We start from the raw sequence: 72,089 nt of genomic DNA, 5'->3' as shown, positions 1-72,089 counted from the left end.
TTCGATTAGCGGGAGGTTCAGTGGACCCAAATGTGAAGTCAGCAGACCCTGAACCTCGATGAAGTCTGTGGGAGGGGAAACGTGTCCTCTTTTTGGCCATTTTAAAGTCTAATAGGCATGCTATTGTTGCAAAAAGGGAGCTGGGCACTGCCATGGGGGACATCTACCAATGCAAAAACACCATTCAGCAGGGAGAGGGTCTTTTTATGCAATTTAACTGCAACATTGATGGTACAGAAATCCCTAAATTACATACTTAGGGGATGCCGTAAAGTTGCACGTAGTGTTACAGAACAGTACGGGGGGGGGTTGGCATTGGGATCCCCTTAGAATCCTACCAAGACCCATATATATGCAGTAGCCTGGGTGGCAAAGAAAAGAAGGGCAGTGAGCGTGCATCCCCTCTTCCTGTGTCAAACCAGCCCACTGACAGCTCAAGGTCAGCTACTAACAATCGGGAGCCAGTGGGATGCCAGGAATTTGGTCCGATGAACCCACACTGGTTTGGTTGGTCCACAAACTGCGAACAAGCTGTCTTTGTCAGGTCTCACCCCAAGTCTAATTTTACCCCTAATGTACAGTGGTCTTATGTATGGTAAGCTTAAAGAGACCCTGTCTTCAGATGGTTTTGTTGTAAGGATGAGCTTGATTTGCTCTAAACTTGATCCGAACCCAGTTCTTGAGAACCCGTGAGAAGCGGTCACATGATTGCATCCCTACTGGCCAAATTAGCTGCAACCGGGTCATTCCCTGCAGCTGCACATTCGCAAAGGGAAGGGGAAGCTCATGATGTCATTGACCAAGTATGCCCGAGTGGCTATTTTAAGTTAATGATTAGGGATGAGCCGAACACCCCCCGGTTCGGTTCGCACCAGAACCCGCGAACGGACCGAAAGTTCGCACGAACGTTAGAACCCCATTGACGTCTATGGGACTCGAACGTTCGAAATCAAAAGTGCTCATTTTAAAGGCTAATTTGCATGGTATTGTCCTAAAAAGGGTTTGGGGACCCGGGTCCTACCCCAGGGGACATGTATCAATGCAAAAAAAACTTTTAAAAACGGCCGTTTTTTCGGGAGCAGTGATTTTAATGATGCTTAGAGTAAAAAAAAAAAAAGTGAAATATTCCTTTAAATATCGCACCTGGGGGGTGTCTATAGTATGCCTGTAAAGTGACGCGTGTTTCCCATGTTTAGAACAGTCCCTGCACCAAATGTCATTTTTAAAGGAAAAAATCTCATTTAAAACTGCTTGCGGGTTTAATGTCATGTCGGGTCATGGCAATATGGATGAAAATCAGTGAGACAAACGGCATGGGTACCCCCCAGTCCATTACCAGGCCCTTTGGGTCTTGTATGGATATTAAGGGGAACCCCGCACCCAAATTAAAATAAGGAAAGGTGTGGGGCCACCAGGCCCTATATACTCTGAACAGCAGTATACAGGCGGTGCAAACAAGACAGGGACTGTAGGTTTGTTGTTAAGTAGAATCTGTTTGTAATTTTGAACATTTTTAACGTGTTTAGCTCCAGCCAAAAAATCTTTTCTAAGCTTTTTGGAAAACATAGGGAAGGGTTATCACCCCTGTGACATTTGTTTTGCTGTCTTTCCTCCTCTTCAGAAGATTTCACCTCACTTTTTTGTCCCAATGAAAAATGTTTTTTGAAAATTTGGGTTTTTTTGTGGAACAAGGATTGGAAAGCATCAGTGGAAAGGAGAAATTGTTTTCCCATATTAACTCTTACAGGAAAGAATTTCCCTTCCTAGGGGTAGATTTCATCTCACTTCCTGTTGTCTCCTTCCGTTTGCAAGTAGGAGTCGTTTGTAAGTTAGATGTTTGAAAGTAGGGTCCTGCCCTATATACTCAGCAGAAATTTGGGCCTTAGGTGTTGCTGTGGCCACAACACTGTAAGCCCTCACAGGGCCCTGCTGTGAAATATTAGATCAAGAATTGTAATTACATGCCCCTGTTGAACAGGAGCTGAAAAATTAGGCCTTAGGCACTGGTGCTGGTGCCACAACACTGCAACCCCTCACAGACACTCTAGTTGGAACGCAGGAACGAGCCCTGCTGCAAAGTATTGCTTCAAAAATTGTAATTACACGCCCCTGTTAGACAGGGGCAGAAAAATTGGGCCTTAGGCACTGGTGCTGGTGCCACAACACTGCAACCCCTCACAGACACTCTAGTTGGAACGCAGGAACGAGCCCTGCTGCAAAGTATTGCATCAAAAATTGTAATTACACGCCCCTGTTAAACAGGGGCAGAAAAATTGGGCCTTAGGCACTGGTGCTGGTGCCACAACACTGCAACCCCTCACAGACACTCTAGTTGGAACGCAGGAACGAGCCCTGCTGCAAAGTATTGCATCAAAAATTGTAATTACACGCCCCTGTTAGACAGGGGCAGAAAAATTGGGCCTTAGGCACTGGTGCTGGTGCCACAACACTGCAACCCCTCACAGACACTCTAGTTGGAACGCAGGAACGAGCCCTGCTGCAAAGTATTGCATCAAAAATTGTAATTACACGCCCCTGTTAGACAGGGGCAGAAAAATTGGGCCTTAGGCACTGGTGCTGGTGCCACAACACTGCAACCCCTCACAGACACTCTAGTTGGAATGCAGGAACGAGCCCTGCTGCAAAGTATTACATCAAAAATTGTAATTACACGCCCCTGTTAAACAGGGGCTGAAAAATTGTGCCTTAGGCACTGGTGGTGGCGCCCAGAACCAAAAATGTTCTTACAAGCTATCAGCGTGATGATTGAGGAGGAAGAGGATAATTACTCAGGGATAGTCACTCAGCATCAGCATAGGCAGTCTTTGAAGGGATCTGAGATTTCAAAAAAAATTATTCGGTTACATCAGCATCAGGTGCTTGGTAGCTGGTGGTGATCCAAGACTCATTCATTTTTATGAAGGTCAGCCGATCGACCGAGTCGGTGGACAGACGCACCCTGTGATCGGTTACCACGCCTCCAGCAGCACTGAATGTGCGTTCCGAAAGAACGCTGGATGCAGGACAGGCCAGTAGCTCAATTGCATACTGTGCAAGCTCTGGCCAGTGATCCATCCTCAAGACCCAGTAACCCAGAGGATTTTCGGTGGGAAAGGTGTCCAAGTCTGATCTTGCCCCTAGGTATTCCTGCACCATGTAAAACAGACGCTGGCGATGGTTGCTGGAACCGATCATACCTTGGGGCTGCGGACCAAAAAATTGTCTGAACGCATCGGTCAGACGGCCACCTTCTCCACCGCTCCTTCTTTGACTGACCGAAGCCTCAGCAACACGTTGTCCAGAAACAGGAGTTTGTAACCTCCCAGTCTCTGGGAACGCGTTGCACAGACCTTTCTGCAAGGCCTCCCGAAGATGTTTCATCCTCTGCTCCCTCTGCGATGGCAAGATAAGGTCCGCAACCTTACCCTTGTAACGTGGATCAAGGAGGGTTGCCAGCCAGTATTGGTCCTTCTCCTTGATACCACGAATACGAGGATCCTTACGCAGGCTTTGCAGGATCAGGGAGGCCATGCAGCGTAGGTTTGCTGAGGCATTCGGTCCGGAGTCCTCTGGGTCACTAAGAACGACATGGTCCGCAGCCACCTCCTCCCAGCCACGTACAAGTCCATGTGTTTCTTGGGACTGATCCCTTAAAGACTGCTGCTGATGCTGAGTGCCAGGCTCCACCTCCATACTGACACAATCTTCCTCCTCCTCCTCTTCCTCCTCGTCCTCTTCCTGTGTGATCGGCGGGCACGCAGGAACACTGTCTGGATAAAGGGGGCCTTGAGAGCTAAGGAAGTCCTCCTCTTCCTGCCTCTGTTCTGCCTCAAGTGCCCTGTCCATTATTCCACGCAGCGTGTGCTCCAACAGGTGGACAAGGGGGACAGTGTCACTGATGCATGCACTGTCACTGCTCACCATCCTCGTGGCCTCCTCGAATGGTGACAGGACAGTGCATGCATCCCTGATCATGGCCCACTGGCGTGGGGAAAAAAAACCAAGCTCCCCTGACCCTGTCCTGGTGCCATAGTCGCACAGGTACTCATTGATGGCCCTCTGCTGCGTGTGCAGCCGCTGCAGCATGGCCAACGTTGAGTTCCACCTGGTGGGCATGTCACAGATTAGGCGGTTCTTGGGCAGGTTAAACTCCTTTTGGAGGTCCGTCAGCCGAGCACTGGCATTATGGCGGAAATGCACACAGACTTTCCTGGCCTGCCTCAGGACATCCTGTAAGCCCGGGTACCTGCCCAAGAACCGCTGCACCACCAAGTTAAGGACGTGAGCCAAACAGGGCACATGGGTCATTTGTCCCTGTCGGAGGGCAGAGAGGAGGTTGGTGCCATTGTCGCAAACCACCATTCCTGCCTTAAGTTGGCGTGGCGTCAACCACCTCTGAACCTGCCCCTGCAGAGCTGACAAAACCTCTGCCCCAGTGTGGCTCCTGTCCCCCAAGCACACCAGCTCAAGCACCGCATGGCATCTTTTGGCCTGCGTACTTGCGTAGCCCCTTGAACGCCTACGGAGCACCGCTGGTTCCGAGGAAGAGGCCATGGAGGAAGAAGAAGAGGAGGGGGTGGAGGAGAGAGGTGTGTCACAATCAGCATTTTGGAGGCGTGGTGGCGGAACAACCTCCAACACTACTGCACCTTGTCCTGCATCCTTCCCAGCTGCCAGCAGAGTCACCCAATGCGCCGTGAAACTTAGGTAACGTCCCTGTCCATGCCTGCTGGACCATGAGTCAGCGGTAATATGCACCTTACCGCTGACCGCCCTGTCCAGCGAGGCATGGACATTGCCTTCCACATGCCGGTAGAGAGCCGGAATCGCCTTCCGTGAGAAAAAGTGGCGTTTGGGTACCTGCCACTGAGGAACCGCACATTCCACAAACTCACGGAAGGGGGCAGAGTCTACCAACTGAAAAGGCAGCAGTTGAAGTGCTAGCAATTTTGCCAAGCTAGCATTCAACCGCTGGGCATGTGGATGGCTGGGAGCAAACTTCTTTCGGCGGTGCAGCAGCTGGGGCAGGGAAATTTGCCTGGTACAATCTGACGTCGGTGTACCAAAAGCAGATTGCCCACAAGTACTTGGCTGTGACACACCTAATTCTACACCTTCATTCCTCTCACTGCAGGTCTCAGAGAGGTCTGAAGGTCTAGTGGGGTTGGAAATCTCAGCTGATGAGGAGCAAGGAGAGATCCTCTTTGTTCTTTGGTGTGGGTCTTTTAGATACGCTTGCCAACGAACTGCATGGCAGGTCAACATATGTCTGGTCAAGCATGTGGTACCCAAGCGGGAGATGTTTTGGCCACGCGAGATACGCTTGAGACATATGTTGCAAATAGCAGCGGTGCGATCTGATGCACTCGTCTCAAAAAAGGCCCACACCAAAGAACTTTTTGAATAACGCGCAGAGACTGCAGCGCCCTGCACATGTGGAGCTTTGGGGTGTGATGCAGTCAATGTGCTGCCCTTAGGCTGGCCCCTGGAGGGCATCCTGCCTCGTTGGTGATGTGCCGCCGCCTCCTCCTCCTCCTCCTCCTCTCTCCTATCAGGCACCCACGTTGAGTCAGTGACCTCATCATCCCCTCCCTCCTCATCACTGGAGCAAACCTGGCAGTATGCTGCAGCAGGGGGAGCATGACTGCCAGATTGCTGTCCTTCTTGGGCACCCCCTCTGTCCGTGCTCATGTTACTGCCTTCATCGAGCTCAGTATCGTCATCAGAGCCTTCCAAACGCTGGGCATCCTCCTGGAGCATGTACCCAACACTGTGGTCAAACAGTTCGAGGGAATCCTCATGAGGACATGGTGGAGCTAGGGAAGGAGTCACTGATGACATTGAGCTGAGGGAAGAGGCCGCTGCTTTGCCAGACAAAGCACCCTGGGCATGGGTGAGAGAGGATGAGGAGGATGAGGACGGCTTGGTCATCCACTCGACCAAGTCTTCCGCATGTTGCGGCTCAACACGGCCAGCTGCCGAAAAAAAGGCCAAGCGTGTCCCATGGCCACGTGCTGATGAGGATGCACCGTCTCCACGACCAGCACTAGACACAGAGCCTGCTTGCCCTCTCTTATTGGCTTGTGACTGTCTGCCTCTCCTTCTTGGCCTTCCAGACATACTAATGGCCTGTAGCTGCACTAAGCTGGGATAGAACACCTGTAATTTTCTTCAAGTAGCTTTATATACTGTAACCAGACAAGCCTGCCTGTCAGTAGGAAGATAACAGGAACGGATCTAGCTGAACACTGTGAGCAGGACGCACTGTACTAAATGTAAATAGTCTAGCTGCCTGACCGTGGTACTAATAGGATCAAATAGAACACCTGTAATTTTCTTCAGGTAGCTTTATATACTGTAACCAGACAAGCCTGCCTGTCAGTAGGAAGATAACAGGAACGGATCTAGCTGTACACTGTGAGCAGGACGCACTGTACTAAATGTAAATAGTCTAGCTGCCTGACCGTGGTACTAATAGGATCAAATAGAACACCTGTAATTTTCTTCAGGTAGCTTTATATACTGTAACCAGACAAGCCTGCCTGTCAGTAGGAAGATAACAGGAACGGATCTAGCTGAACACTGTGAGCAGGACGCACTGTACTAAATGTAAATAGTCTAGCTGCCTGACCGTGGTACTAATAGGATCAAATAGAACACCTGTAATTTTCTTCAGGTAGCTTTATATACTGTAACCAGACAAGCCTGCCTGTCAGTAGGAAGATAACAGGAACGGATCTAGCTGAACACTGTGAGCAGGACGCACTGTACTAAATGTAAATAGTCTAGCTGCCTGACCGTTGGTACTAATAGGATCAAATAGAACACCTGTAATTTTCTTCAGGTAGCTTTATATACTGTAACCAGACAAGCCTGCCTGTCAGTAGGAATTTAACAGGAACGGATCTAGCTGAACACTGTGAGCAGGACGCACTGCACTAAATGTAAATAGTCTAGAAGATAACAGGAACGGATCTAGCTGAACACTGTGAGCAGGACGCACTGCACTAAATGTAAATAGTCTAGAAGATAACAGGAACGGATCTAGCTGAACACTGTGAGCAGGACGCACTGCACTAAATGTAAATAGCAGGAACGGATCTAGCTGAACACTGTGAGCAGGACGCACTGCATTAAATGTAAATAGTCTAGATAGAAGATAACAGGAACGGATCTAGCTAAACTGAATACAGTGTATATATATATATGCAACACCTGGGATGCATATATATACACAATACACTGTAAGTGCAGCTAACTGACTGACTGTTCTGCCTAATCTATCTAACTCAAATCAAATGACACTGTCTCTCTCTCTCTCTATCTCTCAGCACACCGGAACACACACTACACAGGGCCGCCGTGCAGGCGGCCTTATATAGTGTGGGGTGTGTACTAAATCCCCTGAGCCATAATTGGCCAAAGCCACCCTGGCTTTGGCCAATTACAGCTCTCTCTACTGACGGCGCTGTGATTGGCCAAGCATGCGGGTCATAGTGCATGCTTGGCCAATCATCAGCCAGCAATGCACTGCGATGCCGCAGTGAATTATGGGCCGTGACGCGCCACACGAATTTAGCGTGAACGGCCCATAACGTTCGCAATTCGGCGAACGATCGAACAGCCGATGTTCGAGTCGAACATGGGTTCGACTCGAACACGAAGCTCATCCCTATTAATGATGTCACAACCATCCCCACCCCTTTCTGTGCACGGGAGGTTAGAAATGCCTGGACCACAGCTGATTGCGCTGGTGGGGATGGGATCATGAGAAAGCTTACCACAGGTTCTGCAAAACTGGGTTTGGATTAAGTTCAGAGCAAACGAAGCTTATCCTTACTACTAAACCATCTGAGGACAACTTCACATGAGTTCTGAGTTAGAACCAAGTTCAGACTGAACCCAACTCAACTCTATTTAGTAGTAGGCCATGATACCAATAGTGTTTATTTATTAATTACCTTTCCTTGTGCTGGCAGTGAATCATCTGGTAGACCAGTGGTTCTCAACCCTATCCTCAAGTACCCCCAACAGGCCATGTTTGCAGGTTTTCCTTTATCTTGCACAGGTGCTTTAAATCAGAGTCAATGGTTTGGTATTTTAGACAGCTATTTTATCTAATGCCCCATACACACGGTCGGATTTTCCGATGGAAAATGTGTGATAGGACCTTGTTGTCGGAAATTCCGACCGTGTGTGGGCTCCATCACACATTTTCCATCGGATTTTCCGACACACAAAGTTCGAGAGCAGGATATAAAATTTTCCGACAACAAAATCCGTTGTCGGAAATTCCGATCGTGTGTACACAAATCCGACGGACAAAGTGCCACGCATGCTCAGAATAAATAAAGAGATGAAAGCTATTGGCCACTGCCCCGTTTATAGTCCCGACATACGTGTTTTACGTCACCGCGTTCAGAACGATCGGATTTTCCGACAACTTTGTGTGACCATGTGTATGCAAGACAAGTTTGAGCCAACATCCGTCGGAAAAAATCCTAGGATTTTGTTGTCGGAATGTCCGAACAAAGTACGGGGCATAAGAGAAATTCCCAAAACATGACCTGTTGGGGGTACTTGAGGACAGGTTTGAGAACCATCATTGTAGACTACTGTTGGGTGCCACCATCTTGAAAATGTGGTCAGTGACACCAGTAGACACAGAGTTGTCTCCCCAGTGATGCTCTTCTCCAATCCAATGCACGCACCGTGGGGGCAAGTCTGTGTTGGGGCAAATGTACTCCACCCTAAACCAGGCTTCTTTTTTTCCCAGTGGAGGGGAGCCGGGAAAAGAAATATGCTCAAGGTAACAGAAGTTTTTTCTTAATGTTGGGTTATTTACTTTTCAGTCCGTGTACATTCACCCGACATTCACCTGATGTCAACCTCATAGCTTTCTTCAGATTTTTATAGAGTGGAATAAAATAAAAAAAGTGGTAAAAAAGCAATCATTTTGTGTGTTCAGGGAACACCTCAACAGCAATTGTTGACTTGGATCTGGCATGTGATGGCTGTAGGGCTCCCCCAAACTCTGTTCGTTCTGCCAGATGTTCTCTGTACACGGCCCACCCAGGAGATAAAAAATGTAATTGCTCATTTTGAACCTTCACCCCTCCATCTCCATCTGTCCCCATCATTGATTTGACTATATACATTAGTAGATAATATTGTATATGGTAATTATATTACTGTTATAACCTGACTGTACTCATTGTCTGCTGTGAACAGGTGTGTGTGATCTCCAGTCCCGGAATCGGGGTGTGACCCTCCCTGAGTCATATGAACTCGCTAATCTTCTACATACTTCTCCTGCGTGTCATCATGTCACACCGAGAGCCCCGACCCCCTGACTGACACCAAAAATCAGAAGAATGCATCATGAAACCATAGTAGTGACATAAGTCGAAAGAAAACTATCTTACTCACCTGCATAGCTCTGACGTATACTGCAGTGCTGTACAGAGAACACTGAGCTATTCACATCAATCTCTGTACCAGAGGAGCTTACACTCTAATGCCCCCCTACAGTCTAACACTATTATTATTATACATTTATATAGCGCTGACATATACCACAGCGCTATACAGAAAACACTGAGCCAGTCACATCAGTCTCCAGAGGAGCTTACACTCTAATGTCCCCCCCCCCCCCAGTCACATGCTTCTATTATTATACATTCATATAGCTCTGACATATACCACAGTGCTGTACAGAGAACACTGAGCCAGTCACATCAGTCTCTGCACCAGAGGAGCTTACACTCTAATATCCCCTCCCCCTCAGTCACACACTATTATTATTATACATTTATATAGCTCTGACATATACTGCAGCGCTGTACAGAGAACACTGAGCCAGTCACATCAGTCTCCAGTGGAGCTTACACTCTAATGTCCCCCCCCTCCAGTCACATTCTATTATTATTATACATTCATATAGCTCTGACATATACCGCAGTGCTGTACAGAGAGCACTGAGCCAGTCACATCAGTCTCTGTACCAGAAGAGCTTACACTCTAATGTCCCCTTCCACAGCCACACATTATTATTATTATTATTATACATTTATATAGCGCTGACATATACCACAGCGCTGTACAGAGAACACTGAGCCAATCACATCAGTCTCTGTACCAGAGGAGCTTACACTCTAATGTCCCCTCCCCCACAGTCACATGCTATTATTATTATACATTTATATAGCTCTGACATATACTGTAGCGCTGTACAGAGAACACTGAGCCAGTCACATCAGTCTCTGTACCAGAGGAGCTTACACTCTAATGTCCCGTCCCCCACAGTCACATGCTATTATTATTATACATTTATATAGCTCTGACATATACTGTAGCGCTGTACAGAGAACACTGAGCCAGTCACATGATAAATTCCCACACTGCCTGCCTCAACCGCACCGGTTCCTCTTGTTTTTAACTTTTGTATACCCATGTGTTTTATGTGCTTAATTGTAAATAAAGCTTTTCTACTTTTGTACACTCTGGTTCCTGCCCTTTAACCACTTCAGCCCCCGGAAGGATTTACCCCCTTCCTGACAAGGCCATTTTTTTGCAATGCGCAACTGCGTTGCTTTAACTGACAATTGCGCGGTCGTGCGATGTTGTACCCAAATAAAAGTGACGTCCTTTTTTTACCACAAATAGAACTTTCTTTTGGTGGTATTTGATCACCTCCGCATTTTTTATTTTTTGCGCTATAAACAAAAAATAGCAACAATTTAAAAAATATATATATTTTTTTTTACTTTTTGCTATAATATAAATCCAAAAAAATATATAAAAGAAAGAATTTATTCATCAGTTTAAGTCGATATATATTACTCTACGTATTTTTGGCAGAAAAAAATCGCAATAGGCATATATTGATTGGTTTGCGCAAAAGTTATTGCGTCTACAAACTATGGGATAGATTTAGGGACTTTGATTTGTTTTTTTATTGTTTTTACTGGTAATGGCGGCGATCAGAGATTTTCAGCGGGACTGCCACATTGCTGCAGACAAATCTGACCCCAAATGACACTGGGGACCAGAGACATTTTTACATTGATCAGTGCTATAAAAATGCAGTGATCAATGTATAAATGACACTGGAAGGGAAGGGGTTAACACTAGGGGGGCGATCAAAGGGTTAAATGTGTTCCCTCATGGTGTTCTAACTGTAGGGGGGATGGGCTGCCAGGGACATGACAGAGATCGCTGTTCTCGATCACTGGGAACAGAAGATCTGTGAATAGGTCCCCTGTCAGAACTGGGATCCACCTTGTGTACACCACAGGGCGCGCGCACACCTGCTATAAGCACACAAAGGAGCCAACGTACAATGACGGCGATTCGCGCAGCCGTGCCAACCTGCCACAGTAAAACTGCGGCAGCTGGTCGGCAACTGGTTAAAGTCCCTTTTAGAGGTTTTCTTTAGTTCCAGAATTCCCACAGACACACTCCAAAATCTTGTGAAAAACCTTCCAAGAAGAGTGGAGGACGTTACAACCTCAAAGGGGGAAAACTCCATACTAATGACCATGGTTTTAGATTAGGAGGTCCAACAAGATCAAATGTGGTGGTCAGGCGTCCACAAGCACCTGGCCATATGGTGTATATTTGAAACTTATTTAACATTTCTCATGTTCTCTTCTTTACAACAGGACTCGGCCCAAGCCAATGGACGGCCACATGAAGACAAGCGACCACCTCCACCAGTGCCTCCCAAACCTAAGGATCACCAAGTTCTACCAGTAGCACCGCCACCGGCACAGAACAAAATCAAAATGCCCCCATTTGACCCCTGCAAAGCCATCATAGAGACCTCACCCTACTATGTCTACTTTAAAATAGTAACCGATAATGACACAAAGAAACACGAAAACGAAGACATCAGAGAAGTTCTCCACAAGCTGGTTGTGGTTGATAAAGACATGCCCAGAACAGCTAAATACCGCAACTTCAGGTCATATGTGCAGTAAGAACAAAGGATTATGGGACACACGAACAGTTACCAAATCTGGTCTACTGACTTCTGTTACAATTGGCAAGCATGAGATGACTGGTGGACCATATAGTCCAAAATATGAATCTCCTGAAATCCATCATTGTAGTCTCGAACATAACCTTTATCTGCCCTATAGGATGGAGCCAAGTTGGAAGATCCAAAAAAAGTCTTCCCAAATCAGAAGAATCTTTAAAAAAAATGAGTCCTTAACTTTTAAGTCAACCAGGACTTGAGCCAACCCAGGTGACCAAGAAGCTTCACAGAGATTCGTTCAGAAAAACGGTCAATCATCTCTTCTAGTAGAGGTTGATAAGACCTTCTTGAAATTTCCTTTGCTTAGTCAAATTTTCTTTAGTTCTGGAGGGTTCCAAGAAGTTTCTGGGCAAAATGGTAGATATTATCTCTCTGCCGTCATCTCAGGGTCACAACACCAGGGTGTGGATTTCCTCCCTTTGATCTTGGGACACCTCTAAGGGGGGCCATATGTGTCACATAATGAAATTGTCTACATATTGTTCCAATTTTGTACAATTTGCTGTAACAGATATGAAACTACATACATAAAAGATACATAAAGGTATCATTTAGTCACATGATACCTCAGGGACAATCAACGTCTTCAGACACCGACTGGCGCAAACCATGATAAAATCCGAATTTGGGTGGTAAAAGGGCAATGTGGACAAAAAATTGGAATCAATTTAGACCAATGACTATTAGCAACTGAAATGATAATGACAGGACGGACACTCACCGATGGCGCCGACATGGAATAATTACAGTCATGTGACTTTTGCTTTACTCAGGAAGTACAGATTACTGTCACCCGTATTTTTTGTATTTCATGTTTTTAATATCTCCAGAAATGTATTGGTGGTCAAAATCATGTGTGCTTGAGCATGTCAGGATGTAGAGTGTCAACTTTGGGGGGCGACGTCTACAGAGCTGAATTTCAAACTTTATTACGAAGGGTCTTCAAAAAGTTTCCACACTTTTTTTATATTTAATAGAGTTAAAAAAAAGTGTGGAAACTTTTTGAAGAACCCTTGTAGAAAACTATTTTTTTTTTACGGGAAATTCTTAGAAGGACCTTTCCCTGGCACAGTGGAGACTTCAATCCCATCGTTGCCTGACACCAGTGCTGGTTCTGGAGTAGAGCAGGTCAGTGGTTGCCCTATTTTAGACCTTGCAACTGGTATAACCTCCAGAAACTAGGCAGTGCCAGCCTCCAAGTCCACCTACAGGTGGACCAACAGGTCCTTCAAGTCAGCGGTCCCCAACCTCCCCGGCACCAGGGTCCAGTCTTACGGAACTATCCCTGCATTGGGGCGCAGCCCAGTTGTTACCTTCTCACTCATATGGCCTCCATAGCTCCAAAGAAGTGTCTGTGCAACCTTACTCCATCTTCCACATCTCTGACCTAACCACACCCCACTGATTTCAAATCTCAGGAACACCTAAGCTGATTGGCTTCTCTAGATCGATTGATCCGGCCTGGTGCAGGGGATTCTGGGATCAGTCTTTCTTCAGGTTCTCAGACTACAATTCATAGGTTGGACTTGATGGACTTGTGTCTTTTTTCAACCTCGCCTACTATGTAACTATGTAATTCCTGACAGCCGCAAAGTTGAACTGGAACAATGAGCCAATTGGTGCCCTCTTCCTGGTATGTAGGGATGGCTGGGCTCCAGGGAGCCCAGGTGGAAAAAATATACAAATCAAACCTTACCTGCTGCCAGGGCCATCTTAATAGCATCATGGACCCCTGGGCAAAGTAATGCACTGGGGCCCCTACCAGCCTGTCCCAATTTACGCATCTACTCTCAAGAATTAAAGAATTAATAGTTGAATCAAAGACTAATCAACACAAAGGGCACAGTACAGGAGGGCAGAATACTGGGATCAGTACAGTTTATGGGACGCTGGCCAGGACATGGCCATCCTGGGACAGCTTAGTAGAAAGCATGACTGTCCCGGACAATCCGGGACAGTTTGCAAGTATGATGTAATGCAAGATCATGGGGCCCCCATGCACCTGGGGCCCCTGGGCAGTTCCCAGAGGTGCCCATGCATTAAGACAGCCCTGCCCGCTGCCCACCCCCTACCACACTGCCTGGCCTTCAACAGGCCACAGACCGACAACAGTCTGCGGTCCCGAGGTTGGGATCTTGCTGCTTTAAATCAATCAAGCCGCCCTCAGCCAAGAGACTTCATCACAAAAATTCACATAGCTGTTTGTAGATTCATTCTGAGTGAATGTGGTAAAATTTTAATGTTCTCAGGCTATATTCTTTGCAGATCACTGGAACAAGTGTGAACATGCAAAATATACCACATTACAGCCACTAGATGGAGCTGAGGAGCCAACTAATTTCTTATGCTACTCAGCACCATCTAGTGGCCATGATGTGGTATTTCCGCCATTCACACTATTTATTTTTGAAGTTTGTGTTTGGATTTTGGTTCTCTAAACTTATAAATAAATCTATACTTGATAAAAAGCACTGCAGGGATTTAATTTTTTTTTTTGTATATACATATATTTAATGTTTTAAAAAAACACGCGCATTTTATTTTTTGGAAGTGTAATAAATTTAAAATGAATACAATTTTGACCATTTAAAAAAAATGGATACTTTTATGTTTATTGGTTGAAGCCGACAGCAATTTATAGGGAGAGAAATTAAGTAAATAAAAGATACATTAAAAGAAACCTGTCCTTGTGTTGTCCTTATTATCCAGTCTATGGTCTTATAATGCTGAGTGTCATCGAACTTGATTAAAGCCTCCCCTTCAGTCTTGCTCAGGTGTACCGGCTCCTCTCCTGGACTGTAATAGCTTCCTCTGATTTCACCGCACACTGTGAGCTTCTCACCATGTGCATTAGAAGCTGCAGCAAGGCAGATAGAGCCCCGCCTTATTTTCTGGCTGGAGGACGTCCATTATCATCTAGCGCTTTCCTCCACAGCCTGGCCCCGCCCGTTTCATTGGATTTCAGTTCTTCAATCATGGAGGCTCAGCATCACATGGTGGTGGGGGGTGGGGGGGGTTACATGCACATATACAGACACCCACCCGTCAAGGCATATTGATATTTTCATAACTTTTTCAACTTCTAAAATCAGGACTGAGGGCTCTTGAGAGGAGTACTTGGGTCAGGGGTGCTGTGATGTTTCAGGAAGCCCCCCCCCCACCAGCCATGATCTGCCTGCATTGCATAGAGAAGCACAGAGACCCGGTGATGATATCACTAGGACTAAAATAAGGTATGTAGTAAAAATGCAAAGTTATTATTATGTTGATGGGACGGGGGACTAGTAAAGGCCAAAAAATAAGCAGATTAAACCTCAGCTTTAAAGAAGATAGTTGATATAGTATCACATGTGGGCTCTTTTCTTACTGATTTTATTTTTTGAACAGAAAAATGATCCACAAAACAAACAAAGACCAAAATATAGAAAGGTGGGACTCTATAGGTGCTGAAGAACCTCCTCTCAGAACAAGTACCAATACGTACACTATATTACCAAAAGTATTGGGACGCCTGCCTTTGCACACACATGAACTTTAATGACATCCCAGCCTTAGTCCGTAGGGTTCAATATTGAGTTGGCTCACCCTTTGCAGCTATAACAACTTCAACTCTTCTGGGAAGGCCGTCCACAAGGTTTAGGAGGGTGTCTATGGGAACGTTTGACCATTCTTCCAGAAGCGCATTTGTGAGGCACTGATGTTGGACGAGAAGGTCCGGCTCGCAGTGTCCACTTTAATTAATCCCAAAGGTTTTCTATGGGGTTGAGGTCAGGACTCTATGGGGTTGAGGTCAGGCCAGTCAAGTTCCTCCACCCCAAACTCGCTCATCTATGTCTTTATGGACCTTGCTTTGTGCACTGGTCCAAACCATTTGGTGGAGGGGGGACTATGGTGGGGGATTGTTTTTCAGGGGTTGGGTTTGGCCCCTTAGTTCCAGTGAAGGGAACTCTTAAGGCGTCAGCATACCAAGACAATTTGGCCAATTTTTTTTTTTTTTTTTTGAAAAATTGACAATTTTTATTGAATTTTCCAAGAGAAAACAAAATTGACAACACACAATACAAGGTAACACAGTTTGAAGCGTAGTAGGTACTTCTGAAGTAAAGTCCAAACAAACAACACTCGGTGAAAGAAGCAGGACATTATGTGCCAGTTGATCTAGTAACCGTCAATAAGCTACATTGACATGACATTATTCAAATAATACTGCATGTGTACCTTGCATAACTAACCAAAATAAATAGGTTAAGGGAAATGAAGAAACGTAAAGGAGAGAAGAGAATAGAACAAGGGGGGAGGAAAAGTAAGATGAGATGAATGAAAATGGGAGAGAAGTAGTGGAGAATGATGAAGGTGAAGGAACATCACCCCGCCTCCGAAGCCCATGACCCCCTGGAAGCGGAAGGGACCAGTAAACCAGGACCTGCAATAGGGAAAATTAAGTTATGGGATTTTCGAAGAGGACCCATAGTTCCCATATTCGATTATGTTTCTCAAGATTATCATTCAAGGAGGCTGTTAGGTACTCCATTCTCTTGACATCTCTGACCCTGGAGTGCAATTCCGTTATCGAGGGTGGTTCTCTCTGCTTCCATTTTAGTGCCACCAAGCATCGTGCGGCAGTTAATATATGTGACAGAAGTTTCTTGGACATTTTAGGGAGAGAGATTGGTGGGAGACCCAAACACAAAAATCTTCGGATCAAAAGGCACTTCAGCATCGAAGATGGACCGGAGCAGGGAATGTACCATTTTCCAGTACGGGGTAATCAGGGGGCAGGTCCAATAAATATGGAATAGCGTCCCTCTATCTTTGCAGCATCGCCAACAACGAGAATCGGCCAATGGGTATATGGAGTGGAGCAAGTCTGGGGTCAGGTACCAATGGAACAAAATCTTATATTGGTTCTCTTTGTATAGGGTACACACAGAGCTCTTAGAGGCCTGGGACCATATGAGCTGCCATTTGTGTAGAGGGAGATCTGCTCCCAAGGCTCGCTCCCACTTTCCCATATATGCATGACGTGGTCCGGTTGGCGAAAAACCATGCGTCAAAAGCTGGTAGGTTTGTGAGATCATACCTTTAGGGGACGAGCTCAGTTTTTCAAAGTCAGTTAGAGGGGAGAATTGAAGATTGGGGACTAGAGATTGTGCATAATCCCTTATTTGTAGGTAGCTAAAGAAAGCCTGTTTGGGAATGTCGAAGTCTTTTTGCAGGTCCTGAAAAGATCTCAGCATTCTAGTCCTGGGGTCTATCAACTGGCCGTAGCGAAACAGGTTCTTTTCCAACCAGAAGCGTGACATCTGTGAAGTCAGGCTATCCGGAATGTTGGGGGTGAATAGAAAGGACGTAAGCGGTGAGGAGGGAGTGGTAAGCGGGTATGTTGGTTTAACACGACGCCACAATTGGCGTAAAGGGGACATTGGTCCTAATAGCTGTAAGCTTTCCGTAGGTACATCAGAGCCCCATAACATGGAGTTCGGATGTATAGGGGCTAACCAAAGCTTCTCAATTTGTATCCATCGATTAAAAGCATGGAGCGTACACCAAGAGGCCAAAGGGCATAATTGGGCTGCTAAATAATATTTGACTATGTTAGGAAAAGCTAGGCCACCCTGACTACGGGAGGCGTAGAGAACCGATTTAGCAATCCGGTGTCTTTTATAGTTCCAAAAGAAATTTATCAGGTCGCCCTGTAGTCTCTTGAGGTGTGCGGTTGGCACGGGTATCGGAAGTGTCTCAAACAGGTATAGGAGCTGGGGTAAAATCGTCATCTTAAGGGTCGCTAGACGCCCAAAGAGGGATAGTTTCAGGAATTTCCATATGGTCAATGAAGGTCTGATAGCGGAATATAGATGGGGAAAGTTAGCTTTATAGAGGGAATCATATGTGGTTGTGAGATGGACCCCGAGATATTTGAAGGAGGAAGTTTTCCAGGAGTAATTAAATGATTGCGAGAGAGCCGATAGTGTCTGAGGAGGCATATTGAGGGGGAGGGCCTCTGTTTTATAATTATTAATTTTATATCCAGATAAGGCACTATATCGATCCAACTCTGTATGTAAGTTCGGCAGAGAAATCTGGGGTTGCCTCAGGGTGAGGAGAACATCGTCGGTGTATAGAGAAATCCTAAAGTCTCTAATACGTACGGGGATACCATGAATATTTGGGTTCTCCCTAATGTGGGCTGCTAAAGGTTCGATACACAGGGCGTAAAGGAGCGGTGAGAGCGGGCAGCCTTGTCGTGTTCCAATGACAATTTGGACAATTTTATGGTCCCAACTTTGTGGGAACAGTTTGGGGAGGTCCCCTTCCTGTTCCAACATGACTGCGCACCAGTGCACAAAGCAAGGTCCATAAAGACATGGATGAGGGTGGAGGAACTTGACTGGCCTGAATCCTGACCTCAACCCGATAGAACTGTGAGCCAGGCCTTCTCGTCCAATATCAGCGCCTGGCCACACAAATGCGCTTCTGGAAGAATGGTCAAACATTCCCATAGACACACTCCTAAACCTTGTGGGCAGCCTTCTCAGAAGCGTTGAAGCTGTTATAGCTGCAAAGGGCGGAACCAACTCAATACTGAACCCTACGGACTAATGCCCCGTACACACGGTTGGATTTTCCAACGGAAAATGTGTGATAGGACCTTGTTGTCGGAAATTCCGACCGTGTGTGGGCTCCATTACACATTTTCCATCGGATTTTCCGACACACAAAGTTTGAGAGCAGGCTATAAAATTTTCCAACAACAAAATCCGTTGTCGGAATTTCCGATCGTGTGTACACAAATCCGACGCACAAAGTGCCACGCATGCTCAGAATAAATAAAGAGATGAAAGCTATTGGCTACTGCCCCGTTTATAGTCCCGACGTACGTGTTTTACGTCACCGCGTTCAGAATGATCAGATTTTCCGACAACTTTGTGTGACCGTGTGTATGCAAGACAAGTTCGAGCCAACATCCGTCGGAAAAAATCCTAGGGTTTTGTTGTCGGAATGTCCGATCAATGTCCGACCGTGTGTACGGGGCATAAGACTGGGATGCCATTAAAGTTCATGTGCATGTAAAGGGTTATGCTGCAGGACAATGATCCGAAACACAACAGCAAGTCCACCTCCAAATGGTTCAAACAAAGTAAAATTTAGGTTTTAGAGTGGCCTAGTCAAACCCCGAAATCCAATTGAGATGCTGTATCAATGGCCTTACTCATGCTGGAAAACCCTCCAATGTGGCTGAATTAAAACAATTCTGCAAAGAAGAGTTGGGCCAAAATTGCTCCACAGCAATGTGAAAGACTCATTGCCACTTATCGCAAACGCTTGATTGCAGCTGTTGCCACCAAGGTGGCCACAACCAGTTATTAGGTTTAGGGGGAAATTACTTTTTCACATGAAGCCAGGCAGGTTTGGACAGCTTTTTTTGCCTTAATAAATTACACCATCATTTAAATACGACATTTTGTATTTACTCGGGTTATCTTTGTGAAATAATAAAATGTGTTTGATGATCTGAGTCATTTAAGTGCGACAAATAAGCAAAAAAAATAAAAAAATCAGAAAGGGGCAAATCCTTTTTCACAGCATTGTATCATATCATTGCAAAAATATATATCTCAGAATAGGAATGGTCGGCTTCTTCAAGGGTTCGGGGGGGGTACGTGGTTAGAAAAAAATCAGTGTGAAAACAGGTTATCTGAAGAGTATCCAAGAGGTGCACATATATTCCCCTCCAACACAGCTAGATAAACTGATGGTATAGAGATACGGATGGGAAGATGGGTCAGAGAGCCCTATCACTGGGCTGTGAGATAAACCCCAGATACGGGGAGTAGATGGAGGCAAGCCATTGGTTGGTACGTTTGTCAGAACCACAAGAAAAAGGTGGCACCGTGTTCCCACAGTAGGTGCTTAGGGTTATTGCCCAGAAAGGTGGTCACACGCTCCTAGTCTTGAGTCTGCAGCAAAGTTGACAGTTAGTGCTGTTTCCCTGTGGTCTCTAGAGGGCCGTGGATATGTGCCTCCATAATGGTCTCCAATGGAGAAGACGGGAGATTAGGTACCGTGATTGTAACAAATCTGTCACACTGTCCAACCATGAAATGTCTTTGTTGTCTAGAGGCTTATCCTTTGCCCCAACACGAGTTTGATGTGGTTGATGTGTTAGACATTAACCTCTTTATTAGAAATTGAATGCTTAAAAAACATTTTTCACAGGAAACAGTAGCAGTCAATGTCACTCCGCACACCTTACAATCAGACAATCGCACATCTTTCTTATTTGATCATTTAACCATGATATCTGCCTTGGAAAGTCTTCAATCCAAGTCTGAGTGTGTGGGCATTATGGCATCAAGAAAAGTGCCATCTCTCTGAGTGATAGATATTTTTACCCCATTCAGCCTCGTAGTGAAGCTGTACATCAGCCTTTCTCAACCTTTTCAACAGAGGAACCCTTGAAATAGTTCTCCGGTCTCAGGCAATGGCGACCCTAGGGGGGGGGCCAGAGGGGGCCCTGACCTCCCCAACATTATGCTGTGCCCCACCATGTGCCCCCCCCCCAAAAAAAAAAAAATTTTTTTTTTTTTTACAAAAAATCAATGTCTAAGAGGGAGAGAGTCCCCAGTCAGCTCCTGCGGGTGATTCCTCCCCCCTCCCCTGCTCGCTGACACTGCATAATGCGAGCGCTCACACAACCACGGCTGCCCGATCTGCTCCTTCCCCTGCATCCACATTGGCAGGGAGAAGAGCGAGTTGCAGGAAGGACTCCACCAGGACTTTCAGTTACTGAAAAAACAGACTGATTTCTCCCGTCCTTAGGACAGTAGGACCAGCCTGTAAATTCCAAGAGATGCCAGACCAGAGCTGTCAATAGCAGGGGCAGGACAGCAGGAGGAGGCTGGGGAACCCCACAGTGGCAGAACACCAGGGCCCGGAGGCAAGACAACCTTTGCAACCCTGATAGTTCTCCCACTGCTTTGGATCCTTATATTTTCTTGATATGCTGGTGACATATATCTCTTGTTTTCTGCCACCCTGGGGGACCCCAATACAGTAGGAAGGGAGCTCACTGCAGAACATGTGAAAGGGCCCGTTGTGGGGTCGTAGTAAAGGGCCCCAGGATATATATATATATATATATATCATGTGAAAGGGCCCGTTGTGGGGTCGTAGTAAAGGGCCCCAGGATATATATATATATATATATATATATATATATATATATATATATATATATATATATGCATTTTATAGTTGCCCCCCTACTTTTGTCCCTGTCCCCCCATGTGCCCCCCCTAAATTTGAAAGCTGGAGACGCCACTGGTCTCAGGGAACCCCTGCTAAAAATTAGAAATCTACAACTCATGATACATTAGTGTGGTGGTCAGTGGGAAGAACAGTCCTTACACTTGTGGTCAGTGGGAAGAATGGTCTTTACACTTGTGGTCATTGGGAAGAATGCTCCTTACAGTTGTGGTCATTGGAAAGAATGGTCCTTACACTTGTGGTCATTGGGAGGAATGGTCCTTACACTTGTGGTCATTGGGAAGAATGGTCCTTACACTTGTGGTCATCGGGAAGAATGGTCCTTACACTTGTGGTCATCGGGAAGAATGCTCCTTACACTTGTGGTAAGTAGGAAGAACGGTCCTTACACTTGTGGTAAGTAGGAAGAACGGTCCTTACACTTGTGGTAAGTAGGAAGAACGGTCCTTACATTTGTGGTCATTGGGAAGAATGGTCCTTACACTTGTGGTCATCAGGAAGAATGCTCCTTACACTTGTGGTCATCAGGAAGAATGCTCCTTACACTTGTGGTCATTGGGAAGAATTACCTCCTGACAGATAAATAGTGTCAGTGGGAACTTATCTGAGAGGCAGAAATTGCCCAATGCTGAAGGAATCCCTAGCAACCTCTGGAGGAACCCTAGTTGAGAATCACTGTTGTAGATTCTTTCCAGCATATAGTTGAAATGGAATTGAATTAATTGAAAGAGTTGTCTAAAACTTACAGACATTCTGTGGGGTTTAACCTTGCTATTCAGGGGTTAAAGGAAAGAAAGGATATCATTATATGGAAAGCAGAAAATGGTGGCCTGGTAGTTATCTTAGATACTGAAAGCTACAGAGAGGAAGCACTGAAACAGCTGAATGTTGTTAATACTTATCATTTACTCAGTGCAGACCCAACCCCAGTCATACAATGTAAAATGAGACATCTTTTGAATGAAGGAAAGAATGCAGAAATACTGGAACAAAAAAATGACAGATTATTAGCTGGTAGAGAAACCGATTATTCCATTATTCAATCGTCTTCCAAAAGTCCACAAACATCTCATTCCTGTTCAAGGCTGTCTCATTGTTGTGGGCATAGGGTCCCTATTGGAGAGACTTGGCGAGTTGGTAGATGTAGGGCCTTCTTTAATATTGATTGGACCCTGGGCAAACATTTTCCTGGGCCCCCCCACCATGCAATGTCGCCCCCCATCATCAGGGCTGGACTGGGACAAAAATGTGGCCCTGGACCTCATCCAGACTGGCCCAGGGCACAGCAGATCAGGGTATAGCACATCAGGACATAGCACATCAGGATACAGGACATCAGGGCAGAGGTCACAGTACAGAGAACTTACTACAGACAGGCGCTTCTTGCGCTACTCTGCATTCTGGCTCTCGATCTACCCGTCAGGCGCCAGCTGTCGGCGATTGACGGGTAGATCGCCCCGGACCTCCGAGGCAATGGGAGGCCGCTGAAACCGGCCCACTGAGCCATCGGCCCACCGGGAAACTCCCGGTAGTCCTGATGGCCAGTCCATCCCTGCCCATCATTACACAGGACTCCCTCCCCCATACTACTCAAATCACTACATAGGACACATATAATTACAGGACCCCCTCCCCCATACTACCCAAATCACTACATAGGACACATATAATTACAGGACCCCCTCCCCCATACTATGACCATCACTACACAGGCCTCCTCCCCCATACTACCCCCATTGTTACACAGGATCCCCCCCATAATACCCCCATCATTACACCCCCCCCTCCATACTACATTGCCACTCATTAACTGATGTTTCTGCAGAAAGGAGGGGTATTGCTGAGGGTGGAGAAGCAGGGAGGGGGTTATTATTCAGAGTGGAGAAGTGGAGAGGGGGGGTTATTATTGAGGGTGGAGAAACAGGGAGTGGGGTTATTGGGGGTGGAGAGGCAGAGATTGGGGTTATTGTTGGGGGTGGAGGCAGGGAGAGGGGTTATTGTTTAGGGTGGAGAAGTGGGGAGGGGGGTTATTATTGAGGGTGGAGGAGCAGGGAGGGGGGTTATTATTGAGGGTGGAGAAGCAGGGAGGAGGATTATTAGGGATGGAGAAGCGAGATTGGGTTATTGTTGAGGGTGGAGAAAGAGGGAGGGGGTTATTATTAAGGGTGGAGAAGCAGGGAGGGGGGTTATTGGGGGTGGAGAGGCAGGGATAGGGATTATTGATGGTGGTGGAGGCAGGGAGAGGGGTTATTGTTTAGGGTGGAGAAGCGGGGAGGGGGGTTATTATTGAGGGTTCAACTTCTGCGCAATGCTGGCAGCACTCATATGTCTATTTCCCAAAGACAACCTCTGGATATGGCGCTGAGCACATGACCTCAACTTCTTCGGTGGACCATGGCGAGGCCTGTTCTGAGTGGAACCTGTCCTGTTATACCACTGTATGGTCTTGGCCGCCATGCTGCAGCTCAGTTTCAGGGTCTTGGCAATCTTCTTATAGCCTAGGTCATCTTTATGTAGAGCAACAATTCTTTTTTTCAGATCCTCAGAAAGTTCTTTGCCATGAGGTGCCATGTTGAACTTCCAGTGACCAGTATGAGAGAGTGAGAGCGATAACACCAAATTTAACACACCTGCTCCTCATTCACACCTGAGACCTTGTAACACTAATGGGTCACATGACACCGGGTAGGGAAAATGGCTAATTGGGCCCAATTTGGACATTTTCACTTAGGGGTGTACTGACTTTTGTTGCCAGCGGTTTAGACATTAATGGCTGTGTGTTGAGTTATTTTGAGGAGACAGCAAATTTACACTGTTATACAAGCTGTACACTCACTACTTTACATTGTAGCAAAGTGTCATTTCTTCAGTGTTGTCACATGAAAAGATAGAAGAAAATATTTACAAAAATGTGACTGAGGGGTGTACTCACTTTTGTGAGATACTGTATGTGCTCCTCTTGGATACTCTTGAGATATTCTGTTTTCACACTGAATTCTTTCTAACCACGTACCGCCCTGAACACTTGAAGAAGCCGACCAGGTGAAACATGTTGAGATGAGTCATCCTTTCCTATTCTGATATATGTATTTTTGCAATGATATGATATATGCTACATATGTACAGAGTACATAATAAAGCAAAGGAGAAGGCCTTCAAAAAATACAAGGTTGAGGGATCATCATCAGCATTCAGACTTTATAAAGAATGCAACAAGAAATGTAAGGGTGCAATAAGGATGGCTAAGATAGAACATGAAAGACACATAGCGGAGGAGAGCAAAAAAAAACCCCAAGAAATTAATTAAGTATGTAAAAAGTAAAAAAGGGAGGACAGACCATATTGGCCTCATACTGAATGAGGAAGGACATCTGGTTAAAAGGATGGGGAGATGGTGAAGGTATTGAATGTATTCATCTCCTCAGTCTTCACAAGGGAATCAGGGTTTTCAATAACCAAAACTGCAGTGTTTATCCTCATGACACATCACAGGAAGCACCTCCATGGTTAACAGAGGACAGAATTAAAATTAGACTTGGGAAACTTAACATTAATAAATCACCGGGACCAGATGGCTTGCATCCGAGGGTACTTAGGAAACTCAGTCAAGTAGTCTACTGACTTTAATGGTACCAGCTGATTGGAGAAAAGCCAATGTAGCACCAATATTTAAAAAGGGCCCAAAATACATCCCTGGGAATTACAGGCCAGTTAGCCTAACATCAATAGTATGCAAGCTCTTGGAGGGGATGATAAGGGACTATATACAAGATTTTAGTAATGAGAACGGTATCATTAGCAGTAATCAGCATGGATTCATGAAGAATTGTTCTTGCCAAACCAATCTATTAACCTTCTATGAGGAGGTGAGTTGCCATCTAGATAAAGGAAGGCCCGTAGACGTGGTGTATCTGGATTTTGCAAAAGCATTTGACACAGTTCCCCATAAATGTTTACTGTACAAGTTAAGGTCCATTGGTATGGACCATAGGGGGAGTACATGGATTGATAACTGGCTCCAAGGGCGAGTTCAGAGGGTGGTGATAAATGGGGAGTACTCGGAATGGTCAGGGGTGGGTAGTGGGGTCCCCCAGGGTTCTGTGCTGGGACCAATCCTGTTTAATTTGTTCATAAACGACCTGGAGGATGGGATAAACAGTTCAATCTCTGTATTTGCGGATGATACTAAGCTAAGCAGGGCAATAACTTCTTCGCAGGATGTGGAAACCTTGCAAAAAGACCTGAACAAATGAATGGGTTGGGCAACTACATGGCAAATGAGGTTCAATGTAGAAAAATGTAAAATAATGCATTTGGGTGGCAAAAATATGAATGTAATTTATACACTAGGGGGAGAACCTCTGGGGGAATCTAGGATGGAAAAGGACCTGGGGGTCCTAGTAGATGATAGGCTCAGCAATGACATGCAATGCCAAGCTGCTGCTAACAAAGCAAACAGAATATTGGCATTAAAAAGGGGATTAATTACAGACATAAAACGATAACTCTCCACAAGACTCTGGTCCGGCCGCACCTGGAGTATGCTGTCCAGTTCTGGGCACCAGTCCTCAGGAAGGATGTACTGGAAATGGAGCGAGTACAACGGGCCTTCCTTTATCTAGATGGCAACTTACCTCCTCATAGAAGGTTAATAGATTGGTTTGGCAAGAACGATTCTTCATGAATCCATGCTGATTACTGCTAATGATACCGTTCTTATTACTAAAATCTTGTATATAGTCCCTTATCATCCCCTCCAAGAGTTTGCATACTATTGATGTTAGGCTAACTGGCCTGTAATTCCCAGGGATGTATTTTGGGCCCTTTTTAAATAGTTTCCTAAGTACCCTCGGATGCAAGCCATCTGGTCCCGGTGATTTATTAATGTTAAGTTTCCCAAGTCTAATTTTAATTCTGTCCTCTTTTAACCATGGAGGTGCTTCCTGTGTTGTGTCATGAGGATAAACACTGCAGTTTTGGTTACTGAAACCCCCCGATTCCCTTGTGAAGACTGAGGAGATGAATAAATTCAATACCTTCACCATCTCCCCATCCTTTTAACCAGATGTCCTTCCTCATTCATTATGAGGCCAATATGGTCTGTCCTCCCTTTTTTACTTTTTACATACTTAAAGAATTTCTTGGGATTTTTTTTTGCTCTCCTCCCCTATGTGTCTTTTGTGTTCTATCTTAGCTGTCCTAATTGCACCCTTACATTTCTTATTGCATTCTTTATAAAGTCTGAATGCTGAGGATGATCCCTCAACCTTGTATTTTTTGAAGGCCTTCTCCTTTGCTTTTATATGCATTTTTACATTGGAGTTAAGCCATCCAGGACTTTTGTTCGCTCTTTTAAATTTATTACCCAATGGGATGCATTGGCAAATGCCCTTATTTAATATGCTCTTAAAGCAAACCCATCTCTCCTCTGTATTCTTTGTTCCTAAGATTTTATCCTAATTCATGCCTTCTAGGAAGGTTTGTAGTTTAGGGAAGTTGGCTCTTTTGAAATTCAGTGTCTTTGTATTCCCTTTATGTTTCCTATTTGTGTGATTTATACTGAAGCCAATTGACCTGTGATCGCTGCTTCCTAAATTGCCCCTTATTTCCACATCTGTGATCAGGTCTGTATTGTTGGTAATCAGTAGAGCCAGTAACGCTGTATTTCTAGTTGGTTCGTCTACCATCTGACACATAAAATTGTCCTGCAAGACATTTAGGAACTGGCGAGCCTTATGCCGCGTACACACGAGCGGACTTGTCAACGAGCTAAACTCTATCGGCATTTCCGACGGAAAGATTTAGAACACGTTCTATATCTGAGTCCGTCGGAAATGCCGACAGAAAAAGTCTGATGGGGTAACACACGGTCAGAATGTCCGACCAAAGGCTCCTATCGGACTTTTTCTGTCGGGAAGTCCGGCCGTGTGTACACAGCATTAAACAAATGCGTGGTTCTGTCTGAACCACTCTGTCTGAATAATTAAAATCCCCCACTATGATAACACTTCCCATCCTTGCTGCTAATCCAACTTGTGATAGGAGATCTGTCTCCCCCTCCTCCCTCAGGTTAGGGGGCCTATAGTATACTCCCAGTAATATTTTGCCCTCAGCTTCATCCCTTTGGAGCTCTACCCATAAGGTTTCCACCTCCTCTCTAGCTCCCTTAGTGATGTCATTTCTCACATTCACTTGTACATTATTCTTGATATATAGGCATACCCCTCCCCCTTTTTTACCCTCTCTATCCTTGCGGTATAGGGTATACCCTTGAATGGTTGCCAGCCAATCATGAGAGCTGTTGAACCAGGTCTCTGAAATTCCCACAAAATCCAAATCCTCCTCGTACAACAGTATCTCTAGTTCACCCATCTTGTCCACCAGGCTCCTGGCATTGGTGAACATGCCACATAGTTTAGACCGGTCGCATACTATCCTCTTATTGGGTTTTCCGAGATTGCAAATAGTTTTTACTATAAATAACTTGGATTTATGTGCTTTAGTCAACCTACCACTAATGCCCCCAATATTACCCTCTGGAATATGTTCCGCACTATCTCTACCTCTGGACCCTCCCCCCCATCGCCTAGTTTAAAAACCCCTCTAACTTTTTGGCCATCTTCATTCCCAGCTGATCTGCACCCTCCTCATTTAGGTGCAGTCCGTCCCTTCTATAGTACTGGTGATCGACTCAGAAGTCGGCTCAGTCCTCCAGGAACCCAAACCCCTCCTTACTACACCAGCTCTTCAGCCACTTGTTTACTTCCCTAATCTCCCTCTGCCTTTCTGGTGTGGCTCGATGTACCGATAGTATTCCTGAGAACACTACCTTGGAGGTCCTTTTCCTCAATTTAGCTCCCAAGTCCCTAAAATCGTTCTTTAGGACAGTCCATCTGCCTCTGACTTTGTCATTGGTGCCAACGTGCACCATGACAGACAGGTCTTCCCCAGCCCCTCCCATTAATCTGTCCACCAGATCCGTGATGTGCCAAACCCGAGCGCCCGGTAGACAACAAACAGTTCGGTGCTTCAGGTCTTTGTTACAGATTGGCCTCTCTGTCCTTCTAAGAATTGAGTTCCCTACCACCAGAATCTGTCTTTCCTTTCCCTTTGTTTCCCCCCACTCTCACTGGAGGAGTTCTTCCCCAGGCAGCTAGGAGAGTCCCTCAGCTCCAGCAGTGCTGGTCCCTGACTGGTTACACCAATGTCACTCAATGGAGCGTACTTATTGGGATGCTCCAGACCTGGATTGGCCTCCCTGGCACTTCCCCCTCTACCCTTCCTGACTGTCACCCATCTACTCTTTTCTAGTGCCTGCACCTCTTTGTCTCCACCTGCCTCTGTGCTGGCCCCTGCCATGTACGTTCCTGGCTCTCCTTTAGTATGGAGGAACCTCTCAGTGCTGACAGTTGCTACCCCAGATACAGAACCTGGGCTTCCTGGGAAACAATGTGCTTACATTTTGCACAGCAGTACTCGCCCTCGATCGGATGATCAAGGAACGCATACATGCCGCAAGATGTACACCGAGTCGCATCTCCACACCCACTAGGCATCGTACCCACTAATTTAATGAGGATTGGGGATTATACCCTGTCCAAATTACCTAACAACTAGCTTCCTGACACTAATACACAAGACAATACACAAGTACTCAACAAGACAATACACAGGTACTCGCTGACCAACGTGTACTCGCTGACCAACGTATCATATCGTCATTACAGCTGACTATATCTTTCAGTAAACAATGTTCAATTATTATTCCCTCTCTATATAAACCTGCAATCAGAATGATCCTGGCAAGGAATAACATTACTGAAAGGAACAATCAGAATAGGAACAAGCAGTAATTACCGGAGAATTAAATGACGCGGCCCATTCACATCCTGCAGAACTGATGTCTCCATTAATAGGTCAAAGATGTGAGATAACAGCACCGCCGCCATCACCACCAACATATAAAGATTACATCACCTCGTAAAACCCGCAGAGAATTTATATTTTATTTTAGGAGAGATTGCAGAAGTTTTTGAACCTCTGTCAACCTTAATGGGATATTAGATCAACCAATTGCACCCTAAATCTACCCTAATTCTTGAGGCCAACCAGTCTAAAAAGTAAAAATGTTTTAATAATTCTTATCAATATGAAGCCTGAAGGAGGATGCACACAACCACCCCCTTCACATTAAAGCCACCCCACCTATAACATCAGAGTCTCCATCACATAATACACTCACCACATCAGAAGCCCTTCCTATGAGAGTCCACTCTATGCATCAGAGCCCCCCTAAACATTAGAGCCCCCACTCAGTACCAGAACAAGTTCATTTTGTGCCCAGGGCAAGGAAGTGGAAAGGCACCCTCTGCCACTGATGATGCCTGCTGTATAATTAGTTTACTGCCCTGTGTCCATTCTCTGCCCCCTTGCTTTGCTGTGACAAGTTGGAGAGATATTATCCAACATTAAGGATGACCGTCAGAGATTGGCGGTGCCATGGAGGGAACCCATTAAAGGGGAATGTGCATCTGACCTATTCCTAACCAAGTCCAATCAGTAAGGTGAGAGCAGAGTGTGAATGATGGTGGGACCCTCTGCACTTTACTATACATGTATGAAGATTATACAAAGCACGGCATTTAGTTGTTCACACGTTAAGGGGACTGCATCATTGCACTCTTTGTACACTTGCGCAAAGTCATGGATTTTGTGTAGGATTAGAGTCAGGGGTATGATTAACTAACTATACCAAGTAGGTGCTAATGATAAATCAATTTCATATTTAGGTGAAAACAGTCATTAACTGAAACAGAAACAGCTGTGTAGGAGACTTAAAACTGGGTGAGGAACACCCAAACTCTGCTACTAAGGTGAGGTTGTAGAAGACAGTTTCATGTCACAGGTCATACACCATGGTCATACACCAAGGCTGAGCACAGCAACAAGACACAAGGTATTTAGACTGCATCAGCAAGGTCTCTCCCAGGCACTGGGGTTTCAGGATGTGCTGTTCAAGCTCTTTTGAAGAAGCACAAAGAAACGGGCAACGTTTAGGACCAAAGATGCGTTGGTCGACCAAGGAAACTTAATGCAGCAGATGAAAGACAAATCATGCTTACTTCCTTTCCACATCGACAGATGTCCAGCAGTGCCATCAGCTCATAACTGGTAGAAACCAGTGGGATCCAGGTACACCCATCTACTTTCCAGAGAAGTAGCAAAAAGCCATAACTCCGACATGGAAAAAAGCCATAACTCCGACATGAAAAAAGCCATAACTCCGACATGGAAACAAGACTAAGCGACTCAACTTTGCAGGAAAACATGGGAACTGGGGTGCAGAAAAATGGCAGCAGGTGCTCTGGACTGATGAGTCAAAATGTGAAATATTTGGCTGTAGCAGCAGGCAGTTTGTTGGGGGAGGGGCTGGAGAGTAGTTCAATAATGAGTGTCTGCAGCCAACTGTAAAGCATAGTGGAGGTTCCTTGCAAACCTGCAAATGGAGTTGGAGATTTGGTCAGGCTCAATAGTGTCCTCAATGCTGACAAAAACAGGCAGATACTTGCCCATCATACCGTACCAGCAGGGGGTGTATGATTGGCCCCAAATTTATTCTGCAGTAGTAATGGGCTGAACCGGGGGTGTCTGTGTTCGTTTCAACAGCAGAACTCCCGAACATGGAAAAAGTTTGGACCCGAAGCAAGAACCCTATGAAAGTTTAGACCCGAGCTTGAAAAATCAACAGTCCCCATTTTGAAGGCTTATATGCAAGTCATTGACAATAAATCGGTATGAGGGCCCGGGTACTGCCCTGGGGAACATGTATCAATGTAAAACATTTTTTTGAAACATCATTTTTAAAGGAGCAGTGATTTTAACCCCTTTCCGCTCGTGCTCTGTGATCGCCGATGTCATGGTTATGCAGTAGTGTTTGTCTGTCAGCATTACCTTTCCTCCATGTGTTCAGCTCTAGAGACCAGCCACTCTCACCTGACTGCTTTTATAATCTCTCCTCTAGTATGGCTCCACCCAAGCCCCTATCAGAGAACTCTATATTAACCTGTGCACTGCAAGCCAACCCTACTGATCAACTTTGTGTGTTTAGCTTCTGTGTGCATCTTGCTGTGTCTTCTATGTCTGATTCCATTCACCGATCTTGGCTTGTTCTTGACTATTCCTGTCTTCCTGTGACCCTGACCTTTGGCGTGTTCTATGTTTATCCTTGTCTGCTAGTCGCCCGACCTTTGGCTTATTCCCATACTATCTCTATCCTCCTGTAGCCTACTGTGGGTGTGAGCTGGGAGACCCTGGGGGTCGTGACCTGGAGCCAGTTGCAGCCCAGTCCATCCTCACCACTAGAGGCTCTGGTGAACACCTGCTGGCTCTTAGACTACGCGCCCTAGGGAATATTGCGCTCTAGCCCCTGTGGGATCCGACTTGGTGTTCCAGCAGGCCTGACTTCCTTTACCACCCAGACTCCCATCCGCAGTAGTCAGCCGTAGGGTCCACTGCCTTGCGGTGCACTCCTGATCCCAACGGTGTGCATCTGTCACCTGGCCTCAGGTGACCTGACAGTCTGATCATGGACCAGGCTGACGTGCTGCTTCCTGCAGCTGATCCATTGCAGGGTATAGTCCGCAGACTTGAGACCCAGGAATCTAATCAGACTCAGGTGATGCCATTCCTGCAGGATCTGGCTTCCCGCTTCGAGCAGCTTCGGGCCTCCTAGGGAACCCCGAACCAGCAACCTCAAGTACAATCAGCGGCTGCACCTATTGCGCCAGTTGCAGCCACGCATTCATTACAACTGCCAGCTCCGTCCCATTTCACTGGGGACTCCAAGGCCTGCAGGGGGTTCCTCAGCCAATGCACTATTCATTTTGAGCTCCAGCCTCAAAACTTTCTGTCTGATCGGGCTATGGTAGCCTATATCATTTCCCTCCTCTCCGGTGAAGCTTTAGCCTGGGCTGCCCCCCTGTGGGAGAAGAATGACCCGGTGGTTTCCAGCCTGTCCGACTTCTTGAAGCTCTTTCGTAACATCTTCAAGGAGCCAGCTCGGGTTTCTTCAGCGGCTAGTGCCCTTTTACGTCTTTTCCAAGAATCTTGTTCAGTGGGACAATATGCTCTTCAGTTCCGTATCCTCACAGCTGAATTGAGCTGGAACAATGAGGCCCTGGTTGCAACCTTTCTACATGGCCTCTCTGACCTAGTGAAAGACGAATTAGTGGGAAGAGCCATCCCCGCCGGTCTGGATGATGTAATTTCCTTGTTCAATCAGATCGACAATCGTTTTCAGGAGAAGTCCCTAGAAAGAAGACGCCAGCACTCCCTGGGTCCTAGCCAGTCTGAGCTTTTCCCCCTTCGTCCTGTGGAGCATCTTCTGCCGGCTGAGGAACCTATACAGCTGGGCTGGACCAGACTAACCCCCGAAGAATGTGCTAGGTGCAGAACTCTGGGCTTGTGTCTTTATTGTAGGGACAAGGGTCATTTTCATAACTCCTGCTCGCTTCATCCGGGAAACGCTGGGGTCTAATACATTTGGAAGGTGGAGTATTGGACCCATAAACATCACCTTCTCGTCTTCTTCTTCCAGTGTTCCTTCACGTAGGCACTTCTCCCCAATCGATCCTAGCATATCTGGATTTTACCTCTTCTTACCATTCCCAATCCAATGGCCAGACTAAGAGGGTTAATCAGGAGTTGGAGGCATTCTTCAGTACCTTGTGCATTGGAAAGGGTTTGGTCCTGAGGAGAGGTCTTGGATCATGGCTTCTGAGGTCTTTGCACCTCGTCTGTTGAGGAAGTTTCATCTGAAGTTCCCCTCCAAAACTGGTCCCAGGCTGGGAAGGGGGAGGCCTCGTAGGAGGGGGGTACTGCCATGGTTATACAGTAGTGTTTGTCTGTTAGCTTACCTTTCCTCCATGTGTTCACCTCTAGAGACCAGCCATTCTCATCTGACTGCTTTTATAATCTCTCCTCTAGCATGGCTCCACCCCAGCCCCTATCAGAGAACTCTATATTAACCTATGCACTGCAAGCCAACCCTGCTGATCAACTTTGTGTGTTTAACTTCCGTGTGCATCTTGCTGTGTCTTCTACGTCTGATTCCAGTTACCGATCTTGGCTTGTTCTCGACTATCCCTGTCTGCTTGTGACCCTAACATTTGGTGTGTTCTATGTTTTTCTTGTCTGCTAGTCGCCCCGACCTTTGGCTTATTCTCTTACTATCTCTATCCTCCTGAGGCCTACTGTGGGCGTGAGCTGGGAGACCCTGGGGGTTGCAACCTGGAGCCAGTTGCAGCCCAGTCTGTACTCAACACTAGAGGCTCTGGTGAACACCTGGTGGCTCTTAGACTCCGCGCCCTAGGGAATCTTACGCTCTAGCCCCTGTGGGACCTGTCTTGGTGTTCCAGTGGGCCTGCCTTCCTTCACCACCCAGACTCCCATCCGCAGCAGTTAGCCGTAGGGTCCACTACCTTTGCGGTGCGCTCCTGATCCCAACGGTGTGCATCTGTCACCTGGCCTTAGGTGACCTGACAGCCAAGTTGGGGTTTGGGGGTTCTTGTAGATCACAGACTAGAATGTAATGCCAATCTGCAGCTAACAAAGCAAGCAGAATATTCTCTTGTATTAAAAAGGACATCTACTAAAGAGATAAAACCATAATTCGATACCTTTTAAAACACACCTCATTCTAATTATGAAGTTTAGTTTTGGTCACCAATTTACAGAATGGTTTTCCTTGAATTAGAAGAGCAACAAAATGAATAAGAGGGTTGGAGACCTCAGCTATGAGGACAAATACATAGATCACATTTATTGTCTCTCTGGAGAAGAGGCGCTTAAGTGAAGTAATAAACTCTGCTTTTTTTTAATGTAATGTTTCAAGGATGCATTGCATATTAGAACATTATGGCAGACTTACCTGCCAAAGAAGCACCCCAGCAGTGTGGTGCCACCAATCTGGAAAGTTCCAGGTGTTTCCATCCTCATCCTGTCTTCCTTCCGGGTGCTGTCTCTTTAGCCAGTTGATTGGCCAGGCTGTGATGATGTCACTCTTGAGCATGCACACTGGAGCTAAATCAATGCACCACAGATCGGGGGCCATAAATGTACACTGAACTGTGCATGCGCAGCTCAGTGTATATTACAGCTGAGAGGCAGGAGGAAGCTGTAATGACAGAAGAGACCAATAGGGAGGAGAGAGAAAATGGAAAAAAAGGGGGAAAAAAAGGAAAAGGAAAAATTTTTTTTTTTAAACTCTCTTACAGCAAATTGGCCTATGCTTTTAAGGGCCTTTGCGTGTTTTTACTGCCCTCCCCCCTACCTCCTGGTGTGAGCATCCTGGAGGTTATGTTCATAAGATTTTTAGGGCTTAGTGTGGGTTTTCAGGAGCTTGTGATCTTCCACGGTAGATGTGAATTTCTAGGAGGTTGTGATTTTTTGGGGTTGGCATGGGTGTCCACGAGTTTGTATTTCTAAGATCCTTCAGGTTTGGAGTGGGTGTCCAGGAGGCTGTGTTCCTAAGATCTTTTAGCAATGGTGTGGTTGTCCAGAAGGTTGTGTTCCTGAGAACCCCCCGGGATGGTTTGGGTGTCTAAGGGGTTGTGTTTTTAAGATCTTTCATGGTTGGTGTGGGTGTACAGGAGGTTGTGTTCCTCAGATCTTTCAAGGATGGTGTGGATGTATGGGAGGTTGTGTTCCTAAGATCTTTCAAGATTGTGGGTGCCCAGGAGGTTGTGTTCCTAAGATAACTCAGGATTGGTTTGGGTGTCTAGGAAGTTGTGCTCCTAAGATCTTTTAGGAATGGTGTGGGTATCTAGTAGGTTGTGTTCCTAAAATCTTTCAGGGTTGGCTTTGATGTCCTGGAGGCTGTGTTGCTTTCTCAGGGTTTGTTCGGGTGTCTAGAAGGTTGTGTTCCTAAGATCTTTTAGGGATGGTGTGGGTATCCAGGAGGCTGTGTTCCTAAAATCTTTCAGGGTTGGTGTGGTGTCCAAGAGGTTGTGTTCCTAAGTAGACATGTGCAATTCATTTCGTTCCGAATTAGTTTTTTGATGAAATTCAACAAATTACTTAATTCAGAAATATTTGTATTAACAAAAACACGTTTAACAAATTTTTCCGAAAACGAAAATTCGGAAATTCAAAAAATCAGAAAATCGGAAATTTGAAATTTTGCAAATTTGAAAAATCCGAAAATTCAAATATCAAAAATCCGAAAATAAGAACGAAAATCCCAAATAAGGAATTTAGATCATAATGAATGACCCCAAAAAAATTATTTTTGGCAGTGCACATGTCTATTCCTAAGATCTATCAGGGTTGTTGTGGGTGCCCAGGAGGTTGTGTTACTAAGATCTTTCAGGGTTGGTTTGGGTGTCTAGGAGGTTATGTTCCTAAGTTCCTTCAGGGTTGGTGTCCAGGAGGTTGTGTTTCTAAGATCTTTCAGGGTTGGTGTGGGTGTCCAGGAGGTTGAGTTCCTAAGATCCTTCAGGGTTGGTGTGGGTGTTCAGGAGGCAGTGTTCCTAAGATCTTTTAGGAATGGTGTGGTTGTCCAGGAGGTTGTGTTCCTAAGATCTCTCAGAGTTGGTTTGGGTGTCTAGGAGGTTGTGTTCTTGTGTTCTTAAGATCTTTCATGGTTGATGTGGGAGTCGAAGAGGTTGTGTTCTTCAGATCTTTTAAGGATAGTGTGGGTGTACAGGAGGCTGTGTTCCTAAGACCCTTCAAGAATGGTGGGGGTGTCCAGGAGGTTGTGTTCCTAAGACCTCTCAGGGTTGGTTTGGGTGTCTAGGAGGTTGTGTTCCTAAGATCTTTTAGGGATGGTGTGGGTGTCTAGGAGGTTGTGTTCCTAAAATCTTTCAGGGTTGGTTTTGTGACCAGTAGGCTGTCTTTTTAAGATCTTTCAGGATTGGTGTAGGTGTCCAAGAGGTTGTTTTCCTAAGATCCTTTGGGGTTGGTGCGGGTGTCCAGGAGGTTGTGTTCCTAAGATCTATTAGAGTTGTTGTGGGTGCCCAGGAGGTTGTGTTCCTAAGATCTTTCAGGGTTGGTTTGGGTGTCTTGGAGGTTGTGTTCTTGTGTTCTTAAGATCTTTCAAGGTTGATGTAGGTGTCCGGGAGGTTGTGTTCCTCAGATCTTTTAAGGTTGGTGTGTGTGTCCAGGAGGTTGTGTTCCTAAGATCTCTCAGGGTTGGTTTGGGTGTCTAGGAGGTTGTGTTCCTAAGATCTTTTAGGGATAGTGTGGGTGTCTAGGAGGTTGTGTTCCTAAAATCTTTCAGGGTTGGTTTGGGTGTCCAGTAGGCTGTTTTCTTAAGATCTTTCAGGATTGGTGTGGGGGTCCAGGAGGTTGTGTTCTTAAGATCTTTCAGGTTTGGCTTGATCGCCCAGGGATTTGTATTACTAAAACATTTCAGGGTTGGTGTGGTGTCCAGGAGGTTGTGTTCCTAAGATGTATCATGGTTGGTGTGGGTGCCCAGGAGGTTGTGTTTCTAAGATCTTTCAGGGTTGGTGTGGGTGTCCAGGACTCAGAGGTTGTGTTCCTAAGTTCATTCAGGGTTGGTGCGGGTGTCCAGGAGGTTGTGTTCCTAAGATCATTCAGGGTTGGTGCAGGTGTCCAGAAGGTTGTGTTCCTAAGATCTTTCAAGGTTGGCGTGGTTGTGCAGGACCCGGAGGTTCTGTTTCTAAGATGGTTTAAGGATGGTGTGGGTGTCTAAGAGGTTGTGTTCTGTGTCACTGGTTTCCAGGAAATTTTTTGGGAAACATGCTATCTGAAGAGGACAAATTATGACATGAAAGAAATTCTGTTTGTACATTGTGTACAGTCTTATTAAGTATGACCTTAAGGGATTTAATACATTTTTTGCTACATAAAATGGCAGTTGATTCTTCCAAAGGGCAGTCAATCTTGCCTTTCAAATATGTGGTTCTGACCCTTTCCTACTCCCACCCAACCTAAAAAAAAAAAAAAAACACGTCATCTGATTGTACCTTTTTAAGAAGGTTGTATTATAAGAAGATTAGCTAAACAGACCTTCATGCAAATACATGTGTATAAAAATAATAAACAAACAATGTCCCTGTCTAGCTGGCAGCACAGCAAGTGCTGTGGTTTACGTCAACAATACCCAGAAACAACTCTAATGCATTCTGAGTTGCTGACCCGAAATGAGCATAGAGAGAAGAAATTGTGATACTCATTCACAGCATTTATGCTCTGGGTCTGTGACTCCATATTAATGTAGGTATATTACTTTTTAAAAGAGTAGGGAAGGGTTAAAACCCTCTTTTTGTGTCTGTGGCCCACTGGGGAGATTTACCGTCACTTCCTGTCCCATAAATGCAGCAGGAAATAAGAGGAGATCTTTGCACATCTTAGACAGCTGTCACCAAAACAGGTGACCCCCTTTAGAAGATTTACCCTTTTCACCTTTTGATAACAATTGTAACATTTTGGATTTTTCGTTACTTCATCTCTGTAATAATGGTCAACAGGACAAATGAGAAAGAAGAATCTCCCAAGAACTGCTGCACTGGAAATCTGACAGGGCTCTCCTCTCCTTTCCTCTCTTATCCTCTCTTCTCCTCTCCTCTTCTCTTCTCACAAGGCTCTGTACTCAGGCCCCTTCTATTCTATATTTATACCATCCCCTGACTCAATTGATAACCTCATATGGCTTCAAATGCCATCTCTATGATGATGACACCCAAATCTATCTCTCTACTCCTCAGATGTGGTGTATCTGGATTTTTCAAAGGAATTTGATACAGTTCCCCACAAACGTTTACTGTACAAACTAAGGTCTGTCGGCATGGACCATAGGGTTAGTACATGGATTGAAAACTGGCTATAGGGGCGAGTCCAAAAGGTGGTGATAAATGGCGAGTACTCAGAATGTGGTTAAAAAAGGTATGACCTCTTAGCCGCACACTCTGGACTCAACCAAATAAATTGATTTAAATAATTTATAATTAAATAATTAAAGTGAGCAGCCCGTAGTGTAACCATAAAAGTCAAATGTGAAATTAATAAATTCATACCGCGCTCAATAAACCAAACCATGTGATATAAATTACCCATATAAACATATGCATGTGACAAATAATATGAATGGACTATTTAAATGCAACAATATAATGATAATAAAGTTCATGAACCGCCACCAAACGATTCTTTAATCCAGTGCACAGTGAAAATGTAATATTGTGAAAGGTAAAAAGGTGCCGTCCTCCACCAATCTAGGCAAACATCCTACTCACCCATGACAGGTGTCAAATAGGCAGAAAATGTGTGTCACGATGCCCCCACCGAATACAGGCGTCTCTCCCCCAACCATGTGGCCAAACAGGATGTGTAGATCAGAAAAGGAAGAAAGAGAAGCTCTCCATAGTGTAGCGAGTAGCCGTTTATTTGAGAAATGTACTAATTCCATTAAGAACACATAAAATGGAGCTGACACGCCAAGTTGCGCTCCACCTGCACTCCAACCACAATGGCGGAAGTGATGTATCACATAAGCAACCCAAAAGTCACTGCCGCCATCGTGGTTGGAGCGCACAAGCTACACTATGAGGAGATATACACATATACGATGTAATGACATAAACACACACATAACTCATAGGTTGAATGGGATGGACTGGTGTCTTTTTTTCAACCTCACCAACTATGTAACTATGTAAGGAAAGAAGAAGAAAGACAAGTAAGAATAAAGAAAAAAAAACGATACAGAAAAAGAAGAAAGACAAAACAAGAAGGAGAAAGAAGAAGAAAGAAGAAGAAGAAGAAGAAAGGAAGAAGAAGGAGTATCAAAGAAGAAAGAAGAAGCAAATAAGGAGGATGAAAAAGAAAGAATAGAAAGAAGAAATACGAAGGAAGAAAAGGGAAAAATGAAAGAAAAAGAAAGAAGCAGAAAGAAGAAAAAAAGAAAAAAAAAAGGACGAAGAAAAAGAATAAAGAAAGGCAAAACAAGAAGGAGAAAAAAAAACAAAGAAGAGGGAAGAGAAATGAAGAGGAAGGAAGATGGAAGAAGAAAGAAGACAAAAGAAGAAAGAAGAAGCAAATAAGAAGGAAGAACAACAAAGAATAGAAGGTAGAAACATGATGGAAGAAAAAGGAAAGAAGAAAGAAAAAGGAAGATGAAGGAAAAACGAAAGAAGTAGAAATAAGAAAAAAGTAAAAAAAAAGGATGAGGAAAAAGAAGAAAAAAGAAAAAGAAGCAAAAAGAAACATGAAAGAAGAAGGAGAAAGAAGAAGGAAGAAGACGGAAAGAAGAAGGAAGAAGACGGAAAGAAGAAGGAAGAAGAAAGCAGTAAAGAAAAAAAAGACAAAGAAAAAGAAGAAAAAAGCAGAAATATGAAGGAAGAAAAAAAAACAAGAAGAGATAAAAAAGGAAGAGAAGAGTAAGGAAAAATAAGAAAAGAAGATGAAAGACAAGTAAGAATGAAGAAAAAAAAAAGGCTAACGAAAAAGAATAAAGAAAGACAAAACGTGAAGGAAGAAGGAGAAAGAAGGAGAAAAAAAGAAGAAGAAATATGATGAAACAAGAAGGGAGAAAAAGGAAGAAACATGAAGGAAGAAGAAGGGCAGAAGAAGAAAGAAAAATGGATTAAGAACAAGAATAAAGTAAGAAGGATGAAGAAAAAAGAATAATGCACATGTATGAATAGATTTAGAGAATACATGCTCATCGCAGAGTTTCCAGCTCATTGTATATAATCCTCCTTGTACTGACCCCGGGGTCACACAATGAGGGCGGTGAGTAATTTCTGATGAAGGGGAGGGTGATGGAGACTTCAGCTCTATATGACACACACAGATCTCCTTATACAGCTTCCTCAGGGGTTAATTAATCATCGAACAATGGATTATATGAGACAATATTTACTAAACGCCCCTGTCTGGTAACTGAACCCAGATCCTTATCTGCAGGTTTATATTCTTCATCACTTATCAGGGAGGACTCGGAGACACTGCGCGCAGCACCGGACAGAAAACAATGGACAACTGGGCCGTCTATCTCGTGATCTTCTGCCTCTTGGCTGCATATCAGGCGGCACCGATTCTCAAGAACTCCCCGGATTCGGATTCGGATTCAACCACTGGACCTGGCAACGTAAGTTCCGGCCAGGACTATCCATTCAATAACACTGCATTTGATGTGTATAGGGAGTCTGGAGGGTGCACACTGAAATATAATAAGCATAAAGTGTATCTAAAGTCAAAACTTTTTTTTTTTTAAATTTTGTATAGAGTAGAGAAGGACAGGAACCCCTGTCATGTTTACGTTACTATCTGCGTCTCCACAGGGAAAGAAGGTGGTAGGAAATTACAAATGTTCAGGTTGTCACAATGGGAAAATCTTCCAATGGGGACACCTGTTCAGGCGACAAGTGAAGAGGAATTTCAATCCCCCCACAAAGTAATGGCCCCGCCCCTACTCTCCAGCACCACCACCCTTGTATCTGGCGTGCACGCAGATGTGCAGACGGTCTCTATCGTGTGAACAGGGTAGTCTTAGATTGTACGAGGGGGTCTTCAAAATGTTTCCGCAATTTTATATACAGTATGTAACTTTGTTTTAAAAAGTGCGGAAACTTTTTGATGAACACTCAAAAGAATTGTAGATTTTAATGGACTTGGATGAATTAAAGCATAACTCCAGCAAACACGTTTTAAGCAGTTGCAGAGACAATTTTATTTTTTTGTTTGAAAAAAAAAAAAGATTTAAAGTGTATTGTGACAGACCTAGCCGGGAGAGAGACTTTTGGAGGGGACTGAATGCTAGCCTCTTGCCGATCGATCGTGGGCCCTGGCATTTAGGGGAACGGTGCTCTTTGTGAGCTGTATGCCTGGGGGCCGTTGAGGTGGTATTACTGTGGATTCGGGTCCTGGTCCCCCAGGACACACAGACTCTGGGGACCCTGGATTTGCCATATTAGAAATAGTGGCTGATTCATAATGCTGGGACAAATACTGTTAGGAGATGCTGATGTCAATTTCAGACACCTGTCTGTCTGTTGCCTGCTAGAATGTGTATTGTAAATAAGTCTCTAATATGGGATCTAAGAGTCATTAGATCCCCGTTGTTGTTTGTGTTAATTAACTCTACTATTGTGATAATGTTGATTGGGTTTTCTGAGCTACAAGACGGCCAGTCTGGCCTAAAGGTCATGTCTGAGTCATCTAGGCTGTCTAAAGGGATTAGTTAATTAGCCCATGTTAATTAGGTTTCTGGTCACAGGTGTATGTTCAGAGTAATATGAGCAGGAGGTATACACCTCCTCTTTGACTGTATAAAAGAGCCTGTATTCCTTTCATTAAAAGAGATTTCTGGTTGAACTTACATACAGCCTGCCTGGTGTTTGTTCTGAGCTACACAACTGGATTAGAACGGCACATAGCTGTAGTTCTAATCCCGGAGCACGGATGACCGAACCATCAGATGTTGCGATCTGCAATCTGATTCTATAGCAGCAGAGGAGTGTCGGGAGAGTGGAACCGAGCGAGCAGGGGCTCGTTACATGTATTTCTACTTTTTGCAACTACATTGGGATAACACCTACTTTATATTTGTTACATGTTCCCATTCACATAGCATAACTACTTAACCACTTCAATACCGGGCATTTTCACCCACTTCCTTCCCAGACCAATTTTCAGCTTTCAGCGCTGTAACATTTTGAATGACAATTGCACGGTCATGCAACACTGTACCCATATGAAACTTTGATCATTTTTTTTTCCCCATAAATTGCTTTAACTGACAATTGCGCAGTCGCTATAAACAAAAAGAGAGCGACAATTTGTAAAATAAAACAATATTTTTAACTTTTTTGCTAGAAAACACATCCAATAAAAAAAAGGTAAAAAATCGAATTTCTTCATCAATTTAGGCCAATATGTATTCTGCTACATGTTTTTGGTAAGAAAAAATCCCAATAAACATATATTGATTGGTTTGCGCAAAAGTTATAGCGTCTACAATCTATGTGATATATTTATGGACTTTTTATTTAGTTTTTTGTTTATTAATAATGGTGGCGATCAGAGATTTTTAGCGGGACTGCGACTGCAGAAAAATCTGACACTAAGTGACACTTTTTGGGCACCAGTCACACTAATACAGTGATCATTGCTTAAAAATATGCATTGTTACTGTAAAATGACACTGGCAGGGAAGGGGTTAACATCAGGGGCGATCAAAGGGTTAAGTGTGTTCCTAGGGAGTATTTGCTAACTGTGGGGGTGGAATGCTGTGACTGGGGAAACACAGAGATCCGTTTTTCTGCTTAGTAGAAACACAAGATCTCCATCTTCCTCACTCACAGAATGGCGGTCTGCCTTGTTTACATAGGCAGACCGTCGTTCTTCCTCTCCTGTCAAAGATTGCAGGTGGCCTGCAGTCATCGACAGGTATGTGATTTTGCACTTTAGAGACACCCTGCCGCAGTATATGTACGTGGGACGGTCCTTAAGTGGTTAAAGCATGCTAAACAGCACAGCACTGATTCTGCCTGTTCCTGTGTCCCCCTGTCTCTGCTGACCACAGTAATCATGGCTGCTGAGCCCTGAAACCGTGGTCAGTTTACGTACCTCCTTCATTACGCTGATATTTGTTTAAGGTATTTAGAATTAGAATTTAGAAAAAAAAAACAGACACATAATAGTTTAGATCTTGCTAAAACAGAGGGGATGCAAGTTATTTATTATCCTGACTTCACAACCACTTTAAGTACCCTCCCAGCAGCCAGCATCAGGTGGAGATTGATTACGAGAGTTGGCAGCTGGGAGAGACCCGCTGGTGGACACTGGAACTACAACTTTCCACCCAAGAAACCACAGTGCCACCAGCAGGGGATTCAGGTCCTGGCAAGTATTGTCACCCCACCGTATGCAATTCTTAGTTGGCCTTTGAGATGCCTATCAGGTAGACAAGATAGGCGGCTTGCTATGGGGGGCACCCGAGCACAGTGGCGTATCTAGGGTATGGCACATATGGCAAGTGAAATGGGTGCCATATATAGGGGGCGCTCGTCAGTACTGTCTCTTTGCGGGGGGTGGCAAAAAAGCCCCCCCGACCCGTCCTCCCAACCTGAGTCCCGCCTTGCACGGCCGAATCCCGCACATATACAGTCTGCGGTGGCCGGCGTCTTGCTGTAGCATGGCACTAGTGAAGGGCAGTATGGAGCGTACTTGGCCATCTGGAGGGGAGGGACTGGCACCCCCATAGAGTGGCCGGTGACTGGCCATTCAACTAGCGGAGGCGGAGCCTAATGCTCCGCTTACCCTCCTTCTCTGGCATCCTGGCAGGGTCTGTCTTTTTCCAGAGGCGGACGTGGGGAACCCCCAGGCAGTGGCATCGCTATGGGGGGGGGGCGGAACGTACCCGGGTGACACCATCCATCCAGGTATCAGTTGTAGGGACAGGTGCTGTCAAGCGCCCCCCCATCAGTGAAGCAGTGACAGCATGCTTCTTCTCATCTAAAGAGAAGAAGCAGTGGCACTGTGACAGGGGAGAGGCGAGCTGCGGGCTGTCTAAAGGTTTCCCCCGTTCACCACCCCTACTCTTTTCCTGTCAGCTGAGCAGGATAAGAGAGGGGGCTCTTTTTCAGATTCACCGCCCAGCTTCCCGCCTGTTTTTTCCCCCTCCCCATTGGCCACAGCAGAGGCCAATCAAAAGAGACTAGGTGAGCATCATGGGACATGTAGTCCCAGAAGATTGGCGGCCCCATTGTTCTCCAGAGGGAGCTGGCTACACCTCCCAGCATGCACTCTGTTGAGGGAGGAGAGAGAGATCCAAGGAACAAGCTGAGGGAGTGAGTGCTACACTGTAGCAGCCAGTTACAGGAGACAGGAGAAAGAAAGAGAGGACTGTGCTGGGGGAAGCCAGAGAGAGTGTCACGCTGCCCAGCACCACCAGAGAGAGCGCCAAGCTGCCCAGCACCACCAGAGAGAGCGCCAAGCTGCCCAGCACCACCAGAGAGAGCACCACGCTGCCCAGCACCACCAGAGAGCACCATGCTGCCCAGCAGCACCAGAGAGAGCTCCACGCTGCCCAGCACCACCAGAAAGAGCGCCACGCTGCCCAGCATCACCAGAGAGCACCACGCTGCCCAGTACCACCAGAGAGGGCGCTACACAACACAGGGTGAGCGAACATCCAGTCGGAGGGATCACTGCTGCTGTTTCGCTGGGTCTGGTAAGAGGGCCTGTCGGCCATTATGCATTACTGATCCTAGGGACTTGTAGTTTTGCTAGCCATTTTTTTTGGTAAGGTTATCTGAAAGATGGGTTTCCAATGTTTTGACAGGGACGCAGTTTCGATGCTTGCCATAGGCGCCATTTTCACTAGATACGCCTCTGCCCGAGCAGGCTCACTCCCAAGCCGCTGTTCTGTGTGTCCATTCACACACGGAGTTTGGCTCAGCCCCACCCCCACTCTCTCCTCATTGGCTCACTGGCTGTGATTGACAATGGCTCCCGCTGATGCTCCCGCTGAGGAGGAGGATACATTTGAGCAGAAGGAGGATATGCAGAGAGCAGTAAGCCAGTTACCACGGCCCTCAGGAACGGTAGGTGTACCTGAGATGGGGTGTACAAATGAGCTAGCTACCGGCCAGGAGGAGCACGTAAATGGGCCTACCATATGCAATCCCATATCCTGAGACAGTGTGGGGTGATCAAATTGTGAGGTTAGAGGTGAGGAGTCCGTAGATAGAAGGGAAGACATCCCCATCCTGTACCATAAACGTAAGGCAGCAATGGTCAAGGGGGAAGAAGAGGAAAGCCGCTGTAACTCCTGTCCGAATCCCCAAAGAAGGACCCGTAGGTCAAAGTCAAAGTCCTGTTGAACCATAGTGGATTCTTTAGGGAAGGGGCGAGGGAACCATTCCAATACCCTGGCTAATAGGGCTGCCCTGTGGTAGAGTACGAAATCTGGTAGGCCCACCCCTCTCTGAAGTTTGGGGTAGGTAAGCAATGTATGGCGGATGCGGGAGTGCCCCTGATGCCAAACAAAAAGTATAGACATTAAGCGTAGAGAACTAAAGAAACCTTTAAGGACAGTTATGGGTATAGTCTGGAACAAATAAAGTAGTTTACGGAGAGTATCCATTATGAGCGTGTTGACGCAACCAAACCATGGTATAGAGGATGAATTCCAGGCATATAGGTCCTTCCTGATTTGAGACAATACGGGGGGCATAATTCAGGGCATATAAGTCTGACAAGTTGGAAGGAATCGTTATCCCTGGATATGAGATACCCCTAGTGCCCCATTAAAAGGAGAAATTAGATCTCACTTGAGCAAGGGTATTGGCAGGTAGGGATAAGTTAAGGGCTTCTGTCTTGGACATATTCAATTTAAAGTTACTGAATTCCCCAAATCTGTGGAATTCCTAAATGAAGGAGGGTAGTGACGTATGAGGTTGTTGTATATATACTAGTAAGTCATCCGCATAGAGCGAAAGTTTGTGATTAGAAGAGGGCATTTGGATCCCAACTATAGAGAGTCGTTTTGCCTGATAGCCCTAGATAGGTGTTCAATCACTAGAACAAAAAAGCAAGGGGGATAAGGGACACCCCTGGTGAGTCCTGTTAGAGATATGGAATGGTGCTGATGAGGAATAAGGATGAGCCCCCCGGTTCGGTTTGCACCAGAACACGCGAACAGGCAAAACATTCGGACGAACACACGAACACTGTTAAAGTCTATGGGACACGACCATGGAAAATCAAAAGTGCTCATTTTAAAGGCTTATATGCAAGTTATTGTCATAAAAAGTGTTTGGGGACCCGGGTCCTGCCCCAGGGGACATGGATCAATGCAAAAAAAAGTTTTTAAAAACGGACGTTTTTTCGGGAGCAGTGATTTTAATAATGCTTAAAGTGGAACAATAAAAGTGTAATATTCCTTTAAATATCGTACCAGGGGGATGTCTATAGTATGCCTGTAAAGTGGCGCAGTTCAGAAGTGATACTGGGGAGAGGGGGGCATGACCGGATGTGAGATGAAGGAGTGAGTGGAGTAAGAGCGTGAGGCTGTGTGTGAGCTCTCCCTCTGTCTCTCCCCTCGGTGCAGTGATGTGTGGAGACCGCCGCTTGGTGTCGGAGCGAGCGGGGAGCCTGAATTGATAGATCTGGTCGCTGAGCCATGCACCCTCCAACCTCCCCCCCTCCGAGTGGTGCAACGAGAGAGGAGGAGGAGTGTAACTCCAATGCCGAGGAGAACTGCGAGCTTTACCGAGCCGGTCAGGTGACGCCTGAGTGTTTCTTGGAGCGCAGTGAGAACTTGCTAGAGAGAGGGAGCACATGAGGAGAAGGCCTCTGCGGCGTTACTGCTGGGGCAACTGCGAGTGCATGGTGACAGGACTCGGGAGGAAAAAGTGGGACATCTGAGGTGAGCTGAGCCGGGATCTCTGGAGAGGGACCTGAGAGGTATGAGTGATGCCCCCCGTTAGAGGGCCGGAACTGACCCAAGTGGTGAGTGGCTTTTTTATTTTGAATAAATCCCTTTGCTGGATGCTGGGTGCACTGGAAAGGAGCTATTGGAAGGGTGAGTAGGCTTGATAATTGAATCATCTGAACTGTGAATAAGTTTATGCATTGGGCTCTGATAAATGAACTATCTGAACTGTGAATAAGTCCATGCATTGTGCTTGGATAAATGAACTATCTGAACTGTGAATAAGTCTATGCACTGTGATTGGATAAATTAACTATTTGAACTATGAATAAGTCAATGCATTGGGTTCTGATAAATGTAGTATTTGAACTGTGAATAAGCCCATGTACTGCGCTCTGATAAATGAACTATCTGCGAATAAGCCTAGGCACTGGGCTCTGATAAATGAACTATCTGCGAATAAGCCTAGGCACTGGGCTCTGATAAATGAACTATCTGAGAATAAGCCTAGGCACTGGGCTCTGATAGATGTCAATTTATGATTTGCCGCTGACTGTTCCTCTAAATCAGAGTATACGGAACTTTGCGTCTTTAGCAGTAGAGGCCACTGAAATACGGATCTATAAGATTACAGATCTTTAGCCTTACTGCTTAGAGGACATTGTTATATACTATTTCAATATCTTAGCCTCGCTTAAAAACCAGTCTAGGGGCCCAGCTCTTGATATGTATAAAGATTGAAGGAGGAGGGGAGGGAGGGGGGAACCCCTACCTTATTTTTTTCTCCTCCTCGTTTCCCTTTAATTGCAATAGCTATAAACACCCGAAGGACTGTGGCTTATAAAAACAGCTATGGCAACAACAAGAAGAAGAGGCGATGTAAGGTAAACCGGACCTCCACCACTAAAAGGCCAGTGCGGATACTTGCTCATGCTCGTACACATTGCACTCGTGCTAATATTCATATGGAAAGGACCAACATAATTCCCGCAATGCCAGTTCATCGCACACGGATATGTGCACACACCAATTAGCACTTGGCGCCCAGTGGCCTATTTAAACTGCTCTGTCACTGTAAACAGCGCTGGATGATCTTCAGCTTCTTCCTGACCTAACAAGACCTGATCTGCTGCTCCTGTTTGTTTGTGCATGACCTGGCTCACCTTTGGACTTCGCCTCTGCTTGTTCCTTTACTCTGTTACCTGGTATCCTGACCCTGGCTTTTTTACTGGACTTGATCTGCCTACTGATTTGGTACCACATTGCCAGGCTGTTCCCGACCTTGGCCTGCCTTCTGGACTTGCTTTGCCTGCTGATTCGGTACCCTGCTGCCTGGTTGTTGCTGACTGCTGCTTTTCCCCTGGTTCCGCTCCTGCCCATGCTCTGGTGCCAAGCTGCTTCTGCTTCCTGCTCCAAGGACCATGGCTGCCAGCTCTACCCACCTACAGAGGCGACATCACCAGCCAGCTACCCGGCACTCATGCCACTCCTTTACGCTTTCTGTTCCCACCTTCAGAAGTGTAGGCGGGAGGAGCAAGGGAGGCCTCCATCACATTCCAGTCTGCACCAGGTACGTGATAGGTGAATAGCAAATGCAGCCGGAGAATCTGGGAACACAACAATTGCGTTCCTCAAAGGAAAAAAAACCCCAAGCAGCTGCAGCAAAATTAGAAAGCTTTGTCCATACCTCGGTGCAGACACCCATAAAAGGAGCCCAACAGGTTAAAATACAACAGGGGGTGCCAGCGGACATCAGCCCTAGCATCAGCTGCCTCAACAACAAGAACAGTGAACAGTAAGAGTACAAGGCCGACAGAGCAACTTGAAGAGAAACTCTCTGACCCTAGTCCTATCCCTGAGAAAGAACCGTCATTGAAGGATGTACTTCAGGCTGTAAACGCATGTAAATTTTCATTAAAGGATTGTGACCAAATGAAGGGGGTAAAGGAGGATTTAATATTGGTCAGACAAGACCTTCAAAAAACGGCAGAAAGAACAACAGTCTTGGAAGGGGGTCCAATAAGTCAAATAGAAGATGATATGCACCCATTAAAACATGATGTTAAAAATATGAAAGATCAGATTAGTATATACGCTTCAAAAATGGATGAGATGGAGAACAGGCTTCGAAGAAATAATGTGAGATTGGTGGGGCTGCCAGAAAGGAGTGAGGGTTCTGACCCTATAGATTTTTTCGAAAAATCGTTTGTACAAGTATTTGGAAAAGAGTCATTCTCGCCGCTGTTCTCAATTGAGAGAGCACACAGAGTTCCTTTTAGAGCCCCACCACCAGGAGGATACCCAAGACCAATATTGATGAAATTTCTTAATTATAAAGACAAAGTGATACTCCTACGGAAGGCAAGGGAAGAGGGGAATATTTCCTATAAGAGAAACCAAAGTCTCGTTCTACTCAGACTTTTCGTTTGACCTGCAGAAGCGCAAAGCAGGTTTTACTGAGATAAAACGCTCTTTACAAAAATTCTGAATAACATATGTACTGCTTTATCCAGCACGGCTACGAGTAGTAGCACTGGGAGGAACAGATTTTTGATACTCCGACTGGAGCGGCAAAGTGGTTGGAGGACAAAAATGAGAAACTGCAGACAAATTGAATGAGGGAGAGAGGAGGGGGGAGGGGAAGGGAAGAGAAATCTGTGTGGTTTGATTGATTCCTTTTTTTTTTTCTCTTCCTCTTTTCCTTTTCCCCCCTTGTCTCCCATTGAATGGAGATATGGACTGATTGACGGGGGGGGGGGAGTGGGGAGGGGGGGACACACATACATGAGGAATGGGTTTAGTTCTGATATTATTAGAGATGGGCGAAGGGTTCAGCCCGAGTATAAGTTCGGGCCGAACTTTGGTTGTTCGGATGTTCTGCGAACACTGAACAATATGCGGTGTTCAGGGCAAATTCGAAAGCCGCTGAAATACCGTTAAAGTCTATGGGACACTAACATGAAGAATCAAAAGTGTTCATTTTAAAGCGTTATATGCAAATTATTGTCATAAAAAGTGTTTGGGGACCCGGGTCCTGCCCCAGGGGACATGTATCAGCGCAAATTTTTTTTTTTAAATTGCCGTTTTTTCGGGAGCAGTGATTTTTTTAATGCTTAAAGTGGAACAATAAAAATGAAATATTCCTTAAAATATTGTGCCTGGGGGGTGTCTATAGTATGCCTGTAAAGTGGCGCATTTTTCCCGTGTTTAGAACAGTACCACAGCAAAATGACATTTCTAAAGGACTGATCGCGGCTGCAATGAATTGTTGGGTCTCGGCAATATAGATAAAACTCTTTAAAAAAAAGAGTATGGGACCCCCCCTAGTCCATTACCAGGCCCTTTGGGTCTGGTATGAATACTAAGTGGATCCCTGCGCCAAATTTTTTTTTTTAATGGCGTAGTGGTCCCCCCCAAAATCCATACCAGACCCTTCAGGTCTGGTATGGATTTTAAGGGGAACCCTGCGCCAAAATTTAAAAACAAAATGGCATAGGGGTCCACCCCAAAATACATACCAGATCCTTATCCGAGCACGCAACCTGGCAGGCCGCAAGAAAATGGGGGGGGGCTGAGAGAGAGCACCCCCCCTTCCTGAACCGTACCAGGCCACGTGCACTCAACATGGGGAGGGTGCTTTGGGGTAGCCTTGTTCTTCAAGTTGGATGGTTTGCGCTTGTGAACAGCAATCTTTAAGTCTGACCACAGATTTTCTATTGGATTGAGGTCTGGGCTTTGACTAGGCCATTCCAGCACATTTACATGTTTCCCCTTAAACCACTCAAGTGTTGCTTTAGCAGTGTGTTTGGGCTCATTGTCCTGCTGGAAGGTGAACCTCCATCCTAGCCTCAAATCACACACAGAGTGCTACAGGTTTTGCTCAAGAATATCCCTGTATTTAGCACCATCCATCTTTCCCTCAACTCTGACCAGTTTCCCAGTCCCGACTGCTGAAAAATATCCCCACAGCATGATACTATCACCACCATGTTTCACAGTGGGGATGGTGTTCTTTGGGTGATGTGATGTGTTGGGTTTGCTCCAGACATAGCGTTTTCTTTGATGGCCAAAAAGTTCAATTTTAGTCTCACCAGACCAGAGCACCTTCCTCCATACATTTTGGGAGTCTCCCACATGCCTTTTCCCAAACTCAAAACGTGCCATTTTGTTTTTTGCTGAAAGTAATGTCTTTCTTCTGGCCACTCTGCCATAAAGCCCAACTCTATGGAGCGTACGGCTTATTGTCGTCCTATGTACAGATACTCCAGTCTCTGCTGTGGAACTCTGCAGCTCCTCCAGGGTTACCTTAGGTCTCTGTGCTGCCTCTCTGATTAATGCCCTCCTTGCCCGGTCCGTGAGTTTTGGTGTTATGCCGTGTCTTGGCAGGTTTGCTGTTGTGCCATGTTCTTTCCATTTGGTTAAGATAGATTTGATGGATCATCAAAGATTTGGATATTTTTTTATAACCTAACCCTGACTTGTACTTCTCAACAACATTGTCCCTTACTTGTTTGGAGAGTTTCTTGGTCTTCATGGCAGTGTTTGGTTAGTGGTGCCTCTTGCTTAGGTGTTGCAGCCTCTGGGGCCTTTCACAAAGGTGTGTCTATGTAATGGCAGATCATGTGACACTTAGATTGCACACAGGGGGACATCATTTCACTAATTATGTGACTTCTGAAGGTAATTGGTTGCACCAGAGCTTTTTATGGGCTTCATAACAAAGGGGGTGAATACATACATGCCAATTATCAGTTTTTTATTTCTGAATAATAGTTTCATGTATTGTAAAGGACTAGCGTCAGATGTAGAGCTTTAAGGACACCGCCACTCGCTGGTTCTTCTTTTTAAGGGCTTTGTTTGTCCATTTTTATTAAAAGCAAGTTCAGCAAACAAACATAGGTTTCCCTCGCAGGGGTTTCCAGCATTCCTTTTTCCATCAACAAAACAACATTCAGCCTAGTTGGCTCTCACTTGCAGCTCTGCTGCTCTGGCCTTACACTCCAGGCTCTTGTCTGTCCCGTACAGAGACTGTTTCACCGACCACCTTGGTGCATATAGCTAGCAGCCTCTTGCTGCACTGGCTCCCCTGTGGAGCCCTCCTGACTCCTGGTACTCAGACTTCCTATCTGCCGGGGTGGAGCCCAGAACTATGGTCAGGTTACTACTAAAAGCTCAGCACACACCTGACCAATCAGTATGCTGGTCTCTTCTCAAAATCAGGACCCAGGACTGGGGACTTCATCCCACCCGGATCTCTCAGAAATCCCCACGCTCCAGGTCCCAAAGTGGACTTTGCAAAACACTGAGGAAACTGAAAGGCCAGTTTCCTCTTCATGTTACAAGCTCCCTGGAGCCCCTCAACCCGTCCAGTTGAGAATTCTGGGTCACAACCTCCTTCTAGACCCTGGCAGGGCAACGCTCTGCCACATATCCCCCCCCCCTGTTTTGACCCCGGAGGGGGGCGTAACAACACCAGCCAAACCTCTTCAAATTGGCACCTCTGTGCCAGATACCACCCACAAGGGCCACACCCAGTCTTATCAGGTGACTTTCACTGTGTCCCCCTGCTACACTGACTTGGGTACTACAAAGATACCCCTGTTCCTTTTTACGGGTGTGCTTTCAAAAAGGCCATCTGCTCATTTTCTTTAGGCCAAACACTTTAACACTAGGGGACTTACTGAGGTCTTTGACATTTTTTCCCAATCTTTTTCTCTTTACTTCTAAAGTGGTCACATTTTTAAACACCTTTTTAGCCATAAGTGTGGGCGCTTTTATTTGGGGAATTAAACTCTTTTAAAGACGCCTTGTTAGGCTTTGGGCCTATTCCTACTGCACCTATTCCCTCTTCTGTGTCTGTCATACCATTATTCATCTTCCTGTATTTTTTAAGATTAACAGTGAAGCAATCTATGCAATAATATACAATCTAATATGTCCTATATAACTATTGCATACATGTATTAAATTGCCTATCCCTATGAATTAGCTAGTCTATAAGAGTCTGATAAGCACAATGATATACCAAACACATCTGCTTAGTAAACAATGTTACATTTATTTCCCAACAAAATAGGAATATATTAAACAGCAGAATTAGGAAACTAACATAAAAGGAATTACAATTTTACAAAGCTTACAATCAGAACACAATACAAGAATATACTTATCACATCCTCTAGCTAGACTCCTCGGCTGGTCTCAAGATGTTGAAAGAGAGAGCTCTGTTTGAAACATCCCTTTTTACAATCACACCTCATCCAAACCCCCTCCCATTGCCGGCCCATCTCGATTTTTGACGAATCAGAGTGTCCCGGGGGCGTGTCTCCTCAACAGGTTATATGACTGACCGTCCAGGGGTATTGTCCACTAGGGGGCAGCGTTTGTCCATGAATCACCACTGTCCGACCTGAGTCAAACCTTCACAGATATCTGGATCTTTGATCTTCTGTATCTCAATTCATCAATTATCTCTGCCAGTCAGGCTCTCTTTGAAGCTCGCAAGTAGAGCAGTTAATCAGGAATTCTCATAAACAGATCAGAGCCAGCATTGTCATGCACAGCTAGAGGCTTAACGGGCTACATTCCAACCTGGGGGGGGGGGGCATCCTGTCCTCCAGGGAGTGTGAATACCTTTATACTTTAAAAAACCATGGACGGCAGGCTGATTTTGGGAATAAAAACAGATATGTACAAAATCCAGAAATATGACATTGGACCATGTCGACTTCCAACAAACAGCAACCATGTCACCTTGACCATCGGGTCTACCCTTATTTTTGTTGTTACCCATGGTAACCGAAACGTTTACCAGTGCATTGCACTTTTCCTCATTGTCCGAAATATCACCACATTTATCTGAACTCATATCACTAGTGTTCTGCAAGGCAGTGTCTGGAGGAGAATCGCACAAATCGGAGTTGTTGTCTACCATGGCAACGTCACCAACCCTCAACTCCACTGCCACATGATCCTCTCCCAACAACTGTCCTGATACCTGATCATCATCATCCAATTTCACCTTTGGGTTGATGACCCCAACCACATCACACATACTTGTGCCCTCTGGCACTTCTGCCCAGACTTCTGTCCTGTCCAACCGTACCCCAGAGTGCCTCTCATACACAACCTCCGTATGACGCAATCCAGCACACTGCGAGACAACTTTCCACATTTACAATAATTGCATTAAAAGCTTCCAACTTTGGCAATCTCTGCATCGTACAGCCTGTAACATCCGGCTCCATTTAGGCATACCCCGTGGTACAAGTTCTCCAAACGTAGGAGAGGATGGCAGGATATACACCGGCTGTACACTCCAATATTCTAATATTTCTCTCAGCATATCTGTCATACAAAGGCAGTGTGATTCCACACCTAAGACCTTCCTGGGCTCCTTCATGTCCCTAGGGATGTGGAAAGACTCATTTACTGATGCCTTAGAGGTGGCGCTTCTTAAATGGGCTTCCTCCCCACTGGAGGTATCCAATGCAAGAACCTGGTGCTCTCCTAGAGCGCAGACAGGTGCGGGAGTCACCACAAAACTCTCAGGCTCAATGTCAATGGTCTGTTCCAGGTCTTCTCTATGGATAACATTCGTTTGGTGTACCACACCAATAACTCCTTTATGGGTTGTGGACACAACCTCTGCTATGTGCACAATCTCTCTTGGCCCTTCCATCTCCTGAGGAATATCCTCTGCAACAGCAGCAAGTGAGTCCTGGTCCAGAAGCTGCTCTGCAGTCCCTCCATTTAGCACAGCAGAAATGGTGTCAGCTCCATTGTTACACACTGAGTCCTCTTTCAATAAAGCCAACAGACTTGTTGTCCATCTGTCCCAGTCTATTTTCTCTGGGCTCCCATCACAGGTACTACTCAGTACCGCTCCAACTGCCAAAGGAGACACAGGACAGAGTGGTTCCACAGCAGGCACATTGCACATATCACTTTTGTTTATACTAACCTGTGGCAAAACACTTTTAAACACAGCAGGCTGCAATACCATAACTTCACCACCTTGCTCGGGTGGCGCTTCATTAAACTCATGAAGACTTTTGCTGTCAGCAGTGACAGACCGCAGTAACCCATTATTACCACAAGTAATTTCAGACATTTTAGTTTTACCATTTGACACGTTCTCATCACCAAGGTCAAGTACCCTCTTTTCCATCAGAGAGGCACCACAGTTGTCCCGGGCAACCTCTGGCTCCAACACACAGCGCTCCCTTGAGGTTTCTAGGGACACATCTGCAGGCTTATATACTGCTGCTAAGAGGAATAGGCTATCCTGCTTAGCGATCACCCCTACCTGATTAAGCATCACATTATCAGCATTAGTCAACTCAATACCAGTATGATCATACCCCTCAGTAAGTCTCACATCATCACATTCAGTTTTAACACTTGCCTCCCCCTGGACAGGGCACTGCACTGAGGCAAGTCCTTTTCTGCACCAACAGTGGATCTCCCCTCTGGGATCACTTCCACTTCAGTGTGAGCAATTCCACAGTCAGCCCTTCCCATGACTTCAACAGCAACAGTCTTACCCATCCCAGTAACAGGTCTTGCCATGTTCATTTGAGTACGTTGACTTTCTTGTACTTTACATCTACTGGCTGACTGCCTCTATTCTTCCTACTGACACCAATGATGGGGCACTATTCTTCCTACTGACTTTAATGATGTGGTACTTTTCCTTCCACTGACACCAATAATGGGGCACTATTCCTCCCACTCACACCAACATCTGGCCCCCCTGAAGAACAGTAAACTGGCCCTTTGTTTAGAAAGTTTGAACCCCTGCCCTAGAGAATAAAATGGCAGTCGTTGCAATTTTTTTTTGCCACACAGAGAAAATACACTTTAATGAATAAAAAATAAAAAAAACATAATATATACCCACATTTTTTTGCAATATATGAAAGATGATGTTAAGCCGAGTAAATAGATACCTAACATGTTACACTTTAAATTGCGCACACTCGTGGAAGGCCGCCAAACGACGGTACTTAAAAATCTTCATAGGCGACACTTTAAAACTGTTTATAGGTTACCTGTTTAGAGTTACAGAGGAGATCTAATGCTAAAATTATTGCTCTCGCTCTGACGTTCCCATCGATCCCTCACATGTGTGGTGCAGTCCCCAAATCTCTCCTCTACCCTGAAAAGCAAAAGATCAACATTTTTTTTTTATCTTTTGCTTAAAAAAAAACAAAAGCCCTGTTTCCATGTGGCCGGAACCAGAAGTGACGTCATGACATCGCTCCGGTCCTCCTAGGGCATAGAGATGAGCAGAGGCCATCTTTCCTTCGCTCACCTCTATGCCAAGCCGCCGCCACGCCGGCATCTATCTGCAGCCATACCCCCGGTATTTAGCATAAAACAAATGACGTATTTTCGCCCAGTTAGGCAGTCGGCATGTGGTTTAAGTGATATTAAAGAGGAGCTCCAGCCCCCCCCCCCCCCCCAAATACTGTAGCTGCTGACTTTTAATATTGGGACAATTAGCTGTTCAGGGATCCCGTGATCTCAGCACCCCAGCTGATTTTCCAATTGGCTCTCGGGTGCAGCGGCCGCCATTCGTGGTAAGGGAAACCGAAAGGTTCCCTACTGCGCATGCACGTTGCACGCTGTACTTTCTAACTGGCCCGGCGGTGGAAGAAGGAGGAGGGGGGCCGAACTTCCGGGGGAACCACTCCGCATCTCACCGCAGCCAGGTCTCCCAGAAGTGGGGACAGGTACCTGCCAAAAGCAGGTACCCGTTCCCCCCCCCCCCTAAATGTGGCACTGGAGGGAGGAGGAAGCAAACAAACAGAGCTTCCACTTTCGAGTGGATCTCGGTGTCACAAACTCCACTTGAGTGCTTCTGTCAGTATACAGCCTCCTCCTGTCTGAACATCAGAGATCAGATATTATAGCCACCCGTACAACATTAGCCGACACTAGCTTGCAGGAACATGGAATGTTTATTTGACACCCTCACACAAAATATATACCACCGGAGGACATCCCCCCCCCCCCCCGATTATATTACCCTAACAATACAAACTGTAACCAAGAACATAATTAACAAAAGCTAATTAACTTGTCACTTAACCCAGCCTAGGTGACTCAATGCCCACCCAGACAATGTTGTGATTAATCAGATATCCGCACTTCAGGCCAGACTTGCCGGCATCAAACTCCTAAAGTACAATACACATTGCTACAAGTGTAAACACATCCCCCAAGGATTTGCTAGAAGAGACAAAAGGTGTTCCAATTAGCACAATTAACAATAAAAACAGTGATCTTCCCCCTCCTCAGCCTAGTAGGCAACAAACTATAGCAGGAGACCTCAGTAGCAGACTGCCTGGCTCCTACATTGAAGAACGTGAAACAGAGGCCAATGTGCCCAGCTATTTCAATGTATAGTTCAGAATCAAACAAACCAGGAATAGTCTTTATATATTTCCTGGGAGATATTGTGGATAAATATTACTGTCCCATCGGAAGTCATCCAAACCGCGTTCTCAGTGTCCGATAAGTGGTGGTCCATCATTAGAGAATGATCTGCTCTCTCCCTGGGCCATAGTCAGTGGGTAAGAGGCTTGCTCCTAGTCCTCTCCAGAAGCCCCTATCTTGGTTAGGTCTGTCACACTCTGCTTTATAGGCTTCTTTAACCACTTCCAGCCCAAGGACGTCATATTGACTTTCAGTGGTGATATCTGAATGATGCCTGCACATGCCTGACCTTGTTTTACAATTTAGCTACAGTAGAGAAAAGTCAGATGGACAGAAATACAAATCTATGGGGGGGTGTAACAGATCAATTACACATATGAATTTCATCGATGTGTTTAGCTATTTGCTCAGATTTTAGCTCTATGCCAACTTTTTTTCTGTTTTATGCAGGTCACAAATGAAGGACTGAAGAAGAACGATTCACAACCTGCCAGACCCCAGAATCTCCAAGAGCCAATAAATCTGTTACTTCCTGAGAACAACCAAGTCTCCAGCCTGATTGGCAGCTGCAATCTATGCATCATCAACTGGCATCCACAATGAGCTTTAATATGCATTGTCTGCCACTCAATAAAGTGATGTAGAAACGCATATATATATTTATTGTATGTAGTCTTTTTTACATGTTGGATACTATTAAACCTGATCACAAGAGAAGAGAAAACCTCTGAAAAATGTAAGCAGTTGTGGTTTGGACAAAGTTTTTAACCACCTGCTGACCGCCATGCGCATTGTGCTCCTTAAAAACAACCACACCATCTTTTTTCCAAAGCAGCCTGAGGTTACCTGTGTGGTTTTCTTTGTATCCTGAACAACTCCTCTGGCGGTTGTGGCTGCAATCTTTCTTGGTCTACCTGACTTTGGCTTGGTATCAAAAGATCCCCGAATTTTCCACTCAAATTAGCACGGCCGCTTGGTGTGAGCCCGCACTGCCACTGATCGCAGAAGGGAGCCTGGATCCAGGGATTCAGCTTGCCTTGCTGCCTTGAAGAGATCAAGCCGGGACCCCGTGGGAGCGAGTCTGAATCAGGCTTGAAGAAGGAAACCAGTAGTACCCGGGATGGAGTCAGCCTTGAAGAGATCCACGCTGCCCATAAAGATTAGCTCTTCTTCTACTGAGCCCCAGGACCCTCTATCTCCCTTACTGAGGACCAGGACCCCCCCCCACATCTCCCCCCGCTGAGCACCCAGACCCCCTTTTCCCGACTGGGTACCAGGACCCCTCATCTCTCTCTCCACTGAGCACCAGTACCCTCCATCTCCCTTGACTAAGCACCAGGTCCCCCATTTTCCCCAATGAGTGCCAGGAACCCCCATCTTCCTGACTGAGCATCAGGACCCCCATCTCCTCTGACTGAGCACCAGTACCCTCCATCTCCCCTAACTGAGCACCAAGACCCCCATCTCCCCCAACTGAGCACCAGGACCCTCCATCTCCCCTGACTGAGCACCAGTACCCTCCATCTCCCCTGACTGAGCACCAGGACCGATCATCTCCCCCCACTAAGAATCAGTACCCTCCATCTCCCCTGATTGAGCACCAGGACCATTCATCATCCCTGACTGAGCACCATTACTCTCCACCTCATCTGAGTGAGCACCAAGACCCCCATCTCCCCCAACTGTGCACCAGGACCTTCCATCTCCCCCCACTAAGCACCAGTACCCTCCATCTCCCCTGACTGAGCACCAGGACCCTCCATCTCCCCTGACTGAGCACCAGTACCCCCATCATCCCTGACTGAGCACCATTACTCTCCACCTCACCTGAGTGAGCACCAGGACCCCTCATCTCCCCTGACTGATCACCAGGACCGATCATCTCCCCCCACTAAGCACCAGTACCCTCCATGTCCCCTGACTGAGCACCAGGACCTCTATCTCTCCTGACTGTGCACCAGTACCCTCCATCTCCCCTGATTGAGCACCAGGACTGTCCATCATCCCTGACTGAGCACCATTACTCTCCACCTCATCTGAGTGAGCACCAGGACCCCTCATCTCCCCTGACTGATCACCAGGACCCCAATTTCCCCTGACTGAGCACCAGTACCCCCATTGTCCCTGACTGAGCACCATTACCCTCCACCTCATTTGAGTGAGCACCAGGACCCCTCGTCTCCCCTAATTGATCACCAGTATCCCCATCTCCCCTGACTATCAGCACTCCACAGATCCACTGGCTGGGCACCAGTACCCTCCATCTGCAATGAATGAGCACCATTACTGTCCATCTCACCTGACTGAGCACCAGGACCCATCACCCCCCCGTCTGATCAACAGAACCCCCCATCTCCCCCCACCTAGCACTACTACCCTCCATCTTCCCCGACTGAGCACCAACACCCCTATCTCCCTAAACTGGACACCAGGACCTTACATCTCCCCCCACTGAGCACCAGTACTCCCCATCTCCCCTGACTGAGTACCAGGACCCCCTATCTCTCCTGACTGAGCACCAGTACCCTCCATCTCCCCTGACTGATCACCAAGACCTCAATCTCTCCTGACTGAGCACCAGTACCCCCATCTCCCCCCACTGAGCACCAGTACCCCCAGTACCAGTACCACCAGTACCCCCATTTTCCCTGGTTGTTATTGTAGGCAATGCATTTATTTGCAGTTTGGAGTGTGTTTTTATTACACTGCACTAAGCTGTGTTATCTTGCAGTGTGTCATGTACTTCTTTTCCTGTGAAATCGCTTTCTTTATGGTTGCTGAAGTGTGGTGTAGACACAACAAAATGGTGGTAAAATTACAGAAGAAAGGGGAAATGCTTTTTTTTCCTTAAACTTTATTTATACTGCACAATCACATGCTGACATGTTGCATTCCAGTGGGATGCACGGTATAGAGCCGCTGCAGAAATGCATTGCTCAAAAATGGTGCATGCAAGGCAACACAGCTCATAAGTGTGAACACCCCCAATGGCCACCCATGTGTTTCCCTTGATGTTGCATTGGCTGTCATTCTACCACAATGGCTCTGCTGTGAACCGTCCCCAATTTTTGTTTAGGTCAACAGGGTCATTGGAGTACAGTCCCAATTGGGGGAGGGGTGTTTTCCTTAGCATTTGCACTGTTAAATCCTTTTCAATTATTTTCCTGAAATTGAAGAAGTAAAAAAAGAAGCAACTGGAAAGATTGGAAATGTTCAATCAAACGGAATCAAGTTGTAGGATGGGCGTTATTTTAAACTTTTCTTTTCTTTCCATTCAATATTTTTACAATTAAAAATAATTCAAGAGAATATATTTACTTTTTTTATCATTTCAATTGTAATTACAACCATAATGTAGAAAGAATCAAATAAGGAAGGTAAATGTGCCCAGAAAATTGGAAGGAAATACTTTTAGATGCAATATATAAAAATCTGATATAAAAATAGATACAATACATGGCTTTGAAAAAGTATTCACACCCCTTGAAATTGTCCACATGTTGTCATGTTACAACCCAAAATGTAAATGTATTTTATTGGGATTTTATGTGATAGACCAACACAAAGTGTCACATAATTGTGCAGTAGAAGGAAAATGATAAATGGTTTTCAAATTATTTTACGAATAAATATGTGAAAAGTGTGTGTGTGTGGGGGTGCATTTGTATGGCAATATGTATAAGTGGGGTAATGGCGCTCCCTGACGAGTAAATGGGCAGGTGAGTAATATAGGGTCCCAATAATAATTGGAATCAATATACAAACTTTACGGCGAGTAGCCTCGCCTGAGTGAGTTGCATGAATAAATAAATGCCAAACAACCGCGGAGTAACAGATCTCCCTCCACGTTCGTGAGTATGCAAATAAAGGATTTGGAAATTAATAATTAGTGATAGTGTTGGTAGAAGTGCCTACCCTTTTAAACATAATCCGTGTAGGTGCAACCGTGAATGGTGCTTAAAGCGGGGTTCCACCCAAATTGTGAACAATATCTGTATGTATTCTCTTCCTTGCCTAGATGCTGACATGCCTTTTAACCACTTAAGGACCGCCTAACGCCGATTTACGTCGGCAAGGCGGCACGGGCAGGCAAAATCACGTACATGTACGTGATTTGCCTCTAGCGGGTGGGGGGTCCGATCGGACCCCCCCCCGGTGCCCGAAGCGGTCCCGTTCTGTTCCCCGGCGATCCGAGATGAGGGGGAGGCCATCCGTTCGTGGCCCCCCCCTCGCGATCGCCGCCGGCCAATGGGAACACTCCTTTGCTGCTGTATGCTAAACAGCAGCAAAGGAAATGATGTCATCTCCCCTCGGCTCGGTAGTTTCCGTTCCAGCGCCGAGGGGAGAAGACATCAATGTGAGTGCACAACACACTACACACACAGTAGAACATGCCAGGCATACAAAACACCCCGATCCCCCCCCGATCGCCCCCCGATCCCCCCCCAATCACCCCCCCCTGTCACAAACTGACACCAGCAGGTTTTTTTTTTTTTTTTTTTTTTTTTTTCTGATTACTGTATTGGTGTCAGTTTGTGACAGTTACAGTGTTGGGACAGTTAGTATTACCCCCCTTTAGGTCTAGGGTACCCCCCTAACCCCCCCTAATAAAGTTTTAACCCCTTGATCACCCCCTGTCACCAGTGTCGCTAAGCGATCATTTTTCTGATCGCTGTATTAGTGTCGCTGGTGACGCTAGTTAGTGAGGTAAATATTTAGGTTCGCCGTCAGCGTTTTATAGCGTCAGGGACCCCCATATACTATCTAATAAATGTTTTAACCCCTTGATTGCCCCCTAGTTAACCCTTTCACCACTGATCGCCGTATAACCGTTACGGGTGACGCAGGTTAGTTCGTTTATTTTTTATAGTGTCAGGGAACCCGCCGTTTATTACCTAATAAAGGTTTAGCCCCTGATCGCCCGGCGGTGATATGCGTCGCCCCAGGCAGCGTCAGATTAGCGCCAGTACCGCTAACACCCACGCACGCAGCATGCGCCTCCCTTAGTGGTATAGTATCTGATCGGATCAATATCTGATCTGATCAGATCTATACTAGCGTCCCCAGCAGTTTAGGGTTCCCAAAAACACAGTGTTAGCGGGATCAGCCCAGATACCCGCTAGCACCTGCGTTTTGCCCCTCCGCCCAGCCCACCCAAGTGCAGTATCGATCGATCACTGTCACTTACAAAACACTAAACACATAACTGCAGCGTTCGCAGAGTCAGGCCTGATCCCTGCGATCGCTAACAGTTTTTTTGGTAGCATTTTGGTGAACTGGCAAGCAAGCACCAGGCAGCGTCAGGTTAGCGCCAGTACCGCTAACACCCACGCACGCACCGTACACCTCCCTTAGTGGTATAGTATCTGATCGGATCAATATCTGATCCGATCAGATCTATACTAGCGTCCCCAGCAGTTTAGGGTTCCCAAAAACGCAGTGTTAGCGGGATCAGCCCAGATACCTGCTAGCACCTGCGTTGTGCCCCTCCGCCCGGCCCAGCCCAGCCCACCCAAGTGCAGTATCGATCGATCACTGACACTTACAAGGCACTAAACGCATAACTGCAGCGTTCGCAGAGTCAGGCCTGATCCCTGCGATCGCTAACAGTTTTTTTGGTAGCATTTTGGTGAACTAGCAAGCACCGGCCCCAGGCAGCGTCAGGTTAGCGCCAGTACCGCTAACACCCACGCACGCAGCATACGCCTCCTTTAGTGGTATAGTATCTGAACGGATCAATATCTGATCCGATCAGATCTATACTAGCGTCCCCAGCAGTTTAGGGTTCCCAAAAACGCAGTGTTAGCGGGATCAACCCAGATACCTGCTAGCACCTGCGTTTTGCCCCTCCGCCCGGCCCAGCCCAGCCCACCCAAGTGCAGTATCGATCGATCACTGACACTTACAAAACACTAAACGCATAACTGCAGCGTTCGCAGAGTCAGGCCTGATCCCTGCGATCGCTAACAGTTTTTTTGGAAGCTTTTTATTGAACTGGCAAGCACCAGCGGCCTAGTATACCCCGGTCGTAGTCAAACCAGCGCTGCAGTAACACTTGGTGACGTGGCGAGTCCCATAAGTGCAGTTCAAGCTGGTGAGGTGGCAAGCACAAGTAGTGTCCCGCTGCCACCAAAAAGACAAACACAGGCCCGTCGTGCCCATAATGCCCTTCCTGCTGCATTCGCCAATCCTAATTGGGAACCCACCACTTCTGCAGCGCCCGTACTTCCCCCATTCACATCCCCAACCAAATGCAGTCGGCTGCATGAGAGGCATTTTTATGTGCTCCCGAGTACCCCTACCCAACGAACACCCCCAAAAAGATGTTGTGTCTGCAGCAAACGCGGATATAGGCGTGACACCCGCTATTATTGTCCCTCCTGTCCTGACAATCCTGGTCTTTGCATTGGTGAATGTTTTGAACGCTACCATACACTAGTTGAGTATTAGCGTAGGGTACAGCATTGCACAGACTAGGCACACTTTCACAGGGTCTCTCCAGATGACATCGCATTTTGAGAGACCCGAACCTGGAACCGGTTACAGTTATAAAAGTTAGTTACAAAAAAAGTGTAAAAAAAAAAAAATATATATATAAAATAAAAAAAAATAGTTGTCGTTTTATTGTTCTCTCTCTCTATTCTCTCTCTCTATTGTTCTGCTCTTTTTTTACTGTATTCTATTCTGCAGTGTTTTATTGTTATTGTTATTGTTATTGTTATTGTTATTGTTATTATGTTTTATCATGTTTGTTTTTCAGGTATGTAATTATTTATACTTTACTGTTTACTGTGCTTTATTGTTAACCATTTTTTTGTCTTCAGGTACGCCATTCACAACTTTGAGTGGTTATACCAGAATGATGCCTGCAGGTTTAGGTATCATCTTGGTATCATTCTTTTCAGCCAGCGGTCGGCTTTCATGTAAAAGCAATCCTAGCGGCTAATTAGCCTCTAGACTGCCTTTACAAGCCGTGGGAGGGAATGCCCCCCCCCCCCACCGTCTTCCGTGTTTTTCTCTGGCTCTCCTGTCTCAACAGGGAACCTGAGAATGCAGCCGGTGATTCAGCCAGCTGACCATAGAGCTGATCAGAGACAAGAGTGGCTCCAAACATCTCTATGGCCTAAGAAACCGGAAGCTACGAGCATTTTATGACTTAGATTTCGCCGGATGTAAATAGCGCCATTGGGAAATTGGGGAAGCATTTTATCACACCGATCTTGGTGTGGTCAGATGCTTTGAGGGCAGAGGAGAGATCTAGGGTCTAATAGACCCCAATTTTTTCAAAAAAGAGTACCTGTCACTACCTATTGCTATCATAGGGGATATTTACATTCCCCGAGATAACAATAAAAATGATTTAAAAAAAAAAAAAAATGAAAGGAACAGTTTAAAAATAAGATAAAAAAGCAAAAAAATAATAAAGAAAAAAAAAAAAAAAAAAAAAGCACCCCTGTCGCCCCCTGCTCTTGCGCTAAGGCGAACGCAAGCGGCGGTCTGTCGTCAAACGTAAACAGCAATTGCACCATGCATGTGAGGTATCGCCGCAAAGGTCAGATCGAGGGCAGTAATTTTTGCAGTAGACCTCCTCTGCAAATCTAAAGTGGTAACCTGTAAAGGCTTTTAAAGGCTTTTAAAAATGTATTTATTTTGTTGCCACTGCACGTTTGTGCGCAATTGTAAAGCATGTCATGTTTGGTATCCATGTACTCGGTCTAAGATCATCTTTTTTATTTCATCAAACATTTGGGCAATATAGTGTGTTTTAGTGCATTAAAATTTAAAAAAGTGTGTTTTTTCCCCAAAAAATGCGTTTGAAAAATCGCTGCGCAAATACTGTGTGAAAAAAAAAAATGAAACACCCACCATTTTAATCTGTAGGGCATTTGCTTTAAAAAAAATATATAATGTTTGGGGGTTCAAAGTAATTTTCTTGCAAAAAATAAAAAACTTTTTCATGTAAAAAATAAGTGTCAGAAAGGGCTTTGTCTTCAAGTGGTTAGAAGAGTGGGTGATGTGTGACATAAGCTTCTAAATGTTGTGCATAAAATGCCAGGACAGTTCAAAACCCCCCCAAATGACCCCATTTTGGAAAGTAGACACCCCAAGCTATTTGCTGAGAGGCATGTCGAGTCCATGGAATATTTTATATTGCGACACAAGTTGCGGGAAAGAGACAAATTTTTTTTTTTTTTTTTTTTTTTTTGCACAAAGTTGTCACTAAATGATATATTGCTCAAACATGCCATGGGAATATGTGAAATTACACCCCAAAATACATTCTGCTGCTTCTCCTGAGTACGGGGATACCACATGTGTGAGACTTTTTGGGAGCCTAGCCGTGTACGGGACCCCGAAAACCAATCACCGCCTTCAGGCTTTCTAAGGGGCGTGAATTTTTGATTTCACTCTTCACTGCCTATCACAGTTTCGGAGGCCATGGAATGCCCAGGTGGCACAAAACCCCCCCAAATGACCCCATTTTGGAAAGTAGACACCCCAAGCTATTTGCTGAGAGGTATAGTGAGTATTTTGCAGACCTCGCTTTTTGTCACAAAGTTTTGAAATTTGAAAAAAGAAAAAAAAAAAAAGTTTTTTCTTGTCTTTCTTCATTTTCAAAAACAAATGAGAGCTGCAAAATACTCACCATGCCTCTCAGCAAATAGCTTGGGGTGTCTACTTTCCAAAATGGGGTCATTTGGGGGGGTTTTGTGCCACCTGGGCATTCCATGGCCTCCGAAACGGTGTTAGGCAGTGAAGAGTAAAATCAAAAATTCACGCCCTTAAAAACGCTGAAGGCGGTGATTGGTTTTCGGGGCCCCGTACGCGGCTAGGCTCCCAAAAAGTCCCACACATGTGGTATCCCTATACTCAGGAGAAGCAGCTAAATGTATTTTGGGGTGCAATTACACATATGCCCATGGCCTGTGTGAGCAATATATCATTTAGTGACAACTTTGTGCAAAAAAAAAAAAAAAAAAAAAAAAAGTGTCACTTTCCCGCAACTTGTGTCAAAATATAAAATATTCCATGGACTCAATATGCCTCTCAGCAAATAGCTTGGGGTGTCTACTTTCCAAAATGGGGTCATTTGGGGGGGGGTTGTGCCACCTGGGCATTCCATGGCCTCCGAAACTGTGATAGGCAGTGAAGAGTGAAATCAAAAAGTTACACCCTTAGAAATCCTGAAGGCGGTGATTGGTTTTCGGGGTCCCATACGCGGCTAGGCTCCCAAAAAGTCCCACACATGTGGTATCCCCGTACTCAGGAGAAGTAGCTGAATATATTTTGGGGTGCAATTCCACATAGGCCCATGGCCTGTGTGAGCAATATATCATTTAGTGGCAACTTTTTGTAAATTTTTTTTTTTTTTTTTTTTTTTGTCATTATTCAATCACTTGGGACAAAAAAAATAAATATTCAATGGGTTCAACATGCCTATCAGCAATTTCCTTGGGGTGTCTACTTTCCAAAATGGGGTCATTTGGGGGGGGGTTTGTACTGCCCTGCCATTTTAGCACCTCAAGAAATGACATAGGCAGTCATAAACTAAAAGCTGTGTAAATTCCAGAAAATGTACCCTAGTTTGTAGACGCTATAACTTTTGCGCAAACCAATAAATATACGCTTATTGACATTTTTTTTACCAAAGACATGTGGCCGAATACATTTTGGCCTAAATGTATGACTAAAATTGAGTTTATTGGATTTTTTTTATAACAAAAAGTAGAAAATATCATTTTTTTTCAAAATTTTCGGTCTTTTTCCGTTTATAGCGCAAAAAATAAAAACTGCAGAGGTGATCAAATACCATCAAAAGAAAGCTCTATTTGTGGGAAGAAAAGGACGCAAATTTCGTTTGGGTACAGCATTGCATAACCGCGCAATTAGCAGTTAAAGCGACGCAGTGCCAAATTGGAAAAAGACCTCTGGTCCTTAGGCAGCATAATGGTCCGGGGCTCAAGTGGTTAAAAAAATTTAAATCGCCGTAATTACCTTTTATTTTTCTATTCTTCTTTGCACTTCCTGGTTCTCCTCCCATGGGAGTAGGCGTGTTTCTAGCCTCTCCCAGACTCCTGGGAGCTAGTCTCAGGCTTCCCAGGATGCCACTGAGCATGTGCGGGAACGAGCGGTGAATGCTGGGAGCACAGCATTCACCACATCCAGGAAATAAATGCTTGTGGGCTTCAAATGCCCACAATGAAGATGGAAACCACCTGCAGTGAATAATATAAGTTATTCTTTCCGACGAAATCTGACACAGGCGGACATATTACACACAATATGTGAGTATGTAATGCTGAGAAGAAAAGTTTGTGAATGAACTCAAAAAAAAAAAAACGATAGATAGGTGGACCCCCGCTTTAATTGAGTATGTCACTCATAAGCATGTGCACACTCCAAACATATATAATACTAAACCTGTGCCTAAACCAAGTGTTGATACCTCAAACCATAGGTACCAATAAACCGTTAAATATCTGTAAAATGTATGTTACTTAAACACCCAAACATACATTGGGCTTCTGCCAAATTATAAATCCTCAGACGTGTGCATTAAACAAAGTGCATTTAAACAAAAACATATAAAAACATATGAACCTTAATTAATATTTTAACCACTTAAAAAGTGTATATGAGCAATCCTGCGAATGTTAACCAGTCCGTAATTGTGAAGAAAATCTTGCGGTGAATAAGTAACCCAGGAAAAAATGATGAAAATAACTTTAGATTGTGACTTGAGTGTATTCAAAACGTCCTTGGTGACTTTGTGCTCCCCCTCAAGGATCCCCACTCACCAGATCCATTCACCCCAAAGGGGTAATTCGCATAGAACGGTAATCCTTACGATCTCCCTGCCGGCGTGGTGGATGGATTTCCCAGGAAGGTCCTCAGCATATATAGGGTAATGGCTCTCAGTCACTCATATAGAAAGAAAGAGAAATAGTGGACTCCCATAGTGTAGTAGTAAAAAATATATTTATTCCAGCGTAAAACACTACCAATTAAAAAACTATAGTCCAGGTCAGCTGGCTATAGTAGTAAGCAGCAAAGACTTAGTTAAAATTAAAATTCCTAACATAGGCCTAGGCAAAGCCTAAACAATGCCTAGCATACCCGCTCTCATAGTTGTAAAAAATTCCTGGCCGGGGCTACACTCAGGCGGGGCTACTCGCCGTAAAGTTTGTATATTGATTCCAATTATTATTGGGACCCTATATTACTCATCTGCCCATTTACTCGTCAGGGAGCGCCATTACCCCACTTATACATATTTACATATATCCGAAACATCTTGGGGAGTTTCTTTAGGGGGGCTGCATACCTTGCAACTGTCCTAAGCACAGTCATTATACTTTATTGCATTTGTATGGCGCCCCCCTGAGTCAATACTTTGTAGAAACCCTTTTCTCTGAGATTACAGCTGCAAGTCTTTTTGGGGATGTCTCTACCAGCTTTGCACATCTAGAGAGGGACATTTTTGCCCATTCTTCTTTGTAAAATATCTCAAGCTCTGTCAGATTGGATGGAGAGCGTCTGTGAACAGCAATTTTCAAGTCTTGCCACAGATTCTCAATGTGATTTAGGTCTGGACTGTGACTGGGCCATTCTAACACATGAATATGCTTTGATCTAAACCATTCCATTGTAGCTCTGGCTGGATGTTTCGGGTTGTTGTCCTGCTGGAAGGTGAACCTCCGCCCCAGTCTCAAGTCTTTTGCAGACTCTAACAGGTTTTCTTCTAAGATTGTCCTGTATTTGTCTCTATCCATCTTCCCATCAACTCTGACCAGCTTCCCTGTCCCTGCCAAAAAAAAGCATCCCCACCACATGATGGTGTGTTCAGGGTGATATGCAGTGTTAGTTTTCCCCCACACATAGTGTTTTGCTTTTAGGCCAAAATATTCAGTTTTGGTCTCATCTGACCAGATCACCTTCTTCCACATGTTTGCTGTGTCCTCCACATGGCTTCTCACAAACTACAAACAGGACTTCTTATGACTTTCTTTCACCAATGTCTTTCTTCTTGTCACTCTTCCATAAAGGGCAGATTTGTGGAGAACACGACTAATAGTTGTCCTGTGGACAGATTCTCCCACCTGAGCTGTGGATCTCTGCAGCTCCTCCAGAGTTACCATGGACCTCTTGGCTCTTCTCTGATGAATGCTCTCCTTGCCCGGCCGGTCAGTTTAGGTGGACAGCAATGTCTTGGTAGGTTTGCAGTTGTGACATACTCTTTCCATTTTCCGATGATGGATTGAACAGAGCTCCGTGAGATGTTCAAAGCTTGGGAGATATTTTTTATAACCTAACCCTGCTTTATACTTCTCCATAACTGCTCTAAAAAGACCAAAAATGCACTTCTGACAAAACATTTATATATAAAAAAAATTTAAACTTGCTTTATTATATAAGTGACATTGGAAGTTTAACATGGCACCTCATGGCAAAGAACTTTCTGAGGATCTGAAAAAAAAGAATTGTTGCTCTACATAAAGATGGTCTAGGCTATAAGAAGATTGCCAAAACCCTGAAACTGAGCTGCAGCACGGTGGCCAAGACCATACAGCGGTATAACAGGACAGGTTCCACTCAGAACAGGCCTCGCCATGGTCCGCCAAAGAAGTTGAGGTCACGTGCTCAGCGTCATATCCAGAGGTTGTCTTTGGGAAATAGACGTATGAGTGCTGCCAGCATTGCTGCAGAGGTTGTAGGGGTGGGGGGTCAGCCTGTCAGTGCTCAGACCACACACCGCACACTGCACCAAATTGGTCTGCATGGCTGTCATCCCAGAAGGAAGCCTCTTCTAAGGATAATACACAAGGAAGCCCGCCAAACAGTTTGCTGAAGACAAGCAGACTAAGGACATGGATTACTGGAACCATGTCCTGTGGTCTGATGAGACCAAGATAAACTTATTTGGTTCAGATGGTGTCAAGCGTGTGTGGGGGCAACCAGGTGAGGAGTACAAAGACAAGTGTGTCTTGTCTACAGTCAAGCATGGTGGTGGGAGTGTCATGGTCTGGGGCTGCATGAGTGCTGCCGGCACTGGGGAGCTACAGATCATTGAGAGAACCATGAATGCCAACATGTACTGTGACATACTGAAGCAGAGCATGATCCCTTCCTTTCAGGGACTGGGCCGCAGGGCAGTATTCCAACATGATAATGACCCCAAACACACCTCCAAGATGACCACTGCCTCGCTAAAGAAGCTGAGGGTAAAGGTGATGGACTGGCCAATCATGTCTCCAGACCTAAACCCTATTGAGCATCTGTGGGGCATCCTCAAACGGAAGGTGGAGATGCGCAAGGTCTCTGTGACAGACTCACCCGGGACAGAGGCTTTTGGAGGGGACTGAATGCTAGCCTCTTGCCTACCGACTATGGGCCCTGGCATTTAGGAAGATATTCTGTTATGTAACGCAAAAGGACATTATTAAGGAGGCCACGATGGTTAAAGGAATGCTGATTAATGAGATCTGGAAAGCCCGAGTTTTTCACCCAATAGTTTAATGTGCTCATTATCACAACTTTGTTTCCTAGCAAACTATTGGGGGATGTGTTTTTACTTATGTGTATTGTAGGTTGGGAGTGAGGGGACGGCAAGTCTACCCTAAAAGGTGATATCTCTGAGTCATCTAGTCTGGGTAAATGATTAGATAACTAGCACATGTTAATTAGGTTTCTGGTTACAGTTTGTATTGTCAGCCTGCTGTATATATTTGTGTGTCATCTCAAATAAATCAGATCAGTCCATGGTGAGTATTGCCTTATTTGTTGTTGGGAGCGGTTGGCATATCTGATATCTATATTCAGACTGGGAGGAAGCTGTATATGATGAAAGCACTCAAGTGGAGTGTGGGACGTTTCGTTACATTGGTGGCCGCAGTGGGATGCTTCCTGCAGTCTGGGACATCCAAACCTCCACCTGGATTCAAGGTCCGAATTGCAGGAGAGAAGAGGTACAGATACCAGCTGCCATGGAAGAGGAATTCGGAAGGAGGTTGCGAGAGATACAGATACAGCAGGACCAGTATCAGAGCAGGTCCTCCTGGGATGGTATGATTCTATCAGCCGAGAACGCTGGAAGGAAACACTAGCCCGTGAGCAGCGACACCAGGGAAAAGTTCTCTCCTCCATCCAGGAAAGGTACTGCTCGCTGTATGGATTGCGGGTGCTGTTTTTGGGAGAAAAAACACGCAAGGAGCAGACAGCTGAATTAAGCTGGCTGGTCTGGGCAGAGATGTGGCTGGATGAGAGCTACAGAGCCCTCCGGTGGCATGTATCCCAAGCATGCCCTTGGATAGCAGATGACAGCCCAACAGAAGGCTTTGGCTATGGCGGCCTGGGACTGTTGTATGTGAAGCTAGCAGGGGACCCTAACTTTGGGAGTGATTTGGAGTGCCCGTTGGACAAAATCATAGAAGAGCTACTGAATGTCTTGGAAGTGCACTGGGCACTGGAAGATATAGAGTTTCTGGCCTTTCAAGAATGGGAGCTGGAGATCTCCTACAGACAGCTGCTAGACTCTGCTCAGCGCCAGGGCTGGGCTCACTTTGCCTGGGGCTATCAGGAAATACCAGCAGACAGCTCTGAAGTCCTGGCTGAAGATTCGGCAAGGTGGTATAGTAACAGTGTGCTTTGCGAACCTGCCCCCGCAGCTATGGATGTGGAGGTCTTATGGCGGATGCAGCAAGTGCTGACTGACCTTGATGAACCTGTTTCTGCACAAGTAGAGGTTGGATGGAGGAATGTGCCTGTCTAGCAACATGCCAGAGAATCGGCAGTGGAAAATCTGGAGATTGCCGTCCCCAAAGCTAAAGTGCTGACAACAGGGCAGCGCTCTGCTAACCTCTGCCCAGCACCGATAGCATCTTCTGGGTCCCATGGACAGGAGATGGTGAACCTCTATCCCCAGACACCAGTTGCAGA

The 72,089-nt window shown here is 45.6% G+C and overlaps 1 long non-coding RNA gene across 1 annotated transcript; it reads left to right on the top strand.

The window, feature by feature from the left end:
• Window positions 1-37,814: 37,814 nt before the first annotated feature.
• LOC141146190 (uncharacterized) lies at window positions 37,815-57,803 on the top strand. The gene is made up of 2 exons (XR_012244754.1): window positions 37,815-40,418; window positions 57,603-57,803. It is a non-coding gene; the product is annotated as an uncharacterized lncRNA (long non-coding RNA).
• Window positions 57,804-72,089: the final 14,286 nt, after the last annotated feature.

The sequence above is a fragment of the Aquarana catesbeiana genome, linkage group LG05 (genome assembly GCF_042186555.1).
Source record: "Aquarana catesbeiana isolate 2022-GZ linkage group LG05, ASM4218655v1, whole genome shotgun sequence".
In the NCBI taxonomy this organism is placed as follows: domain Eukaryota; kingdom Metazoa; phylum Chordata; class Amphibia; order Anura; family Ranidae; genus Aquarana; species Aquarana catesbeiana.
The sequence above is the reverse complement of the archived record's forward strand: the minus strand, read 5'-3'. Positions and strand labels throughout refer to the sequence as shown.